At 37.8% G+C, this 70595-nt stretch overlaps 4 protein-coding genes across 10 annotated transcripts in view; 2 read left to right on the top strand and 2 right to left on the bottom strand.

Moving 5' to 3' along the window:
* Positions 1 to 4091: 4091 nt before the first annotated feature.
* MRPL15 (mitochondrial ribosomal protein L15) lies at positions 4092 to 12637 on the bottom strand. Of its 3 annotated transcripts, XM_066181290.1 has the most exons (6): positions 12547 to 12627; positions 12078 to 12180; positions 10892 to 11049; positions 8346 to 8511; positions 7734 to 7857; positions 4092 to 6461 (listed from the first exon to the last, which is right to left on the bottom strand). In XM_066181290.1, exons 1-6 carry the CDS (start codon positions 12594 to 12596, stop codon positions 6124 to 6126), a joined length of 939 nt encoding a protein of 312 aa, XP_066037387.1. In that variant the 5' UTR covers positions 12597 to 12627; the 3' UTR covers positions 4092 to 6123. The 3 variants fall into 3 exon arrangements, with proteins under 3 accessions (XP_066037387.1, XP_066037405.1, XP_066037396.1); XM_066181308.1 differs by lacking the exon at positions 12078 to 12180 and having other exon boundaries at positions 10892 to 11044; positions 12547 to 12637; XM_066181299.1 differs by lacking the exons at positions 12078 to 12180; positions 12547 to 12627 and adding an exon at positions 11904 to 12037.
* Positions 12638 to 14864: 2227 nt separating this feature from the next.
* LYPLA1 (lysophospholipase 1) lies at positions 14865 to 27846 on the top strand. Its single transcript, XM_066181382.1, has 9 exons — positions 14865 to 15007; positions 15434 to 15465; positions 18462 to 18527; positions 20004 to 20051; positions 20888 to 20958; positions 21529 to 21602; positions 22302 to 22403; positions 23021 to 23197; positions 24555 to 27846. The coding sequence occupies exons 1-9, from the start codon at positions 14939 to 14941 to the stop codon at positions 24606 to 24608; spliced, it is 693 nt and encodes a 230-aa protein (XP_066037479.1). The 5' UTR covers positions 14865 to 14938; the 3' UTR covers positions 24609 to 27846.
* A 5541-nt stretch (positions 27847 to 33387) lies between these two features.
* Positions 33388 to 59274, top strand: TCEA1 (transcription elongation factor A1). Of its 2 annotated transcripts, none has more exons than XM_066181321.1 (10): positions 33388 to 33488; positions 39207 to 39269; positions 43350 to 43455; positions 51193 to 51280; positions 52300 to 52448; positions 54308 to 54364; positions 55235 to 55389; positions 56772 to 56918; positions 57839 to 57910; positions 58962 to 59274. In XM_066181321.1, the coding sequence occupies exons 1-10, from the start codon at positions 33420 to 33422 to the stop codon at positions 58968 to 58970; spliced, it is 915 nt and encodes a 304-aa protein (XP_066037418.1). In that variant the 5' UTR covers positions 33388 to 33419; the 3' UTR covers positions 58971 to 59274. The 2 variants fall into 2 exon arrangements, with proteins under 2 accessions (XP_066037418.1, XP_066037427.1); XM_066181330.1 differs by having other exon boundaries at positions 52303 to 52448.
* Positions 59275 to 61752: 2478 nt separating this feature from the next.
* Positions 61753 to 70595, bottom strand: part of RGS20 (regulator of G protein signaling 20) — a 21484-nt gene continuing 12641 nt past the window's right edge. For all 4 annotated transcript variants that reach the window (XM_066181371.1, XM_066181341.1, XM_066181351.1 and 1 more), the window contains exons 3-5: positions 68453 to 68539; positions 67371 to 67605; positions 61753 to 66117 (exon numbers count right to left, since the gene is read on the bottom strand). In XM_066181371.1, the coding sequence (XP_066037468.1) occupies positions 65929 to 66117; positions 67371 to 67605; positions 68453 to 68539 (511 nt within the window). In that variant the 3' untranslated portion in view covers positions 61753 to 65928. The remainder of the gene's footprint in view (positions 66118 to 67370; positions 67606 to 68452; positions 68540 to 70595) is intronic.

Genomic DNA, 70595 nt, shown 5'->3' on the forward strand with positions numbered 1-70595 from the left:
GACTGCCTGCCGCAATAAGCGCAACCGTCTTGCCAAGAAAAAAAAAGGAAAAATGAAAAAAGAGGTGATAAATGATTGCCTGTGCACAAACCCCAAGCACATCAGTACCAAATCTGTGTTTTATATGAACAGCACAAGCCATCACAGTAGCTGTAGGGGGTACCCTGTGAGACATACTGGACGCATCTTCTCAGATAGCAGCAAGACAACATTCCTGTTGAAGCATCTCAGTCACCTTCTCCAGCCATCACAAACAGCACTTGTGAAGCAAACACCTCAAGAGAGGCACCATTCTGCTCTCCTACTTTTTCTTTTGCGAATGGAGGCGAGTTTAATTTCTGTGCTTTGCTTATAGACGTACACTAGAACTAGGACAAACATCAGCATATATTACACAAGGCTCAAAGAAGGCAGGCAGGCAAATTTTGAGTGGAAGTATCAGTGCAGGGCTGGGAACTGGGAGTCATTCACCTTGAAAGTCAGAGGCTGCCAGGTGGGTATGTCACCAGTTTCTGTATCCTGGAGAAGCAGCTGTCTCCGATAGTTTTAAAATAACACTGTCTGACAGCCAGCATCTCACCTCTTGTGGCATCAATATATGCTCTAGATAGCTTTTTTCACTAAATAATTTTAAAAGCATGCTTATTTTCAAAGACAAATACAACCTAGTACATCAGCTTTCACAAGCTCCCAATGGCAAGCAAAGCAGCACACACTGCCGATATGTTGATCCTGTGGAGAAATTCCAGCCATTAACTTCAAACACCTTGGGTCACTGAAAACAGAGAGTGGGATTCAGCTCCAGATACTGAAGTTTTGGATGCACACTAGAGTGCTATGTTACAACTCCTGCCACAGTTAGTGGAGTCTAGAGTGTCACGGAATCGCTTGGATGTCTGCTCCAAGCTGAACATGGTTTTTCTCTAGGCTCTAGATACTAACTGTGTGAATCACATTATTACAAAATCAGCAAGACTCCTATGAGAGGAGTTTGAACTACTGTTTACATGTGAGCAATGTAAATTTAGACCTGCATTAATTTTGAAATTAACACAATAGCTCACTATAATAACTTTATAAGGAATTTGGATTCCAATTTTTGAAGCACTGAACCGCAGCTAAAAATGCATCAACTAAAAATGCATCTCCCTCATCAGATATCAAGTGAATTTATTTTCTTAATTTAAGGTACTCTGCACAGGGAGCAAACTACACCAGCATCACAAAAAACCGCTAGAAGACTAGTTTACTATAAACTTACACATCAACCTATTTTTCATAGGCCTGCTCTATGTCCACAAACTTCTAGCTATCATTACCTCTCCAAAGAATAAAAATGGCAGTTTTTCAGGCTAAATATGGACTAATCTGCTTGTATTTGCAGACTAAAGCCCAGACAGGACAATGCTTTCACGAGACAGGATGAATCTTACAGAGGCTGAAGGAAAGTGCAAGGAGAGACAAATTTGGGCATTGGTCCATTGAATGCAAAATTACCAATCCTTTCATACTGGTATCTAGTGTGTGCAATTCTGATTTAAGTGCACAGGCACCCTTCTAGGAGTGTTCCTTGACTAATAAACACCAAATCCATTGCTCAAAGGGCCCTCCAAGTTGCTTGGCATGTAGCTTGGAATCTACAAGGTTAAACAAGTAAACAACGCTGCTGTTGACATTTTTAACAACAAAAGCAACACCAGTCCAGGAAACTCAAGTCAACCCCCCTAACCCCCCCCATATAAACAGATGCAGGAATGATCAACACTTTTCCTGCTCCAGAGGCACATAAAACAAGCAGATTTTCAAACCCAGAGTGGGCCAGACAGGATGACACTGTGAGAATGATTGAGCCCTGTAGTTCCCACCACCACAGCGGGAAAGGTGAGAAGAGACCTTGGGAAGATGCAGATGCTTCAGAGGGAATATTAAGCACAGGAGACAGAATACATGTGAGGATAGTTTGCTTCCACTGAGAAACCATGCTTCTTCAGACAATGTCATATATTTCTGCTACAAAAGACCAAGATGAGTCACCTGGGTGGGAGATAAAGGAGCTTAAAAAGTTAGTAATTTTCCTCTAATGGGCAAGAACCCTGTCACACTCAGTCCTCTCTTACTTAACCATAGCCTTAAACTGAAGTGCAGATTGAGTTACATAAAACTATTCCTGTCTGATCACATTTTCAGAAAATTTTAAAACATAAAGCTGCATATAGAATATTAAACTGGACATTTTGGATATACAGAGCACCTTTCTTGTTTTAGATATACGTAACAGTTAAATATTTAAAATATGGGACTTGTGCAACAATTTCGAATTGCTTGCAGAACTTGTGTTAAACTGCAAAATCAGTTTTGCACTAGTATTTAAGGTTTTAATATAGAAAAGAATAGAAAATAGAAATAATAGTAGAAAATAAAAAAATAGCAATGAGAAGCTATCTTCATAATTGATCACTTTTATATGACTTCCTGAAGGACTAACATCAATTATGCTTCTATGTCAAAACAATGCTGGCACACTGCCAGCGAAGATTCAGATCAGGGCCACTGATTTAATTTATTCCTTTTAGGAAATCAGGGGATTGTAAAGTCAACTTTTGACTGTTAAATACAAATTCTATATGAAGTATAATGAGGCCAAGTTATCACTGTTGTACATTTGAGAGAAGGGAAAACACGTATTTTAGTCCACTTCATTTTGAGTCCGCAGTCAGCCACCTGCATAGCATTGACTAGCTGCAGTCAGTAGAATCAGTTCCTAAGAAACAGGTGATTTCTAATTATCACAGCAGGAAACTACAAAGTATGTACTTATTTACGGACCTTTATTTAGATTGCAGTCTCACATCTGTAATCAGTTTTATCAAGTATGATATTGCTGATAAAAATTGACACAGCTTTAAGCATTTTGACACAAATAAAAGTTCCTTTTCCTCAGCTACCCTGTAACACTTTTTCACCTACAGCAGATTGGGTACTTCCTGTGTCACCTGTTGCTACACACAAAAAAACCATTACAACAGGATACCCAAGGCAATTCTTTATCTTATGAACATGAAAATATGGTCCATATACCTAAGTAATGAGAATGGCTTTAGATGCCAGCATTGACCTAAGTCTGGCACCAGTAAGCCTGACATGCAAACAACAGTCCTTTGGGACACTGTTTATTATGGATTTATTAGAAACCTTGTCAATAACTTACTTGTGCTTTTGATAATTCTGTATTTGGTTGCTAGGAAACTTGTGTTCCTGATGAGATAAAATGAACAGGAAATCCTCTATAGCCTTGTGACTTTTTGCACTAGTAACTAAAAATTCAAACAACTGATACAAAATACTGGCTTACTGTTAAATGAAGTGAGAAAAAAAGACAAGCATTGCATATTTTATATAAAGGAACATATAGCCTTTTTTTTTTTCCCCCCCTCTCCAATTATAAGATGATAAAAGATCACCTTTATAAAGTAGAATGGCCGGATTTTGTGGAACGTGGCTGTTTTGGCTCCAAGGTATTTGTAGCGTTGTAGTATCAGAGCCAGGATACAGCTGCCTTGTGACTAAGACATCGTTCACTGAATAAGTGCTATCCAATCCCTCGACGTCACCAGACATCTGTTTCCTGTTTTCATTCTTTCTTTCACTGTTATCATTTTATCCAAGTTACCCTTTCACCTGAAAACCATTTCGAAACCCACAGAAACCAGCGCGTGCACTCGCACGCGCGTGTATATCAAAGAAGTTGATTTAGAAAAAAATAATTGCTGAGAGCAATTTGTTCATTTTAATACAAAGAGCAGAAATGGAAACAAACTTGCCTTCCCCCATCTTCTCCTCCCCAAAATACACAATGATACATAAACACTTTTGTCTTCTGGTCTTCACTAATATGACTAACTTCCTTCTTCACTTCCAGTTAAGTAGCTTTCCTGTTGAGTACCACCACCTCCACGAAATACAATTGTGAATTGATTCATAAAAACAGAAACATTATGGCACAAATAAGGGAAGGCAATAAATACTCTTCCCCCTCTCCAACTCCTTCCCCAAATGGAGGTAGTAGTAATATTGTTATTGTAAAGTTATTGTAATAACAAAAAACTTGAAAAAAAAAAAAAAAAAGAAAAAAGTAATGCTTGTCATTTAAGGTTCCAAACCAACAATCATCAGGATGCAGAACAGGATACATCTAAAGTGAGAAAGTTATTTACTTCACATTCAAGTTAACACCAACTGTACTTTTTTTGGCTCACAGTATTATTCTTAATGTGCCAAAAAAGTGTTGGGCACTTTATAAAATATGAATGTTAACACCACTAAAACAAAATTCCTGCTATTCATAGTCCAATTTTATACTGCTGTTGTTTTGCTATGTTTTACCTATACTTAAACCACAAGTCAAGGGAATGACCACTACTGATAGCATTTAACACACATTAACAAAGGAACAATAGAAGCTGAAGAGTAAATTGACAAAATTTAGTGCCCTTCTATTCTGAATCTCTTGATTTCAGATTACTTAATCAGAATGAGAAGACTTGTTTTATTTTGTTCTGTGATTACAGATAGTAATATTAATCGATAAGACAGGTTATTGAGGGAAGAAAAAATCTGGACTGGTTGACAAACACCAACAAAAATTCACCTGCTTCATTTTATTGTCTGAAAGAAAAAGAAGGTATTTCTGAAATCCTCCCCCACTGAGGTATACCAGCAAAATACAGATGTACAGAGACAGAGATTCTAGCCCACAGAGGACTTTCCCTATGAGATGGGATGGTCTGGCAGCTACAGGAAACTCTTAAGTAGCATTTCCAAAGGCACATGAAAATTGGAAAGCAAGATGACTTCTCATGTTCTGGTCTCCTGGACTGTTTCCTGTGTTCTTGCAATCAAACTATGACTATTTTAAAGCCGAATTCAGCTTCCATTAAACCACATAATTATGAAGGAGCTCATTAACTTCTGAGCAGTCAGAGCATATTCTGATACATCATCTTGGCCTCTCCTCTCATCTTTCCTTACTGTCTGGTTTAGTGTCTCAAATGCCGAATCCTATGCTTCCACACAAAACCTGCAATACTCTTGCATAGCAATAATGGAGTATTCTGGAGAGACTGATAAAACAAACCTTTTTTGAAAAACATTTTTCAAGACTTAATCAAGTTGGTGTGATTAAAATGCTGTTTCCCATAAACACAATTTGTTCATAACTTTTCACAACATTTAAATTCATTTGTCCCTGTCACACATGCAATCTGTGATCAAGCTGAAAACTGAATTCCAACTGTGTACTTCGTCCATCACATCCCCATCCTTCATAATCTGCTGCCATTGTCATTCATTGATTCTGCTATGCATTTTTATTAATAAGATTACACTTGTGTTAGGACAAGTTTTAAATCCTGTTTGAATAATAAAAGCCATTGAATTAAGAAATCTATCTTTCCCCCTCAGCCCCAAATTCAGATAGAAAGTTATTTTAAACTGTACACTCTGTCTTCCTCAATTGCATATGAAGAAATAAAAGAAAAATCAAGATCTCTCAAGCTCTAGTGCTATTGATGGCAATGGCAAAATCCAAAACATAGCTACGGAATTGAAGAGATTAATGCAATCTTTAGTACTTTTTTATTTCTGGTTCTTTTTATTTTTCCCCAACCAAAAATACTTCTTAGAGCTATTCAAGATACATTTTCTAGAACTTAAATTTTATGCAATACGACTGTAAAACTAATTTTAGTTTTGTAGTCACGTTTCAGATTTCAAAATGAGGGAGAGAAATATAAACTAATTATTAGGTCAAATGACTCTTTGGGATTATCCTCTGAAACAAACACAGTAATGAAACCTTTTGTCTGAAAAAATAACTGGCAAACCACTGGAAGAGAAAGTGCCCAGACCCATACTTTATGTCAGACTCCACATTGTTTGCAAATGTTAAGACTTCTGATACACTCGATTATGACAATAAAAAAGTTGAGAGCTACACCAGAAGATTACATGAAGAAAAAATGTTTTTTCTAGTATAATAGGGGTCTTAAAAACACACACCACTTCTATCCATTATTTCATACCCAGATGTTTCCTGTACACCTGCAATTGTGTCCAGTCCTGAGTTCATGAGCTGTAGTATTTCAACAGACTCTCATCAGTTGGTTTTAGAATTTTCTTGTCTGCCAGGTTTACGATCCATCCTGGAGCAAGACCAAAAAATATCTGTCTAGGATCCTTGCGTGCACTTAACATCTTAAAGAGTTCATCCTTAGTTATGTCTGGTAATACATAGCCATATTTCTTGGCAAGTTCCAGCCTGGCTTCTGCAACCTTAGCTGGATCTGCCAGGTAGCCCCGATTCCTGGGATCTGTGTAGTAACGGACGAGGTCTTCAGGTGGGAGCATTCGCTTTGGGATAGGTTTGCCACGCAGGAAGAATACCACTGGCTTGCATAAAATTTCTGTGGGCAAACAGCAGAGAAGATTAGTGACTGCACTTCATAACACAGATCTGAAGACGTTAAATGACACCTCCTTGTTTTGTACTAAATTATAATTGCTACATTCACATCAAAAAGTACCAAGCAAAAAATGGAATCTCAAGAACATTCTTGTTCAGAATGAGATAGGTGTTTGCAAGTTTCACTTAACCACACAAACACTGCTATTTATAACTGATATTTATGTTTTAACTGATATTTATAGTGCCAGTCTGGAGGAGTTGCTAATTCTAATACATTTAGAATGCCTATTTGGGAAAGATAACCGTAACAAGGCTTATTTAAATGACTATTTCCTGGTTTGAAGCAATGCATTTGCATGACTATTTGCATAGTGTACCAACTAATGTCAAATTTAGTGCTTCTGTAAGTATTTAAAATAAAATATCAGTGGCACGTGCATCTATTTAGTCCTTTGTGGTACTATCCTATCTTCCTCAAATTTTACTGGTTTTGGCAAATTATATTCCAGAACCTTTTAACCTTATTATTTTTATTTTATTGTGGAATGAAAAAAATCCAAGAACTTATATCACTCCAGGATAACATATTTTGCACACTAAAAATGTCTATTTCTCTTCTTCCCAGCCTCATTCACACATGAAAGCTGCATTATTGTCAATAAAAACTGCATGAATGAATGTTAGGCAGGATGCAGCCGCAAGCAAAGCAAAGCCTCATTCTTCAGTGAAAGTGTTCTGAAAACAATAGCCATTTTAACTGAAATGATTCTGAGCTTCTGTAACTTACTTCCTCACTTTAAGTGGAAAAGCATTTTAAATTAAAAATATAAACATCCACCATGTTTTTTAAATCTATTTTTTCCTGAGTTTTCTTAGTGCTATTAAACATGGGAAACAGAAGACAAAAATTCAGCAAAACAATATTTTTAGTTCCTCTATTTACAAAGCTATTCAGATTTCCTTAACTGGTTGATTGGTATACAACTACTACCACCAGAAGGACTAAACAAGTGAATGATTAAAAAACGCAAAACTGAGGATGCACTATCACTCATCACTGGGGTCTGGAACCAGATGATCTTTAAGGTCTCTCCCAATCCAAAGTAATTCTGTGATTCTATAAACACACATGTAACTTTGAAGCTTTTAGAAGCTGAGGACTTTCCACTAAGAACTGTGTTTGAAACTCTGATTTGGATCATTTAATTTTTGCATGTTCAAAAAAAACAAAACAAAACAAAAAAACGCAGAAATTAAAAGCAGTTCTTACCCAAGCTCCTGGGGTCATAGAATGATGTCGTTACTACACCTCCATTTTTTTCTATGGCTGCAATTGCTAACTCAGATGCCCTCTGCACTTCAATATTTACTTTGGCTGCAAAAATATCAGCACCCTGTAAATTTCAACACATATTACAGTAATGTTAAAATGAGTATTTTAAGATAAGCATTTATTCTTCTCAGAAAACTTGTAAGGAACATTAAATCCCACAAAGTATTAGGAACTGTCTGTTCCCTGCACCAAGATAGGTAACCAAACTGCCCTCAGGCACCTGGGTTGATTAAAAAAAAATACACCTTTCCATTTCCAAAATATTCGGGTGGGTTTTTTTTTTTTCAGTACATTTTAGTTTTCTGTTGTAAAATCCTTCTTCAGCCTTTTGTTATATACTCCTTAATCCTCATTCCTGCAGTCCCCTGGGTATGAAGACATCCTCCCCCCAGCTGTTTCTTTCTTTTTGCTGACACACAGTGCCCTCTAGTGGATTTACGACCCACACAAAAGTCCCACAGCAAACTCATTTGGAGAATCCAGAGATGCTTCCAAACCGTGGGAATGACAAACTGAAAGCCTGGAGTCCCACGTGTGCTGTCTGCATACCTCCTCCACCAGCTGGACACCGTAATCCCTCTTGAGAGGCTGCACTGTCACACCCCTGGCGTTGATGAGCTGAGTTAAGTCAATCGGCTGTGTGGGGTCAACTCTGCCCAAATCAATCAGGTACTGCAGCCTCTGGAGGCTCAGGGGTTGGTACTGACGTCTGAGGCTGGACAGAAAGATAAAAAAAAAATAAAGAAACCCAAACAAAACAATGAGAAATTTACAAAACCGAAGTTTTAATAGCAACTGGTCAACTGAGATAAAAACCAGTCTGGTTTTTATCTACTCCTAAACCAAAAAAAATACTAAGACATCACAGTGCCAACATTTCTTGGCAAACCAACAAGTGTGTAAATAACCAACACTTTCAAAGTGAATCCACCTTGGGTACTTTGCTGATAGACAGTCAAAAAACCAAACATCTCCTAATGTAGGAACTCAGTCAAAGACTATCAGCAAAATTCTGTACATGCATAGCTTACACACAACAAGATTTTCTGATCCATTGGCACTGCACCCAACATCTCAGGAAGTATTGAAAGGAATCTCCCTCAAAACACCATTAAAGAAGAGAAATATTGAGAAAATATGCATTAACCCACATTCCCCAAAGGGAGGTGGAATCTCTTGTCAACAGCCATTGGCTTCAGCAGAACCTACTTTTGTTTTTTCTCATGTGCTAACTTTACTGTACAAACCAATCCCTAGCACAGCTTCCCAATGCCAGAGGCTATTCCTGTCTCTGCACACCACCCAAACCTTCCTCCGACAATCTGTTTGACGGCTGCAATGGGAAGTCTCTGAGTGGCAGCTCAAAAAGTGGGCAGCAGTGATCTCTGTTACTGGCAAGCCACATACAAAAGCCAAGTTACAAGAGTTTGTGCTGTCAGACAGCCCCTCACAGAGAAGGAGTTCAAAAAGTGGAGGCAGAAGAAGTGAGGTGAAGATAAAGAGGCAGACATTGTTCAGTGTGCTCCCCCTGCCCCAACAGTGCCACTCGAGTGCACTCCCAGTGGTCACCGCAGGAGCACTTACACTGAGCCTGACACTGAAATTTTGCAAACAATGTGGAAACTACAGAGTACTTTTTTTGTTTTCACATGCTGTCAGATGTTGTTAAAAACAGCAAGATCCTAATAGTTTCTTGTCACTGCAGAAGGCTGCTTTTTTGCTGCTGGTTATTCATGAACTTGTGACCACTATTAACACAGGAAGCTGAGTGTCTGCATTCTGCAGCATTTCCTTTGCAGAACTGTGAATTTACACTCAGCCTTCAGCTACTGGACGTGCTTCTTGTTTCCCCTTATAATCATTTAACAAACAGGAGCAAACAACAGTACCTGGCAATAGAATCCGAGTCACATGTCAAAACTATTAAGATTCAGAGGAAGCCCTTTAACAACTGGGACAAATTTGTCAGTTCTACTGTATGCATTAAGAATGGAAATATAGAAGTGCTCAGCTGTTTGATGAAGTGGTATCAGGAAATGGAACATGGACTCAAGTCTAACAATTCACAAATACACATTAGTCTTCTCATCCTTGGACTGTCTGCTCGATGTAGCAGCAGGCTTTTGTTACTACTGCCTGCAACAGCACTGTATGGACACACAAGCTTGCAAGACCAGATCAAAAAGCAACAAAATGGTTGCTGACCCAGGTAACACAAATGCTATCTGATGAAACAAACCCAGCTTTAAGAAAACCCCAAACAAATAAAAAAATTTAATCAAAAAATTTTAATTATCAGTATAAGTGAAGGAAATTTAGAAAATGCTGACAACACATCTCTCCAGGTAAGAACACTGTCTGAAGAAAAGACTTGTAGAAGGATAACCTTAAACATTAACAGGGTGGAATAAGGACACAACACCAACCAACAAGTATAATGTGAAAAAAGGACAGAAGCATCAAACAAAGCATAATGCCCAAGGAGAACAATGGTGAAAGGTGATTTAATGCCTCATCCAGCAGATTTGGTATTAAAGAGCTTGTTAGGATCCTAGATGGAACAGGCAAGGCACAGACAGACAAAGACCACAGTGTCAGAGGGCTGAAAAGGTAGAATCATGAAGAGAAGCAGAATTCTTTGGCTGGCAGCAGATCAGAGTTTCTGGTGAATAAAGTGAGGAGAAACAACAAAGGAAGGCTTTGGATTACCCTTCCATGCCCAGAATCCTTACTCCAGTCACTGGAGTTCCTAGTCAGTTCACTGGGTTATAAGACAAAAAGAAAAACAAGCAGGAATGAAGGAATAGTTTCAGAGGACAAATTCACTCAGCTGGAAGAGGAAGGGTAGCCTGCTATACACTACAAGGACAAGAGAGTAAATAAGCAGATATGTAAACCAGGAAATAATTAATTAAAAGAATAATCTCACAAGAAATGGGAGATTCTTCTGGTAAGGCAGCTAACAACCCAAGAGAAATCTGGGAAGCCAAATTTTTCAGTTCTGCTTGTTTCAGCACATTAGATTCTTGCTTCAGGAGAAAGCTCAAAAAAAGCAGACAACGATTAATTTCCAAGCAAATGTTTTAGAAACTTACCTGTGTCCCTCATTAAATCCATATTTTGGTATGGCTAAGTAAAATGGAGTCTGACCTCCCTCAAAGCCCAGCCGGGGCCGATTCCCTCTTTGTCTTTCTCCCTTGTGACCTCGGCCACACTTCCGACCCCCGTATCGCCCACGGCCACGTCTTCTTTCCTTCAAAACAATCAATGAGACACTTAGACAGCTATTCCAGAGACCAGCACCTACCGAACATCAGATTTCAGAGATAAAAACAGCTGAGTAAAATGATGATTCTTCAGGAAAAATTTGTAAGTTACAGATTTTTTCTAAGTGGAAAAATAGAAAAGCAGTTAATGCGATTTTTGCAGAGCACAGCTTTAGGCAGGCACCAAAAATAGTCTGGGGACAAGTCAGCTTCCTTCGGTGGCAGGGATGGGCAAGTCTAGCACAAAGGTGCACTTGAATTCTCTACTATTTAGTAGCTTTAGGGAGTCTTCAGCACTTTAAGGAGAGTGCTGCTTGCTGTTCCTACGTTTCAGCCTTTGAACCCCATCTCCCTGGTCATTAATTTCCCCCAAACCACCAGGGTTTCTCCCTTTTTCGTATTTTCTCTACCACCTTATAAGGAGACAGATCACAGGTTTGTCTTCGAGAAACAGTAATAAGAATGTTAGCTGGCATCACATTCCTTTTCTTTGTACGCCTTCTAACCTTCCATTTCCAAACATATTACTCCACCCCACAAACACATGGAGGCAAAACCTTTTACTGTTCCCCTCCGGCCATGGCGCTGAGGTTCAGCCAGCACCACCCACGAGCTCCCTGTGGGGATGGCCAAAGGGCCCGCAAAGGGCAAGCAGCGGGTCAATACACACACACACACACACACACACAGAGCGGTGCCACCCACTCCTCTGCCTTCCCCCGCCCGTTCTGGCCAGGCCGCTGTCCTGGTCGTGCCAGGATAATGTCCATCGGACAAACCACCACACCGGGACGGGCCGCGCCCGCTGCCGGAGCCCACCCTGCGGGCTGCAGGCACTCACCCGCTTTTTGGAGCCGGGGTTGGGCCTCAGGTTGGCCAGGCTGACCCTGGGCAGCGAGCGCAGCAGCTCCAGGGCCCGGTTCGCGCCGTTCCCGCTCATGGCCGCTCCCTGCCAAGGGCGCCCGCGGGGACGGCGCCCGGCCGCCACGCTTTACGGCAGCGCCGTAAGCCTCACCTGCCGCGCCTTCCCGGCGGTGTCGCGCAGCCGGCGGTGCCGGAGCTCGGAGTTCCAATGGTGGAGCAGGAGGCGCTTGTTGCGTTCCGCTTTCCAGCGCCTGCTGCTTTATTACGGAGACCTCAGCCAAGTGTTTCCAAGCCCAGTCTTTAAAACCATCAGGCTGCATCTAAACCCGCCCGGCCGGTGGTGCAGCGAACCTTGCTGAGCTCCACGCCGTGCTGGTCCATATCCATATCCATATCCATATCCATATCCATATCCATATCCATGGCGGTTGGAGACTCCCGTGGCTTAACCCCAGACATCAACCAAGGCTCACACAGGCTCACCCCCCACCAGTGGGATCGGGGAGAGAATTGGAAGGATAAAAGGCAGAAGATTCATGGGTTGAGATCAAGACAGGTTAGTAGGGAAAGCAAATGCTGCGCATCCAAGCAAAGCAAAATGAGAAATTAATTGACTTTACCGTGGATAGGCAGATGTTCGGCCGTCTCCAGGACAGCAGGGCCCCATCATGTGTTATGGTTATTTGAAAAGACAAACACCATCACCCAAATCATCACCCCCTCCTCCTCCTTCCCCCCACTTTATATACTGAGCATGATGCCATAAGGTCTGGAATATCCCTTTGGTGATTGAGGTCACCTGTCCTGGCTGTGTCTCCTCCCATCCTCCCATGCACCCCCAAGTCTTATCCTGAGCATGGCAACCTGAAAAGCAGAGAAGGCCTTGGCTCTGTGTGAGCCCTGCTGAGCAGTAAGAGAAACATCTCTATATTATCAGCCCTGCGTTCAGCACAAATCCAAAACACAGTCCCATTCCAGCCACTGGGAGAAAATTACTGCAGTCAAGAGTGAGATAGAGACTTTCCTAGTACTGCTGCAGTACTTGATCACATGTATTATTTCAGTCTTGTAAATATAAATGTGTTCCTACTGGAAAACCATACAGCAGCTTCCATGGGTACATTGGTCTGGTGGGAAGGGTGTGCAGGGTGCAGGCTCAGTGCAGCAAAGAACTGAATTATAGAAGCTGCCATTGTGGAGTTGCAGGGAAGAAGGGACAGTTCCCATTGGGAAAGCTGATACTCCTCAGTGTAATATCTTGCTTTCCAACCTGAAACTTCTGTTTGACAGTACCTTCTTCCATGTTGAATGCCTCCTTCAGATTGGAGAAGGGATCAGGCAGCAGCTCTGCCAGCCCAGAGAATAAATGGAGGTAAAAAGGAAATAATGCTCCAGAAATCTGTGAGTTTCAGAATGAAATGTGTGTAGCTTCTTGTCCCCTTAAAAAAAAAAAAAAATTACATTGTAACAATGCACAAGACACTCGTATGAACAATCATTTTACCTAATCCTATCTCAGCCTCTAGGGCAAGGAAAATGACAGGGAAAAGAACATGCTTTCCTTTGTAAAACTCTCACTGCTTTAAACAGAAATTTCAAATCAGGTAGAAAAGTATCATACCTAAGATAGATATCTCACTGTGAAGGGACAGCCAATGTACCAGTTTTTGAAAGGTTCACAGCTCAGATGTTTTCAGCAATTCCTTTGGGATCCCTGAGGGTCAGTCTCTTGAACACTTGTCTGTAAGCAGCAGACTGCCCCATGCCCAATCCATGCAGAGCTCACGTTTCCCCAGTGCCCCCGGGGCCATGCTAGCAGCAACTGGGAATTCAAGTAAGATCATTCCAGCTCTACTGACTAAAATATTAAAATCTGTTTATTAGCAGACTATTACTTCTTAGGCTGGAGGTTCAGCCGCAGCTCACCTTATGGAAGTGACATTTACATGGTAAATAGCAGAGTAGATAAGGAAAGCAAAATTTTGTTCATGTTCCAATAAGATGATCTAGAGCAGGAGTCAGGTTCGGCATACTTAATAAGCACCTGACATAATGTGAAGCTCCTAATCTTAGAAGAATTTTTTATGCATAAACTGTATTTTCTTAACAGACTTGAATGGGGTAGAGTACATAAGGCAGGAGAACACGCTAAATGAGAGACAAATCAAACAAAAAAAAAAAGTTACCTGTGAAAATAAACAAATTTTGGCAATAACAGGGATGCCCTGGCATCAGTGCTAAGTATAAAAGCAGCCCAATAATCATGGCAAGAGAGGATGTGTATTCAATGTTACACAGCTGGCATAAAGGCTCCTCAAATAAATTTTATGCAGCCAGTGCTGGTGATGTTGATGAGCAAAAGCTTTGTGAAAAATTGTCCCTGTTTGGTATAGAACACAGCAGTGGGAAGGATGTGAAAGAAGTACAGTGTGCTTTCAGCTGCTGTTGGAGCTGCCAAACAAGCATCCATGCCAGCCACTTACCATCTGGCAAATACAACGAGCATATTGATTTTCTGGGAGTAAGTATCTGACAAAGATGCATGGAATAGAAGACAAAGAACAAAGTATTCCGTTTTGATAGAAATGTGTTCGCCATACATATTCAGAGTCGGTCCAAGTATTTGGAATGGACTGGAATGATCCAGTAACTTCAACCAGAGTGCCTGAATAGCCCGACACGTTTCAAAATGAGTAAGAATCGGTGACTTGTGAGCTGTAAACGGAGAGATTTAATTCGGTGGTGAAGGCATCTGACCCGATGGGGACAGATGAGCCCCATGCTAACCGTGCTGTTTACTATATTTGTGCTGGTTTTCCTGCCTTCCCGTGACTTAGCCTTTTATATTTTACCGATTTAAGAACACCGTAATTTCCTTTTCCCCCCCCGGGCCTTATAGCAGAGCACAAGGCGCCCGCCCGCCCGCGCCCCTCCCACCCGGCTCCCGCCGCCCTCCCGCGCCGCCTCCCCGCCGCTGGCCCGTGTCCCGCCGGCCGCCCCGCAGCCCGGTGCATGTGCGGCAACAACATGTCGGCTCCTCTCCCCGCCATCGTCCCGGCCGCCAGGAAGGCCACGGCCGCCGTGAGTGCGGGCGGGGGCGCGGGCCGGGAGCGCTGCCGCCCCGCTTTGTTGGCGCGGCGGCCGCGGGCGGGCGGGGGGGCGAGGCGCGGCCGCGGGCTGAGGGGATGGCGGGCGGCACGGCACGGCACGGCACGGCACGGCACGGCCCCGGCGGGTCTGTCCTCTTCCTTCCCCACCAGAGGCGGGCCGGGCTCGGCACCTGGAAGGTCAGCGGTGCCCGCGGGGAGCGGCCGCTGATGGCGGCGGGGCCGGGGAGGGGAAGTGAGCCAAGCGGAGTTTTCTTGGGAGAAAGTGGTGCCGTGCTCCGAACTGTGCCTGACCTTGGCTGGGCGCCTGGGGCTCGTGGGCGAGGTGCGTTTGGCTGTTTAGTGATCCTAAACCTCTACCTTTGTTGTCTTTCTTTTGTTGTTGTTCTGTTTCCCTCAGGTCATTTTTCTTCACGGATTAGGAGATACCGGGTGTGTATTCTGATCTATTGCGTACTCAATAGCTAGTATAGTTTCAAATATAATCTGCATATTTTAAACACGTGAGCAGTTAAAATTTACTTAAGCTTCTTATTTTGCCCTTTACTGAATGTGGCGGCCAACAACAGATAAAACTTCGTGTCTCCTGCAAATGATGGTGACTAATTAAAATTTTCCACTAAGTCCTCGAAAACTTTACTCACCTAATTTGGTCTGAATGTGATCTCTCTGTTGTTCCTGAGACAAACTTTGTAGAAAAAGAAGTCTGTGGTTTTCTGATCATTTGCTTTCCTGAGAGTCGGTTTCTGGTTATTCCTGTGTTTCTCTAAATTTAGAGTTCTTTTTTATTCCATTCATGTGGATTGTTGGTTTGCCAATAGCTGCAGTTAGTTCGTGGTTTCTTCATCAATATGTTGTACTTACACTAAAATCCAGACCTCTTTGATCTGGATAAGCAAACTCCGAAGTGGTCACCTAATGTCTGCAGATTTCTGTCTCTAAAATACCATCTTCAGACTCCAAAAAAAAAACCCCACCCAAATAAAATGTGTAATGCCCTGTTGCCTTGTTCCTGTTATTTCCATGTTTGAATAGAAATGGAAAGAGTAGAGAATTTCTGGGAGGCATTCTAGCTCTGGTGTAATGTTTCTGTTTGAAGCTTGTGTGTGCCCAGAAATATGCATGCATTCATTAAAGCCATTGAACTAACACTTTAAGAGAGTGTTGAAGCCTTTTTAGTGGAAGACTTTAAAGGAATTGACACTTAGATACTGAAAATAAGTAGCGTGAATGCTTTGTCTGTGTGGCCAAAATTACATAATATTTTTTTTAAGAACCTTTTTTTGTTGTCACCTGGAACTTGAATGTTGCCTCTAGGTTGAAACTTGCCATGTTATTTTTTCCAAAGAGCTAACGGAAGTTAGCTGTCAGAATTAAAACTTGCATTAGCCTGGGCATTTAGTAAGTTAAAAGAGAGTCAAGTCCATGCACTTGGCAGTATTCTACAAGTGGAGGCTTTTGCTGTGATCTGTTGTGCTGACACAACACCTTGTTTGCATTACCCCTCTTCCTTTCTGCTGGTAGAACGTGGCTGAGGCAGCACTGCCTGCATCTTGGCACCAAATGTTTAGCAAGTGATTGCAGAATCTTTTGAGCTTTTGGAATTTGAATCCTTGCTTGATGTTGGTTTTGGCAAGGGGTAAAAAATAGAGGCATTTTCTTTAACCTAGGTTGTATTCCCAGGTGTCAGAGCTAATGCACAGCCTCAATCTTGCAAATGCCCTGAGCATACTGGAATGTCTGCATTTGACAAGACATGACATGTCTGTGGAAATGCAGTGGTTTAGGTGGATTTATTCTTCTAGTCTGCTGCAGATTAGATTAGACAGACTGCCTTTGACATACTGCTGTTTGCGGTTTTTTTTTAAGTAAAAGCTGTAGTAGTTACCCAAAAAATTGTCTGAAGCAAACCTATTAACAGTTTTATAACTTTTCCCAGTTTAAACTGACCTGTTCCACTTCACATGAATCTCTAAATTGATCATTTCCATTTACCAGCTGTATTTTTCCTACTCTGGAAAGTGTCTAACAGAGGTTACATGCTTTTTTTTTTTTTTTTTTTTTTTTTTTTTTTTTTTTCTTCTTAGCTCCTATATAAATGGCACTTAAAGATTGGTACATTCTTGTCAAAATCTGAACAAAAGGTGCAACATAGAGAATTGTTCTAAGGAGTCTGCATTAATAGGTACATGATGTTGTTTTCAAAATTTGTCAAATTAGTTCTTGTAATTGGCTAGAAAACATCCCCAAATTCTTATCTAACTATTTTTTTCTCAGTCATATTTCTCCTTTAGATTCTTATTCAGCCGCCTTCTGTGGTACTGCAAATATTGTGCAAGTCGTATTTCCTGCAATTCGTTAATAATATATCTAAAAGTCCTGATAGGAAGTAGGCTGAGATACAGTCAGTGCTTCAAATATCTGTGATGTCAGTGTGTTGGAAATGCCTTCAGCTTCAGGTGGCATACATTAATTGACTTTTCAGGATGATATTAAAACTAAACCAAACATGCTTTCATGGCTGGTCTGCTGTTGCTCTGATTAGTTTAACTGTATCACCGATGGATTTGTTAATGGTGTTTTCTGCTTAGAACCGGATTTCCAATATGTAATTTAGTGTGTGAGTTAGGAATACTGAATGATGAGAAAAATCAGGAAATATGAGTGCTATTGAGTGCTCTGGAAAGCCAAGTATAGGCACATGCAGTGGTTGTGCATGGGCTCAGATTTGGGTCAAGGTCGGCCTGGAGTGAGCCTTGACCTTACGGTCCCCAGTGTTCTGGTTTGGAGGAAGTTCATTAACTCACCTGCTGTGTGCAGATCTTGTTTTGTTATGGACATTCATGTACAGTATCTGCTTGAGATTAAAAAGCTGCTGCAGTCTGGGGTGTTGCTCAGGACTGCCTGAATCCAAGACCATTCAAGCTGTGCTGAAGTTAATAGGGCTGATTGATTGGGTTGGCTCCATGTGGAGTTAGCTTAGGTGTCAGTTTGCTACTGTTCCACGTCAGGAATTGTGGTTCACAGAATGCCAAGTTGGCTGTCAGAGGAGCTGTCTCTGAGCTGCCTGGAAGCAGGATACCTGTGTGCATCTGTTGTGGCACACAAATTAATAAAGCCAGACAGATATAGAGTGGGCTTTGCCTGGAGCCAAAGTGATATTTCTGTAGCTGCACCGCAACTGTGGCAGCCAAATTAGATCAAGTCTTCCTGACTGCATATATGCCACAAGCATTCAAGGGCTGAACAAACCTTCTAAGTTTAGTACTACATTCATAGTATACTGTGGTTTATGTAAACATTTTCTAGAAGTGTGTTTATATTGATCTAATTCAGCATGTTTCATACTTGGTCTGTGCTGATGCACTAACTTGGAAATAAGAACTAAACCAAAACATGAATGCAACTGAATATGTTTTTGTTGACAGGCACGGATGGTCAGAGGCCCTTGCTGGTATCAAAAGCCCCCACGTGAAATACATTTGCCCACATGCGTAAGTTTGTAACTTTCTCATTTTACCTTTTCCTGTAGAGACATCAACTGTCAAGACACTTGCACAGATGTCAGAGAGACATCTCAGAAGTGAGATGGTATCTGGCCATCTCTACATTTCATTTTTTTTATATAAAAGCCCATTTAAAAATAGTGTTGATGCTATTAAATTTTTTGTTTTGTTTGTTTTTTTGTTTTGTTTTGTTTTCAGGAAATTCTATGTGGTTTACTTAGAGGCAAAACTGTATTTTTATTTGTAAAGTTTTAGATACAAAGTTATATTATTTTGACTTTTTTTTTCAGTGGATTGAGCTGTTTGTTGGTTTCTTTTTTCCCCTCTACAGTCCTTTGTCAAAAACAGTTTTATCAAGGACTTAATTTTTTAAATATTATTTTACTTACTGTTACACGTAATTTGCATTAGCTACATGTACTTAAACTTGCCAGTGTGTATAGTAGATTGAAACTTTCTGTAGGCTACAAAGAAATTTAAAGTTTGACAGGATATTGATATTTTCAGCAAATAATGCAATTTGAGCTGTTCTTGTGTGCAATTTGAGAACTGAAATACTTCTAAGCATGGTCAGGCATCAGTAAATAAGGCAGTAAGATCTATCTGCTATTGACTTGGTGGTAGAAAAACTAATAAAGTATAATCTTAATTTATTTTAACACAAAATTCAGATTGTCTCTTGCTCCAGTGGTCTTGGCAGATGGGGAGCAGAGATGATAGGGAGAGAAGGAAGCAATGTTTTGGTGTATTACTGAGCTGTGGTTTATTCATTTGTTTTACCACACAGCCAAGCTTTGCTGAACCATTCAACAGGAGCTTAGCAATATCTGCTGTTTTCTTTACTTGCCCTTTGTCTTCTTTCAGTCCTTCCCTGCAGAACTTATGCTGCTCAGTTCCTATAGATTAAAACCAAAGCCAGCTTTGATCCATAGCATGATCCATTGAAGCTGTCTTGCTGTGGCTGAGAAGACACAGCAGCACAGGGGTGGAGTCCAGAAGTGAGGGCAAGCACTGCTAAGCAGATTCAGCTGTTGACAGAAGCACGTGTGGCCAGGCTCCATCCACCACGTGCTGCTTTTGGCTGGTTTCTGCTGTATAAGGTGCCTTAAACCACTGAACACGTCAATGGAACTGTGAGAAACAACTCTTAATTTCAAATAAGTAAATAATAGATGTATATTAAAAATGCGTATATGAGATATATGCACTCAGACACATTTAAAGCAAACCATTAACATTTTGCTTGTTCTCCATAGAGAGTGGTAATTCAACCCTGAATATTAAATGTGTTTGGGCTGGCAGGTTTCAAGAGTTTATTCAACAGATGCTGCAAAGCAGCTGATGTTAATTACTGCTTAAAAGTAAGACAGAGTTAGAGGATATGTAATTTCATGATGTTACTGCATCTGCATTATTACATTTCAGTATATATCTTACATCAGGAGTGTTCATTCTCATTTCTAGGCCAGTTATGCCTGTTTCTTTGAACATGAACATGTCTATGCCATCATGGTAAGTATTTGTTCAAATGCAGACGGTTCTAATCAAATTATGTCTGGGGCTATGAACTCATTGTTCTTAATTTAAAATCATGAACAACCTGAGTATCTGGTTTTAATCACATGCAAGTGTGTAAAAAGCTTTTTGCTTTAGTTCTGTTCTTATAAAAGGGCTGTCATGAGTACATTCTAATTATCCTTTTGTATCTGCGGTAGTGACTATTCCTCAGGACTAATCTGTATATTTTAGAACAAAATCCCATTTTATTTTGTGGGTATGTTCTGTAGTATGCATTGTGTCTGAATTCAAAGTCACTAGAAGTAGAGATTGGAGTGGAAATATTATTGCTACTAGTAATATCTGGTGGGTTGGTGGGATATGTAGAAACTGTTCTTTAGAATATCCATTTTGAATAGAGAAAAAGAAAAATATGGTAGATTTCAATGATCTTAAACCAGTCTTCAGTTTTATTGGATTTTGGGCTTTTTTTTCCTCCCCTTAAAGTAACTTGTGTTTGGTTTTCTTGTATTTCTTCAAACCATATTTTAATTTGTACGTGCAGCAAAATTCCTGCTACTATTTTTTGAGCAAATATCAAAACTGTGCTGCTTAATCTGCAGTAAATAACAGAAGATGTCAAAACTCAGAAAAGCTTTGTTGACTGGATCTAGTCTTTTAAGCCACATTCACAGATTGTGCACTGTTTCTTGTGATCTATGGGTAGTTGGTACTCAACAATATGACAGCTAACGTTTTTGTCTGGAAAACATCCAAATGTCATTATTTGTGTATTAAGGAAGTGGAATGGATGCTCTAATGAGTAATGCTCTTGTTGATGTTTTTGTAAGGTTTGATATCATTGGACTTTCTCCAGATTCACAGGAAGATGAAGCTGGGATCAAGCAGGCGGCAGAGAATGGTATATTTAGGAGTATTTTTTTATGTCTTAAAAGTACTTCCAGGTATTCTTGAAAATGAACTATCAACTATCAAACAGGTTTTCCAAAGACAATATTTTTTTAGGGAAAAGAATATGTGTATATGGTATTATCACTGACCAAAGTTTAGCTAGATTGTTTATTTTTTGTTTTTTTACCTTTATTGGTAACTAGAGTAATTCACCAATATAAACACTTCTTACTCTGAAATATGGGAACAAGTGTAGGGGTTTTTTAAGAGCTTTTGGGAAGTGCAGCACGTCAGAGCAGTATTAGCATCCAGTTTTGTTGTTTTTACGTGGAAGAGGATACCATCTTCCCAGCACTGGTGCTTTTGCAACACCTACTTGCAAGTTTTTCTCTTTGGAAATGATACAGTGGCACTGAAATTTCTGACTGTGCTGTAGATCTTCTGGTACTTTTAATGTATGGCAGCCTAGATTTTCCTTCCAGTACCTTTCTCTTGATGCCAGGAAGAAAGTATCTTTCCTCTTCTGGACTTTCTAGAGAAGGGAGTGGATTTTAACAACTGGCCTTTATTTATGTTGCAGTTAAAGCACTGATAGATCAAGAAGTAAAAAATGGAATTCCTTCTAATAGAATTATTCTGGGAGGCTTTTCTCAGGTAAGGTATGGTTGGAAAGAACCATTGTCTTTTTTCTAGGAAAGTTACCTAGCCTTATTAACTTGGGAAACACAGACATTTAATTGAAATCAGCTGATGTTAGATGCCTCTAAAATTTTAAGGTGTCAATTTTCCTTTGCTTTAACAAATGAAGTTTTTGGGTTTTATGCAAATAATTACTGTTCACTGGAACATGAATGTGTAAAAAAGCTACTAAAATAAATAGTCTGTTTAAAATCTTCATGCACATAACCTACATGGTTTTGCTTGAAATTTTTGGTAGTATTTTTAATTGAATTTGGTAGATATTTGGTGTTCTGGATTTATTTGGGAAATCTTTTCCTTCATACTTTTCAGGCATCTGTGGTAGGTAGGTTAGTAGATTAATTGGTCCATACATCAACTTCCCCAGTCTACATGCAAATAAATTAAATATTAAACTAGTGATAATACTTTTGGGGTTTTTTTGACTGCTGTTAATAACAGTAAATTTGCTGGCTTACTTCTGAATTGACCACAGGGACTTGGAGGGGAGGAGAAAAGGCAAAACAAATGTTATACGTAAATACTGGTTTTAGTTGTTGGCTCTAAAGAAGAATAAATAGGAAAAGACTTTTAAGGAGAAATCAGAGATTTTGAAGCCAACATTAAAAAGAACTTGACTGTCATTTTTCTAATACTTTTATCTCTTTATTTTAGGGAGGTGCTTTATCACTGTATACAGCTCTTACAACACATCAAAAATTAGCAGGTGTCATAGCCCTCAGCTGTTGGCTTCCTCTACGGGCCTCTTTTCCTCAGGTATTTGTCTCTTTTCTATGATGATTTGCACTTGGTGAATGAGTATATCTGAAGATGGAATCTTGTGCAAGAATTAGTGCTCATTGTTTTTACTGGATGATGACTGTTGTTTAATAATTTGGAAGTTTTTAAAACAGGGCCCTAAAATTTTAGATTTTGTTAAGTAAGGAAAAAGAAGAAACACTCAAGTGTTACACTTAAGTAGCTATTTTTGCGTAAAATGACACTACTAGGAAATTTAAAGGATGTAACAAATTTTCTTTGAAGGTTAATTTTCTGTCTGCCATTTGTTCCATCTGCAAGGCACTATCTCATTAGAGACTGGGTGTTTGTGCAAAGTCTCAGGTATTTTACTTGGCCAGAAATTATGTCTTTCTGTATGCAAAACTTTTTGCCAAAATTTTATTTGCAGGTCTTTGGGCTTAATGTGTTGTCAGGTGCAGAGCTTACTTCATAAGGAGCTGCTTGCAGACTATACTTTGTACTATTTCCCCTCAGAATTCAATTTGCCTGTCATGCCACAGGGTGCATGGGGTTATTTTATTTCCAAAGTGTTAGCCTCATCTCCACTTTGTGTCTCTTTCTTCTCTTCTCCTGTCTAATCCCACCCCTCCCAGGGCCCTATCAGTGGTGTCAACAAGGATATTGCTGTTCTTCAGTGCCATGGGGACTGTGACCCTCTAGTTCCTGTCATGTTTGGTTCCCTCACTGTGGAGAAGCTGAAGACCATGATAAATCCAGCCAATGTAACCTTCAAGACTTACTCTGGCATGATGCATAGTTCATCTCTTGAGGTAGTTTTCTTAATACACCCTGTTTTAGTTGGATATAGTAAATTCTTTTCCCTCAAAACTGATATTTATGGGCTTCTTTTTTCGGAGGGGGTTAGTTTTTGTCAGTTCAGTTGGTTTTGGTTTAGTTTATTATTTTTTAATTAATAAGTGCTTCGTGCTACTTGTTTTGGTGAGTAACTGAATTCTGGGCTAAAAAAAAAGCATTCAAAGCAAAAGTTGATATAACTAGTGAGAACTTCCTCATAAGATTGTATTTTAGGGACTAGGCAACTTGGTCTATAAAATGCTCTTTTCCCCAAAATTTGCTTAGTTAAAAAAACTAATTAAAATTAAAAGACAAATTCTTATAGCATAAATCCAAGATGGTATTTTGGAGAGAAGAATCCTGGTAGTTCTGTGGAGGGAGGGCTGACACTGTGGAAGAGGCAGCCTCAGAACCTGTGTTTATGGTTCTGGCTCAGCAACCAGCTGAGCTGATGTAATAACTTCCTGCTGCCAGAAAGGGGTGGACTCTCTCTACTCATGACCTCCTGGCCCTCACTTCCTCCTTGTGCCAGCTCTGGGGCAAATCAGAAACTTCCTTGAATCATCTCAATTTGCTAAAATGGCAAAAGCTGCAGCCTGTAAGGAGGGTAGGAGTGATAGGAGCAAGAAATCAAAGAGAAGGCAAAGGACAGATTTGCCATTTGTCAGCAGCCGTAACATTGTTAATTGAGATTGTTGCATCTTGTGAGAACTGTAGCTTCGAACAACCTCTTTGTAACATTTGTAGAGTAGTCTTGCAATTAGACTGTAATATTGTGAGTTGTTACACAAATATGTTAGTAATATGTTCTTTCTTACAACAGTGACTTAATTTAAAAAAAAAAAAAAAAAGATTACCAGGGATTACTTTCTTAGTCTAGTTTGCTGTATTGCTCTTCCTTAAGGAAGGAAGCATGCTGAAAATGAAACTGAGTGGTTAGGAGGAGGAGTTGCTGGCTTTTCATGCTGCTGCTGACTTTTAAAAGTTTAAAGTATACAGGAAGCTATGGTCTTAGCTACATTGAAACCTATAGTCAGCCTGGTACTATCAAGATCACTTGATGGTTAATACCTAGTTTGCCTGTTCAACTTCAGAGGGAGAGAAAAGGTAGTCTTTGCTTTTTTTTCCCCTTATATTTTAGGCTCTTCTGAGTGCATAGTGCCATGGAGTTATCAGCCTTGACTTGTGTGCAGAGTGGTAATCAAGTAACTAATTGCTCAATATTTCTAGCCCAGCTGCTAATTATAACTCAGATTTTAAAGCATGGTTTAGTGTAACTGATTATATAGTAGTAGAGGACTTCAACTAATGCATACTTTTATCTTTAAACAGGAAATGATGGATGTAAAACAGTTCATAGACAAACATCTACCTCCCATAGACTGAACTGATTTGTGAGAAGCCTTCTATATAAATACACCAGCATCAACTGTGGTAGAGTGTTAAATCTTTTCATATGCCTGATAGGAAACATTATTTCTATACCTGCAGTGTTACTACTGTGTTGCAAATTTATACTTACAAGGAAGATTAAATAATACACACGTACAAGAAACGATAATCTTTTTAGTATTTATCACCCAGTGATGGGAAGGATGTGAATGAGGGAACTAGGTAACAATGACAGAATGTAACTGTTTTAAGATGTCTGATTATTTTTTTTCTTGATTGCAGAATTTCAAACTATTTGTACAAGTAATAAAAAACCTAAATTTAAGTGAGCAACATAGATGTGACCAGTTTAGTTTTACTTGAGATGTGATTTGTTCTTAATACTCATTGAAAACATATGATAAGATTTCTTTTATGTAATGAATGCATAAAGAACACAACATAAAACAAGTGGGCATAAAGTACAGAACATGTAACATAGTGGACATATGATGGTAGAATAAATGCTATCAAGGATAAAGCTTTAAGGATTATATGTTAATTATTTAACACATAAAGAGGGTTGTTCTATAATGGCTAGAAGTCAGCAAAGATATTTCCTATATTAAAACCACCTCAAATTTAAAATGTTCATATAGATAAATACTGTGGAAATTCTAAAGGGACTCATTCCTTATGAGAGTGTTGTTTGTTGCTTACTGTCCTTTTTTCTGTTAAGTTCATTGCAAGTGTTGACTTAGAACAGAATTCTGAAGACGTGCATAGGATTAATTTGAGTTTAATTTTAAAAATTCTTGTTTTCATACTGAATGTTCATCTGATGCTTCAGTTGTTGTAGTTTTCATTTGTTTATATATTTCACATGAGCAACTACAAAATATTGTTTTGATTTTTTTCTCTGTGCTTTGAGTAAATAACTGAAAATAGTGCAGCTGCATAGTTCTGTGTATTGTTGAGCTCTCATCTGTAACACACACTTACTTGAGTTATTTTTTATTAGAAATATAAGTGCAATTGGGATATAACTTATCTAAACTTTAAAGTGAGACTTTTAGATGATACTATGTAATGCTTTCTCTTATTACATGTTAAGACTTGATTTTTTTTCTGAGTAGGAACAAAGCATTTTATTTTCAAATCTATCCTCCTACATTTCCCCAGATCAGTATAGCCTAGCAATATGAAGATCTATCCTGGAAAAAAAGAGTAAATTAACAAGATACAGAATGTTTCTTCTTTCAGAATCTTAAAATTGTAGAATGCACTGGTTTATAGGAGTTGATGCACACTCAATAGCTTTTTTTTCAGTTAAGAGCCATAATTTACTGCTGGAAACAGCTGTTCTGTAGCATTCAGAGGCTGTCAGCACACTAGGAATGTTTAAACAATGCACTACACTTTTTACTGCATAATTTGCTGCATAACAATGTTCTATCCTGTAATATGCTTTCAGTCAAAGAATATTTCTATTTTGGATGTATCTGTCACGTCAGTACTGTGCATTTAAGGTACTTTTCCTCTCCCAGGGGTCCTCTTGCAGTGTATGTGGATTTATATCAGATATCTGCCAGTACAAATACATTTGTGAGGAATTGCACCTTTATATCTCTCCTTTAACATTGCTGCTGCCAGAGATCTGAACTGTTTACCTAGTCTGTGTTACCAGTTTTCAGTGCTTTTTTCTTTTTAATGTTGCACTTCATTTTTAGGAAGCTGCTTCTTTTCTAATTCAGTTTCTCTGGATTATTAAGCATCTCTTAAAATGTAAAATTTTTCCTAAATGGTAATGAAACAGTCTTAAATATTCCATCTGTGCAGTTAAGAGGGCATTTTTATTAACTTTGAAGTTTAATTAGTGATTTCTCTCAGTCACTCTCTTCTGTAGATCTGCCAATTTGTCTTTCAGTTAATTTAATTCACAGAAAAGAACCATAATATTCTTACTCTAGTTGTGCCAAAATTCTCTTGAGAAAACATTATGTTCTAGCTTGGAGTCATTCCCAAATTGCATTAGCTGGTTTTGCAATTCTACTGAATTGCAGTCTTGGTAAGCAAACTATATGTTATTCTTCCTAGTTTTTAGGTTTATTTTCATTCCCCTGTTGTCTAAATAATTCCCTGAGTATTGATGTGTTTCCAAAGTTCTTGCACACGCTTCTAATTTTTCCTTCGTTATTTTCACGTTCTGTTTGTAGATTTGTTGATATCTTAACTTCTAATTGAATGTGTGCTCATTTCACGTATTTTTCCTTCTGCAAGAAATGGTTTAAAAAAGTATTTATAAGATGTTAAAATGAGATCTGCCCTAGCTTCCTTCTGTGTTAGCTTCATAACACTTTCTTCAATTTGGTGAACTGTGTTTACAGTTTGTGGTCACATTCTAGTACTTAAAAACTCCAAGTCAGCTTCAACTGTCACTGTCATGATGCTTTCAGATGTTTTTCTAGAAATGCTTTTTATGTCTTAACTTTGTTCAAACATTCAGCTGCCATAACAAGATTCTTTTTCATATTGTTTTGCTGCTTGCTTTATCTACAAAGAGCTGTGCTACCAAAGTCAACATAAGTAAATGTTTTGACTTACTTTGAATTTCTGTATTCTAGGAAGAATCCTCCTCATTTTTTTTTTCCTTCAGGAGTCTATGTTTATATTGTAGTTGCCAGTTCTTAAAGAGCCCAGAAGCTAGAGGAAACTTCAAGTCCATGCGTCCTCCCGTCCTCCCGTATTACACTGTGTATGTTGAGCTCCTGTCTTTTGTAACTTCTCAGCTGGTTTGAAAGCTGATGTGATCTTGTAGTTTAGCTTCTTCACTACCTGAAGTGATTTGATGCTGGGATTGTTGTTACAATGCATGTACTCGAGGCTGAATAATAATAGCTCAGTCTGATGGGGGAGTTTTCATAGTATTCTATTAAAATGGAGAAGATGGAGTGTCAGTGTTCTAAATGTGAATGTCCTTTCCTCATAAACTGCAATTTGAAACTGTCCAATAATGCTCATTTTTTGTAACGGTAGACTTTCTACTAGAGGAGACGATGTCCATCAAACCTGTGAAAGCATTGATAAGAAAATACTTTGCTTGCAGATCAGTTTATTTCAATGGGTATCTAAATCCTTCATGTGTTCTTAATCTCAAAATGGTACTTAAATTGGACTGCAGTTTTGTGCTGTCAGAAATCTGACTTCGTGCTGAAATATGTTGCCCACTTTTGAATAAACATGCTGAATTGCATATTATAAGCCAAATTTTCCAGCTATTCTTCAGGTAAAACTTTACTGGTGTCTGTACTGTGGTGGGGCTGTATGATTTGGTCTCTTTGTCCTATCTTGTATAATTACAACACAGGAAATTGGTAAAAGTACTGTACACTGTAACTGGTATTAGAACTGTTAATTAAAACATGTTCTCTCTAATAGAGTATACTGCACTTCATTGAAATAATTTGAATTCCTCTTTTATGTAGAGGTGCTATTTGGGTTGATGGATATGACTGAGGGCAAACTGTAAGATGTTAATGAAGCCAAATGTACAAGGCCTGTGTCTCTTAAGTTTTATAAACAAATACTGAACACTTACTCCTTGTGTTAAGAAATATAAGCCATTCATATTTATTATAAACATCTAAAATGTGATTTTTTTTACTAATTTTATTTATAAGAAATCTTAACTTCAGAAATTATTTCTGTACTAGGGAAAATGTAAAAGCTTTCCATTTTTAATCACTGTGAAATAAATTTCCATCGGTATTTGGGCAAGTACTAAAGATTTTTTCAATACTTACCTGAAGGAAGTTGAGCTTTTTTATGTGCTGTCAAACAGGCACTCTAGAGGCTCCCTGAAAAAGTCTTATGTGGTAATGTATGCATATTATAAGACAGAAGAACAATCATTTCTAGTTACTGAAAAGAAAAGAAAATCGCTTGCCAAATTAGGTTTTGCTACTTTGTTGAAAGAATCCTAAGTATGATTGGAGTCTGGTTTTCGTATTCTGGGTTAATTTTATTTTGACTTGTTTTCTTGGAATTTGCAATAATTTTGAAAGATAAAAAAAATTAAGGTATTTTCTAGTAGAGTTATTCTAGGACATTGAGGAGCCAAAGTCTTCTCACTCTGTATTGCTGCGCCTTTTCTCTGGGTGTTTTGTGTTGTTGGAAAGGCTTTGAAGTTGATTAAGGTTTGGCATACACACCACTTAAGAGATTTGTTAAAGAAACCATTTTCAGGTCAGGGGTTACACACACTATTTAGTTTAAGATTTGAGGGCAGTCAGTGCTATACATAGTGCAGGGCACTCTAGAGAAAATGTGGGATTATCTGGGAAGAGAGGGAATGGAGTCTGTGTGTGGTAAAGGCAAATTTCCCCTTTCAAGCAGCTTAAAGCAACTAAAAGGCTGCTTGTCTCCACAGACTGCAATGTCCAAAAGTCAATGTGGAGTACAGTGAGGAGTTTCGTGAATGGATGGGAATGTGTGGTAGATGCAGTGCTCTATGTGAATATGTTGTGGCAAATCAAGAGTCTAAGAATAGCTAGGAACAATAAAGATGCAAAATTACACAAGTAATCTGCCAGTTTATAGTTTTTGAAAAACATTTTGAGTAATCTTCAGTTTCTATTTACTTTCAGGCCTGGCATCCCTGATAAGGTAATAGTGAGAAGAAAAATTGCCTAAAACTAACATAGTAAAAAGCCCCAAGACAATGTAGTGTATTAAACTTTATCAAATACAGTACGAGAGCAGTGGTGTAAGTGAAGAACGTGACTCAAGAAGTTTTCAGAATGTCTGTTGGTTAAATTGAAAATGTGATTCTTTGAAGATTAATAGCCGTAGAACAGTTTCCCTCCCTTCCTTGCCCATCCTCCCCTTCCTTTTTTTTTTTTTTTTCTCCCTTTTCATTGTTTGCCACTCTCATCTTACCACATTTGCCTTTGGGATAACAGATTTTATTAATTCTCTTTGAGTTGAACAGGTACCTTTGATGTAGCTGATTGAAGTTGATTTAAATGAAGTATTTGTATAATTTAATGGACATCTACCAAGTGGACCAGTAGTTAATGTTTTTCTTTTAGGACTAATTACTAGAAAAGAGCAACCCCTTGCCTCCTTTTTTTATCTGCAAAACTAGTAAAACTTAAAGCGTCTAGCCAGTTTGCTGAGGTGTAGTGAACTTGCTTCAGGCATCTAAGTGGGAGGTTTAGCCTGTGAGGAGAAGATAGACTTCCCTTGTCTAAGGTTTGTTTTAAAGAGCTACTTCTCTGTATTAACAGATGGAGCAGATGGAGTCTGAATGTTCCTCAGTTGTGAATACAAGCAAACTCTTAAAGTAGTTTGTGCTTGAAATAATTTGCTAGCTGTGCTGTAGTATTTGAAATTATCACACTAGATCTTTAAAAGGCTTAAGTGTTTTAAGTATATATTGAAAAAATACATAAAGTTGCCACAGAGTAGAGAAGTCTAATGAACTTAAAAGCTTTAGAAACTAAAAAATAAGTAAAAACCCTCAAAACATTAGCTTTTTTTAAAAAAATATATATTTAAATACTTGCAGTTACTGCTTTTAAGTTGAAAAAAGTGAAGACATTTTGAAAATGTAAACAACATTTTGAAAAAGTAAATTTAAAAAGCCCAACCCACCTCAAAATGTTTAATCAAGATTAATCAAGATGTTTATTGCTGTCTCAGAAGGTTTCGAAGAAAATCTTGTTCTGAGAAGTTAGAACTTCTGTTTGCTATAGCTCCCCTTATGTGTCTGTGATTGGACTCATCTCCCCTTCCTCTGCAAAGGTTGGGGGCCACTTGGCTGATTCAGACCAGCTGAGATTCTGTTTTGGAAGATCTAAGGCATTGCATTCAGGGCTCAAATAAAGAGGAGAGGGTGAATAGCCCTAACATGGTTACACAAAACCTTTTCCAATGCTGTGAATGTTATATTTTGCAAAGTTGTGTTACTACTCAATTAGAGAAGCCTTCTTATACAGAAAATCAGTCCTGAAAATGTAGGATTTTAAGTGCCTTGATAGCAGTTCATAGATTCTTTACTTCAAATTCTGTAGTAAGTGAACATGCTACTGTGTTGCCCCTCCTGCCCCAAAATTTCTGAAGGTGCTGTCTCATATCAAATGAGACTAGTCAGTAAAAATCTACATTATTTTGTAGATTGTATTTCTGCATTTTTTTAGAAAGAGTCATCTCTGCCTGCTAAGTCTTAGTATTGTAGAAGGCCACATAGTCCAGAAAATGAGTTGGACACAGGCTTTCTGCATGAGCAGCTGTGCAATACCTTTTAGAAAATGTTGCAAAAGAATGGTGAAGATGTGCCATAACAGGTAAGTGCAGTGCAACAAATAGTGCGTTATTTCTTCTTCCTAATCTGTTAATTTAGGAGAAAGATGCTAAACAGAAAGGAAAAAGTTAGGTTGCTTTTCCCTCTCCTACTCTTCTTTGGACTTGGAGTGACATGTTATAGAAGAGATTGGTGCTGTGCAAAGCTACTTGGTTTAGAACCAGCTAAAAGAGAACAAGCATGAGGAGTGCTGTGTGTTCCTTTTGGATAAAGACTTGCTGTCCCAAGGTTGGTGGAGCAGCTGATATAAAGAATTTGGTTAGTACTGGTTCAGATAATTGATACCATTCAGGTATTCTAGCATACAGTATAGATAATGTGAGCTGTAGTATGTTTTCTTTTAATGCATCAACTTGCAAAAAATAAAAAGAACGTGCATTCCCATCTGATTATTCTTTGATTTCCCTACTGAAATATTTCTCTGATGTTACTTTTTTAAGGTTAGATTAGATGTTAAATAAGTGTGATGTGCTTTGCCTTTTATATAAGTGCTCTCATGGGATTTAATTTATAATTGTCAGTTTTCTCACCTGATACATTTTGGATGTTAATAGATTTCATCTGCATTTTGAACTCTTTCCCTGCATTTCCAGTGAAGTAAGTGTTGAATTATATTTTTAAAAGAAATTTTAGAAAAGTCTGGATGACTTTATTCCAGACTTTTAATACATATAAACTAACCAAACTGACTGATTTGAGATTTCTAGTTTTGTTATTGTGTTGTCCCTGACCTAACTTGCACCTAGTATAGAACATGTACAAGCTTGTTGATCCTGTAGTGTAGCAATAGCTCTGAGCTGCCAACACCCTGTGTGTTGTTTTGTCGTTGCTGTGACTGTGGGGAACAGTAATGCTAAAGTTCATTTGAGGTTAGTTAGCATCAGGTTAAATACCGGTGTTTGATTATTACAGGTACTAGCTAACTAAATGTAGACACAATGGAATTAAACCTGAACTGGCACTATCCCTTATAAGTTGTGAAAAACAGCATGATTTTATTTTTGTCTCCCCAAAATCTGTTCCTGAATGAAAAGGTATTATTTTCCTTAATTTTTTTTCCTTGTGAGGGTTTTTTACCTCCTGTTGGGCAGAATAAACAAAAAAAGTGGCAGACAAAGTTTCTGTATGCTTGTCCAGTTCATGGGCCAGATCTAACCTGGGGGAGGATCGTGTGTAGGTCCCAAATAATTTTTATTGCTCCTAATATGTGCAGGCCTTAGTGTTGACCATTGTGTCCATTCAGCAGGATGTAGAAGTGCTCAAAACCCACCTCTCTCTATTTGCCTTCAAAACATGGGACAGTCTTGCTGCCCAGTGCACGACAGACAAGTGTGTTGACGGTTCTTGCTGTTATGGCTTCCTTAAGAGTTGGAGGAAAAGGTCTGCCTTGCCTGTTCTCCAAAATGTTCATATTTTACAGTCCTTGGTTCACAACTGGGGCATCCACAGCACTCCACTGCTTACTGATAATGGATTTGAGTGGCTGTGTAAGCACCCTCCTGGATCTTAGGGAGGGATAATCTTCCTGTAACCTTCAGATGTGCCTACCGTTATTGTGAAGTAAACCCTCCTGTTTTGCAGCAAAAATGGTTTCACGATGCTGTCCTCAATCAAAAAGCACAGTAACAAGGCATCTAACTGATGAACTAGAATTCCATTAGTAGTGATGTGTAATACTTGTATGTCAAACTTTATAAATGTGATATGTCCCACTGGAACACACATAAGCTTTAAACTAGATCTAAGACTTAGAAGCGCGGTAGCACCTCACAGTGTGATGCTTGGCCAATGCCAAAGTTTATCTCCAGCTCTGTTGTATTGCCTCAGAACTTCACTCTGAAGCTGCAATTTGAAACCCTCGCTCCATTTTACATAAACGTAATTCTTGAGCCTGTTAAAAAGATGTACGTATAAAAACCTTTTCTGTTAGAGGGGACAGGGCCTTTTCCCCATCCCTTTGACTCTAATAAAAGTCAAGTGTCTGCTGTAATTCTGAGCCTCCTGCCAGCCGGCGAAAAGCTCGGTTGTAGGAAGGGGATCCGGTCGGCGTGGTTCGCCCTGTATTAGGGGTACCATCAGGGCAGCGTTAGCAGCATTGCTGGGAGATGGAGAGGGTAAGAGGGTCACAGAATCACACACTCGTGATTTGGAAAGGAGCCACTAGGATCATGGAGTCCGACTCCTGACCCTGCACAGGACACCCCAAGAATGGCACCACGGGCCTGAAGAGCGTTGTCCAAACGCTTCTTGAGTTCGGTCAGCCTCGGTGCAGTGCCCAGCGGAGGTTGTCGGAGGGCAGACATCCCACTGCACTTCTGCTGGGTTTGGGGCTTTTTCGGGGTAGTGCGCGGCACGCCGACGGCCGCGGCCCCGCCCCTGCTCTCGGCGAGCGGCAGCGCTGCCTGGCTCCCGCGGCCGGCGCTCGACGCGCGCTGCCTGGCGCCGCCCGGGCCGCCGCCGCCATGGCCACGGAGGACGAGATCATCCGCATCGCCAAGAAGATGGACAAGATGGTGCAGAAGAAGAACGCGGTGAGCGCCGGGACGGGACGAGGCGGGAGGCGGATCGGCGGCGGCGCCGCGGGTCTCGGCGCGGCCCCGGGGCGGCCCCGCGCTCCGTCCTTCCCGCGGGCGCCGGGCCTGTCCCTTCCCGCCGCCGCGTTTCCCCGCGCTGCCCGGCGGCCTCGGCGCTTCCCTCGGCGCCCCGCGGGGCAGCGGCGCCTCCCGCCGGCCCCGACGGAGGAGGGGGCCGGCAGCCGGGTCTGCTCCCCGGCGGGGCGGCCGCGGCGCCCTCGCTGCAGCGCCTTGGGCCCGGAGGAGGTTCCCGCCCGGGCACCGGCCCTGGCTGGGAGCGGCTGCGCCCTGCGAGTCCTGCGGGCCGGGAGCGCGGTGCTGGCCCTGCGCGGGGGAAACCTGCCACCCCCAGGAGAACACCTGCGGAGATGACCCCTGTACATGGGGTGCTGTCGCTTTTAGGTGTGAAAGCTGGATTTTTAGGTGGGATGCAAAAAATAAGATATGAGTGAAGAGCCCAAACCTTGCTGCGGGAGGGCCAGGGTTAAGTGGGTAAATTTCACAAACAAATGGGGAATGTGAGCCTTTTTTTTTTTCTTTAACCTGCAGCACTTCTAATTGTGTTTATTAACCTGCAGAGTAATTAGCATAATTTGTGCCTCAGAACAGAGGAAGAATATAGTTAGGCAGGATTCAGTTGGCTTAACTCAAGTGTTCTTATCATGTATGTCCTTCATGCAGAACTCAGGTAACATATGGTGTTTATACGGTGCCTACAAACACATAAGTAAAGTAAGTAAAATCGGAGCGTAGAGCAACAGCCAGATAACTGACCATGGTTATACATAAAATAGCCTGCAAGTAGGTTGTAAACTCTGTTTACTACTTCTTTATCAGGTGGGCACATTGATATTCTCTGTAAATTTGTGCTTGTATATGTGATTGTTGTTCTTCCTGCAAGATATTATTATATACATGAATGGGTTTTTTATACATTATGATAGTGCATTAAAAGCTCAGTAACAGTAATAGTTCAGAACTCAACCCCGTGGAATTCCAGTTTATGGAAGTAATTATGTTATTGTTATGGAAGTAGTTTTGTTATTGCTTAATAGTGGACAGTATGAGTAGCATTATTAATATTTGCATATTTATAGAAATATTGTATGAAACCAATGAGATTAGTTTAGTTCAGAATACAAGCGAAATCACTGTAAGTACACACAAGCTATGCTTCTGTCTGTGAGGTTCCATAGTATGGCATGGCTTAGCTGTGATATATTTGAACTCTCAAATGATACATTGTGGCAGCAAGATCCTTGTCTAGAGGAAAGAATATTTTATGACTGGCATTTATTAATTCCATTATTTTCCCCTCTTTGTTTTTATTTCTATTCTCCATGCATTTAAGCACAAAAACATTTGCTGTTTCACTTTCTCTAGAACTGAAGTAGTGGCTCTTTCCTACAAGGTGTTGAAAGGGCGAAAACTGACTGACTGAAATGCTTAAATATCACAGTCATGAGAATGATAAAGGGCAGCCAGCTCAGTTTTATTTGTAAAGCTTCTGATAACAGAACGAAAACGACAGCTCCCAGGTAGTATGAGAACGACTGTTGATCCTGGGGATTAGCCATACCCGGGATGCTGCTGGTAACCACAGGGTATTTCTCTGTCATCTGAAGCTTAGGAGTTTGGATAAAATTCCCAACAGCAGCTGGGAACATGTATTCACACTCCAGCACGTGTAACATAATTACCCTTCAGAGCTCTGGGGAGCGCTGTGGTGACTTCCTTGGGGTCAGCGTGGGTCTGACGTGGCTGAACACAGCGGGCACGGCTGGGCCAGGGTTTGCCTGGCTGGGGGAGAGCTGGACCTTCATTTTCTCCTCTGGCCCAAGAGTGAGAGTGTGGCAGCACTAGAGGCATTGGGCTTTTTTGCTGTGTTGTAAGAGAGCTCCTTCACTCCTTACTACACACAAGTGGCTCCTTTGTTAGGCTGATGTTTTCTCAATGAGTTGCCACTGTGGCTAAGAGTGGAGATCTGACAGTTTGTCCAAAGCTCATGCTTGTAGTGTGATAAAAACCCTTGGCTGTATCATAGAAGAAGATGTACATTAGTATTCAAACCAGATCTCTCCGTGTTTTTCTTACTAGACTTTGTCATTTACAAGGTATTTATTTAATTGCACAAAGTGTTTTCCTACCTAATTCTGCCCTGCAGTTAAAATGCTAACTTTAGCAAAATTATTAAGGTAGTCTCTGTGAAGAGGTACTTTATTGTCTCACAAAGATGAAGTAGAATTGGGAAATGCTTTCTTACACAAGTACCCACTGAATAATGATGCTCTTGACAACCTCTTGTGTTCCTTTCTCCATTTTCACTCATCAAGAACAGGTATTTGGTCTGTGTCTTTGAAGGAGAATGATTTGATGAGATGCATTAATAATGAAAGAAAGAGATAAAAGCTTTGATACCTGCTCACTCTGGAGCTGTCATGAGTCAGATGACAAGAAATGTTTGATCTCATACAAAAGGTGACTTTGGCTTGTGGCAAAGCACTCTGTGGCATTTCTTTTGATGAGTTAAAAGGGCAGGCCATGCAGACACTCTTTCTGAGTCAGACTCTTGGTGATTTGCCTTGACTAAGATTTAATTGTAGCTGTCCATATTTCATGATTATTTTAGTGAAATTATATATGCAGTTCTTTTGTTTTCAAGGAGGAAATGATATGATTTAGTATTTAATGCACTATGCCATACATATTTCTGCTGCTGCTTCAAATTGAAACAGATACTACTCCTCCTTCAGAACTGTGATTGGATTAAAACCTGTAGTGTCTTCCTTTGAGCTTCTGTTGTGTGTAAGTACACCTTTCGTCCATTAAGCTGCTGTAATGAATAGGTATGAAAACTAAGGCTGCACCCATGGAGTAAAAAAAAATCAAGAATGCTTGAGTAAGTTTAAAGAAGAAAATAAAATTGTCTGTGTTATTAAATGCATACTCCTTTAAGTAGAACAGAATTATATCTGGATAGGTCTCCCGTCTTCAAAAACATACCCCATTTTCTATTGCCTCAAGCTCAGCTTTAAAATATGACTATAAAATACTATTCTGTGCTTTTGTGATCTGACCAACTGAAGGAAGCTGAGAGGAGTAATCTGCTGGATCTGTATGAAGCTGACTTCTCTTAATTTAATTAACAAGGTAAATTGAAAGCCAGCCAGCCTAGGAGAATGGGACATTGCCTTTTATTTTCTATAAAATGATGGAAGTGCCTTTAAAGGAGGGTTTATAACAATGGTCTTAATGGTTGAGGGGTTTGCTGCACACAGAAGTCTTACATTAGAAGAAAAGTAATTACAAGTTATACTGTGCAACTTCCATACTAGTTTTGAAATACAGAGAGCATTTGACTTTATGCTAAGAAAAGTGATTTTAAAAAACTGTTTAGTTGGTACGAGTTTCAAAGCAATTTAAATTTAATTTTAAAGCATCTAATTCTTGGTGCACAGTATAATTGATTAGAGAAGTGAAGGCTTAGAAAGGATTAGTACATGATCAATTTTGGTAATTTGGTACAGAAACCAGCATAAAATGTAGATAACATCTGTTAACCTGTTGTTTTTTGTTTGGGTTTGGTGTTTTTGTTTTTGATTTTTGTTTGTGGGGTTTTTGGAAGGGGTTTTTTTGTTCTTGTTTGTGGGATTTTTTTTGTGGGTTTTTTGTTTGTTTTCTGTTATGTTTTTTTTTTTTTTTTTAAATTGTTGCATGGTTTGTTAACCTGCTCTGTATCAAGTTGCTAGTATTAGAAAATATTTACTCTGGGAATAATAAATTTGTTTTCACATGTGCAGTTGGGAAGGGATGTAACAGGCAAAGGAATTTTGACTAGACTCTGTTTCTAAGATGAGATGGAGTGCTACTTTGTATTAAAGTGTTACTTTCATATTGAATTTGCAGACTGCAATAGGGTGTGTTTATTTTGAAATTACATGCTGTGTAAATGTGCTAATAACTTAATTGGTTTGGAGATAAGTCTTACCGGATTATATTTTTTAAAATGGCACCTTGATTAGTGTCTATCATTAGTTTTGGTTTGGCTAAGAAAATTTTCTTGTATTTGATTTTGTTTTGTAGCAGTGAAGATAATTAACTTGCTTTATTTGGATCTGTGTTTGCACAGAAGAAACCACACTTATGGCTGTTGAGAGAGAGACGTGGTTTAGTATGCCAACTCAGTTTAGCACCTGAAAACATCCTGGCATTTCTCAGTCTTGCATCATTGCTGCTAAAATTCTGTGGTTAAGACTAGAGAGAAGCTTTGTATATCATGAATAAAAGTTAAATGAGGCTTTTGCTATCGTGACAAAGTAGTAAAACTTTAGCTTTATATGTTAATTGCATTTGTGTAAGGTGGGATTTGGTGAAATGTTTGGGTTTGGAGGCTTCTTTGGGTCAGGAGTGTTTGAAGAACAAACGTTGCAATAGACATTTGAAGGTGTCCAAGGCTGAGGGTTTTTGAATGTGACACCAAAGTTCCACTTCCATATTTCTCAACCTCCTGGTGGTCATTTTATCTTTGGTGGTTAAAGTGTAAGACTGCAGATGTAGCAGAATATTTTAAGTTTCCTTGCAACAGGTGTTATATTAGAAGTTGATTGGGGAGAATTTGAAAAGCAAGCAAAATGCAAAATAAAATAGGATGAGTTGAGAGGTTAGGAAAGAAAAGTGAATCAAATTCCACGGATATGCAAATGCAAATTTTGTGGTATTTATTTCCAAACCTCATGAATAAAAAAAAAAAAAAAAAGAAAAAGAAGAAAAGGTAATGAACTGAGCCTGAGTGAACTGAATGGCCTCTTGGATGCACAGGCAGTTGTTGCCTCCCTTCTGTTGATAGCTTCCAGGTTCAGCACCACGGGCACTTGAGTAACAGCCAAGTTATCTCAGCCTTTGGGAGGTTTGTGTAGGCTGCCAGCCCATGTGCACAGTCAGAAGTTGATGGTGCAGAGCTTTGCTGAAGTAGAGTTGGTAAATCATCAAGGTTGGAGAGGTTAAAGAGAATTACAGAGCTCACATTTATGTAAACTTTTTTAAAGTAAGGCCTATATTACTAAAGAATGAACTGTTAGAGTAGCTGGGTATAGACTTTGTTAACATCTAACAATACAATCTCTGAACTTGAATCATCTATCTAGAAAGCTGCTTATACAGAATTAGTTAGTACCTTTCCTAACAGTCTTAGCAGGAGAAAAAAACCTCATCACCACAAACACAGTTAAGAATGATGTCTATGTGTATTTTATATATGTGTGTGCATTACTGATGGACTGTGCAGGGCTTCTCAACAAGTTCTTGTGCTAAAACTGATGTGGTTGTTCTGAACTGAAAATTGCTGCTGTAGTCTGCGTTGTTTCTGATGCTGTTAAGTGAAGGACCCTTGAAGATGTGGGCTGGTTAAGTAGTAATTCAGAATGCTTTGACTGTCAGTTGAGTTACATGGGGTAAAACTCCCCTAGTCTTTGTGTGAATACTTTGATTTCCAAGTTAAGGCCTGTTAATGCTTTAGAGTTTGTGAAATGGAACATTCCTTATTTTAGTTCTGTGGATAAATTGAGAACCGGTGGCTTGAACCCAGTGTGTGACCCTGAAGGCAGATAAGATTATATTGTTGATATTTGAAGTTCCTGTTTGCTACTAAGTTGACTTTTTATTTTCTTTCTTTTTTAGGCTGGAGCTCTTGATTTGTTGAAGGAGCTTAAGAATATTCCCATGACCCTTGAGTTACTACAGGTATGATTTTCTTGTTGTTGTTATGTTGCAAATGCTAACTCCCTAATGAAGAAGGTGGAGCCAGCAGATTTGAAAGTCACACTGTTGAAGGAGATTCCTAGGTCCAAAGTCCTTGGAAGCTTCGGTTTTGTTACATGGTAGTCTAGTCTCACTTCACCTGATTTAAGACACTTACCTTAAGTATTTTCTTCCAGTAGCAAACTCATAAAGCTTATCTTTCTGATTAAGTTGAGAGTAGTGAATTTTGTCATGGACAAAGGAGAAGAGCTGCTTACAAATCTACCAGACAAAGAATCTTATACTTTTACTCTAACACATATATGGTAAGTTTCCTTCCTCCGGAAGGAGAATGCACCTTGTATTAGTTGTATTAGTAAGTTATTACTAATAGTATTTCTGACAGAAAATAGGAATTTTAAAGTGTCACTTTTATGCATGAATGCTGGTACAACTCTGATAGTTTGTCCCCTATATTCTACCTTCTTCTTTAAAAAGAAAACAAACTCAAAACCCCACAGAAAAAATAGCCCACATAAAACAAGACCCAGAAAACCCCTCTGGTTAACCTGATTCTTTGGAGTTTCTTTGTGCCGGTCTTAATGCAAATTATATTTTGCATTAAGTATAATAATGTTCTTTTACCTTTGGAATTAAAAATCTCTTTGCAAGTGCTCTGGAAATTCAAGTGCTTTGGGATACTCTTGCATAGTGCATTGACTGTACCTTAGGAAACTTTTCATAAATATCCATTGCTGTATTCAAAACAGTTCCACTGAATACGATTGCATTTAGCAACATATTTGTACTCAAATGTACTTTTTTTTTTTTTCCCTTGAGAGTTTGATAAATATATAAAGTCTGACATAAACTTTCTTTGTTGGCCTCCCAAATTTGCTTAAGACTTAGTGTGAGAGTTGAAATGTGAAGTAATCATGGTCCTTGCCCTGGTGGTGGATCATTAGTGTGCCAGTGTCAAGGAGGGTGATGATCATGAGATAGTGGAGGCACTGTTTTCCTCTGTGTAGATCAAGACTTCTGACAAATGTGTTTGAATTGATGAAATGCAGACCATAAGTGAAAAGCATCCTTCCATACCCATTTTTAAGAAGTTTGAAAGCTGTCTACATTGAGAAAAGCTCTGCTAGCTCTGTAATTCCTGTGTAATAAGAGAAGTGATGATTTTTTTGTGTAATATCATTGCTACTTCAGAAGCATCATTCAGAAGTGATGAGGTCCTCTGACTAGTTTTACGGGTATGTGCAATAGGAAGGTGCATATTAGTCATCTGGACTTGTGCTGGTGTCTTGTGTCTTTCTTGCCACATTTATTTTCACAGAAAGCTGAAGTGATTATAGGCAATAATACCACTGTGTTTCATCTGATGAGTTTTATGTAAGCAAGCTGATCCTTGCTCAGCTAGGCAGGGAGCCAGTAGGGCTTCCTCACACAATTTATCCGGTGGTCTGACTTGCAAATCTGTTTAGCAGCTTCACAGCATTAGAGGCATTGTGTCCCTGGTGCTAATTGTGGTTAGTGCACAGCTAAACAGTGAGTGAGACAGTCAGGCTTTATTTTAACAAACAGGTTTTACAGGAAATGACAGACACGTGCAGAACTAGGCTGTGATGTGCAGCCCTTGTTAATGGCTTCAGACCAGTTAACTGGCAAGCAAGCTGTGGAGAGCTGGGAACCCAGAGGTGGTTATTCTTCAGTGGTTGGTTTGGCTTTGCTTTGGTCCAAGTGCTCACCTATTGTCTACCCTCATACACTTTCAGGTTTAAAGTTGGCAGCACCTCTGCTTGCTTTGGTGTGTTCCTTACACAACTCTTGCTGTGTTCCTTACATTTTTGCATTTGTTCTGGTTTAGAGAACACCTGCTCTTATCACTGTGTGCTCTGTTTTGGATTCAGTCATAGGTTACTTATGCCCACTGCTGCTCTCACCTACTGAGGGCTACTGGCCAAAACTTCAATGCTTCAGGGTGAAAACAGCTGTCTTATGCTGTCTTTGACTGTCTTTATTCTGAAAGCAGATGAAAAGTGCTCTAGAATTTGTAGCAGGGAAGAATGAAATTACTGGAGTTTTTCACTTAAAAATGGCAATCACAAGAACAGCTCTACAGATAGGAAGACTACAGAAATTTCAAATAATGTCAGCTGGTTTGTCACTAAAGCAGAGTCATTTTGAGAACGTAACACTGATCTTTTGTGACTATCTGTGCCAGTTAAATTAGTAGATCATTACTTCCTCTCTTCAGGTAGACCTGATCCAGTGCTCTATAAAAGCAAACAAATGAGTTGTTTTTATGTACTGCTTTAAGAAAACTGGCAGTTCAGACAGTTCCTATAAACTGTCTCTCTTAGGTGATCAGAAGAAATTTTTCTAGTTAGTTTTGAGTTTTACTTGAGTTTTTGGATTTTACCTAGCTAATTAAGTCTGTAAGTTTGTGTGTTTTCCCTTTGCTGATGAGCACAGGCTGTAATTGTGCCCAGGTATTAATGGAGGGCTGGGTTTTTTGGTAGTTACATTTTTGTCATCCAGATGTGGTATTTTATGGATTTTTAAGGGCATGCTATTCTTTATTGTCTGAACATAATGTTGAGATTTATGTGTTCAAAATATCAAGAGAAATGGCCAGTACCATTAATGTGAGTGAGCAGAGTCCATCTTGGAACACTTTAGTTACAGGTGAGTAACCATTTGTTTTCTTTAATCCAAAATATGTGTTTAGAGCTGATTCTCAGGTTATTTGATGTGTTTCCTTGGCTGAAATAGCTACAGATTATTTCAGAATGTTTCCAGTCATTTAGCACATCCATGGTGCCTCAGAAAGTGTTGTTTGGGTTGTAAGAAGTAATTTACAGGAACAAATCATTTCCATTTTTACCAAGCCACAAAGATTTAAATTTTCCTTTCAAGAAGAAGAAAGTTTGTGATAATCCATTGCAAAAGCAAGTAGAGTAGTCATCAGTCAAAATACAAAAACATAATAAAATCTTTATGTATTGTTAAGTGCTTTTCTCCTCTTGTGAAGCTAAAAGGTTGGAAATTTTCTCCTTATTGCATGAGCACATTAGCCATAAATCTTCTAAAATGTTACTGTTGAACTAAATTTCTGTCGTCATCTTCTGAGTCTTGAAGGGTGAGAATTGTAACTTACTCTCATATTCACTCTGTAGGTGGCAGTAGTGGCAAAGGCTTAAAGCTTGTCACTGTCTTGGTCTTTTCAGAAAGATAGACGAGCTCATTCTTTAAAATCTTAAACACAGAGAGTTCTGCTTCTGTCTGAAGTCACAACTCTCTGTGCTAAGGATTCTAAAGAATCTCAGCATCACCAAAATTTTTAGGTACCTAAAACATGCTTGCTTCCAGCTGGTATAACAGCTTTTTCCACAGCCACTAAATGGGAATTCTAAGAGTGTGATGTCAGTGAAGAAGTTAGCAAGCTTCTTATAGTGCTGAAATATAAATACAGTCTTTATACCTTGTGCCCACCATCACTGCCCACCCGTCCCCAAACTTCTGTGATGGAAACAAGTGGTAGTACTGTTGTATTTTTTTTTTTAAATGCCCATGTGTAGCTCTAGTTTCGTGCCTGAGATGTTTTAGTTTTCTGAAATTCTTTTCCCTGGAAATTTTCTGTAATCAAGAGAAATGTTTTGTAAACTCTGCCTATGTTTTCATTCCTTTTCCTAGGAGACACTTCTTCTTGGTGTCCCTCTGGTCTGACCAGTGTGATTGAAGAACTTTGTTTCAATAATCAAATTGGTCTGTGTAGAATAGTATAAAAAAGAGACACATCCCAAAAATAAAAAAAAAAAAAAAAAATTCAGCCTTCTGAAGTTCAAAGTCTGTGTTGTTGTAGTGTAAAATAGTGTCACTCATGTTGTTAAAATAATTTTTATAAAGGCTTGTAGTATTTTGTCCTGATAATCACAAGAATAAAGGAAACAAACCCACCACAAAATGAAAAGAAAAAGGATACTGTAAAAATTAATGACGAAGTATGAATTTATATGTTTGTTTGTTAAATTGTCCTCATGTCACTTGTGATAATGTATATTTCTATTTCTTTTACAGTCTACTAGAATTGGTATGTCAGTGAATGCAATACGCAAGCAAAGCACAGATGAAGAGGTGACATCTTTAGCAAAATCTCTTATCAAGTCTTGGAAGAAGCTGTTAGGTATGGTAACAGAAACATCCCTGCTCTTGCATGTTTTAACTCTGTGGAGCCTTGGTGCTCATCATCGACAGTGCCTTGCTTTAGAAATACTTGTGCTTCTGTGTGAATGTGGAAACTTCCTGAGCTGGTGTAATTGGTTTTTTACTCCTTGACTGTCACCAGGCCATTACTGTGAGAGAAACAGTGAATGTATTTTGTTGGGGCTGGCAGGCAGTAGGAAATCAGCTTCTCTGACGTGAGTCATTTCTGAAGTCTCACTGCCTGCAGTTGAGCTGGAGTGACTGTACTGCAGCACTAAGCCCTAACAAACCTCTTCTTCACTATTTCTTTGTCAAATATAACAAGTACTCTGAAGAACTGGTACTAAATCTCATGTGAGAGTGTGGAGGCTTTGAAGTTTGGTTATAAAGTGATTTGTGAAGAGAAAAAATGGAGCAAAAATTATGTTAAAATCTGTTAGAACTTACAGGTAGTGAGAAACAGAGCTGCACTTCCTAAACCTTCATCATTTTAAACAGCTTACTAATTAGTGACTTAATACTTTTTGTTCAATTTCCCTTAAAGCAATTAATACACTTAAAACCTTTCTGTTGGTAATACTTAATATATCTGAAAACACTTAAATCTCAAAATGTATCCAGGTATTTTTATTCATACATTGTGGTGCACTCTGTTTTGTTTCTTTGTTTGTAAGTTTAGGTAAATCAAGATTTTTGAAGCTTAAAATTTTAACATAGAAAACAGTTTACACTGTGATTTAAATATTTACCATTCTGTCTGGAAAAATAGGCCACATACCAGGAGAGGGTGAGTCCCCTACCATTTGAACTCAGCCTCATTTTTATCAATTGTGAAGTGTTTTATCAGATATTTTATTACTGTCTTGTAAATGATATAGAAAATACTCTAACTTTCTGTAGAAATGGACATTTTGTCAGAGCCTTAAGCTTTGATGCTCTAGTAAGAAACAACAGCCTCTACAGCAAACTTTTTAAAGCTAGCTTAAAGACTTTTAACTTACCTACTAATAATGTTAGTTTTAGTAGTTAAAATTATATATTACTAGACATGCTGATAAAATACCTTTAAATTCGTAATGACCTTCGTAATAAAAGTAAATGCATATACAGGGTCTTAGTGTAGGATCTGATCAGAGTTAACTGGTAAATAGTGAAAATAATATACTTTTTCTTTTTAAACTTAAATGTAGAAGTCCAACTTTATTATATCAGTATATAAAAGTGTTCAGGTATTTAAGTGGAGAAATTGACTTGCATATTAGTGTCAGTTATTCCAAAGGCTTCTAAAAGTAGCTGCTGGATTGAGTGATTTAGCTCTCAAGTTATTAAAAGTTATTAGTCTAAGTTTTAAAAAGAAAGCCCTATCAATATTTGGTGAGAGTTAATTTTTTTCTTGGAAGTTCAAATTTTTAATACTGCAACTTATCTTAGACAACATAGTAGGGGAGATACTCTCATTTCCAACAGAATTCTAATTGGGAGTGTGCTCAGATGCTGCTGTCTTTGGGAGGGGGAGATCTGCCTGATTATCATTGTCCTTTGACTAAAACATTTGTTCGTTGAGACATTAAAAATAATTGTCTCACTTTTTAACACTTGAGTACCTTAAGTCAGTAAAAATTGTCTTAATTCGTTTTTACTTAAAGTTTACTGGTGTTTAAATGTTCAAACATAGTGAAACATGGGGATTGTCACTCCTTCCTGGAGGGTGTTCATGCTATAGGAGTGTGGGTAAGAATGTGGTGCCTGCAGGTCATGGCCGGTCATTCTGGGTGTAGGCTGCTGTGCAAAGGAGCAGTCCTGACTTCCCTTCTGCACAAGTGCCTCTTTGCTCCCTCCTGTGCTCCCACAACTAGTGCTGGAGGGGCTGGCCAGAAGACCAGAGCTGACCAGAACTGACCAGTTGGAAACTAATTGTATTGTTCATTTCTTCTGGCTTAAATTTGAGCTATCACTTTTTGGTCCAGCCTGTTCACAGTTACTGGTTCCTGGGCAGGGATTGTAGCAGTAACAAACAGCTAGGGCAAGGTGGAACTTCCGCTTTCCCAGCTTTCTAGATTCAGATTGTTTTAACACAGGTGGGAGACTCTACCTCTAAGGCTTTTTGCATGAGGTGAAGTCGAACAGGTAAGGGGCTGGAAAGCAAATAAGAAATATTTGGCTTTTATCAGGACTGAATACTTCTTGAGGCAGTGGGTGTGTGACCTTGGTTCATGTGCTAATTTTTGTTACAGAAGAGATATTATTGTGTGTATATTATTACTATTACTATTAGAGCTGTGCCAGCTCTGGTATAGTTGTGGTAATGCAGTTGCTACATAAAATCAAATGAATTGTGAAAATACAGCACTGCTTACATTCAAAACTTAGGTAGTTAAATTTTCCTTGGTTGTAATGTGGATCTGATAACAAAGCACAGTAAGGCAAATGTTTTGCCTCTTTTATCACTGCTCAGTAACTCATTAGAACGTAAAGCTTCATAACTGTGAAAGATAGGGTATAAGTATGGGTGGGAATCTTACAAAGTACTCTTATTCTGTTTTATCATTAGTTTTGACTTTCTTGGAAGAATACGAAATACCATATGTTGAGCTGCTTGAGAAATCAGTTTCCATTATGCTGTTTATAGTGCATGTAAAATGGTATGGAGCAAAGATGGCAGCAGAAGCGGACAGCTGTTAATCGTACCAGGCATTGTACTCAGAGCTCTGAAGTCTTTGTGAGTTATTTTTATAAATGACATTTTGAATTTAGGCAAGAATTGTTGACTGTTCAGGCTGCATGTAATGTTTCAGTTCAATGCTATCAAAATTTAGTTTTTAGCAATGCATGGGAGACATGAGAACAAATCAAAGTGAGTTGTGAATCACCAGATCATTGTGGCTTGACTTGAGCCTTCCCAGGGTACCAATGGTTTTTTGGAGGGGTCGGAAGCTGTGCAGCAGAGGGCTTGTGACCATTGTCTCAAGTGACTCACTGGGTGAGCCACAGTGCAAGGTCCCTTTCAGATACTTTCTGGAAGTTAAACCACACAGCAGAGATGGTCACAATTTGCATAAGAAGCTAAAATCATCTCTCATAATAAAATGCTGCTCAGTTGTAACATGGGATTTACAAATAATGATTGTTTTTCTAAGTACTGAGTATACAGAGTATGCTGTGCAGATAATGAATCTATGCACACTCATTTAGGTTGTCAGGGGTGTTTCTTATGTTAGAAAAGCAATAAAAATTCCTTAAGGAATATAACCCTCATAATAAATAATGACTTGCTGAACTGAAGAGTGTAAAGTGAAAAAGAATGTCCAGACCTCTAAGTAGACTTTCCTCCAGTAACTTTATATACTGAACTAAAAATGCAGAATCACGGCACAATGTTCTTAACATTAAGTGATCATCTGTTTCCAGTATTGAAAACTAAAAGTGAGACCACAAACATTTTGAAATGCCTGTTTCAAAGCAGGGCATGCTTGAGTAATTTTATTTCAAAAGAGTGTTTAGGTGTTAATAACACCAATCAGGCGTCATAGAAGTATTTTATTAAGATTACTTTGCTCACAAAATCCTGGATTTGATTCTCCTGGAGCCAGCAGGTGCAGTCTAGGACTGTCTTACAGGTATGTTAATGCTGTCATAAGTGAAGTTGTTCAAGGACATCTCAAAACCTATTGGCTTTGCTCAAAAAAAAAAATCCTGGTGAAAAAAATTCTTAAAATAGAGTCTAATAGCATTTACGAATATTGTTTACTATTGTAAGAAGAGTACATGTCTTTATAAGACATCAAGCAGAATCAAGTGCACAAGCAATTTCAGTAGTTTCATTTTCATATGGAGTAGGAGCTGTAGAAATCACCTCCTGTCAAGTGTATATTTGGAACTGTTCAAGTCCTGTTAGTAGGTCTTTAATTTGTTAAGCTAATCAGTGGAGAGATAACAAGACACAGTGGATTATACTATATAAGAGAGAAACACACTGTGAATAAGTCCACATGTCTTTTGTCACAGTCTTTTGTCACTGATGATAAAAAAACTTTAAAGATAGCAAACAGTTCATAATTTCATTGTTTATTTATGGATTTTTAGATATTCCTCCTCCCAGTACTGCTACTGAAAAGAAACTTTACTGTTCTTACCTTCATGCCTTACTGCATATTGTGGAGGAATAGCTGACAAGTGCAGCTGCTTGTGCATCTCAAGAATATTTGGTCAGAGTCTGGAAAATGGAGCCTAAATAATTATTGAATATGAAGGTCATTGTTAAATTAGTAACTATGTAATTTGATACCTGTTCTCTTATCTCTTTCCTTTAATTTATATTTAAACTGAATATTCAGAAAACTTTCCAAGTTCTGGTGGTGATTCCTGAGTAGGCAACGCACGATATCCCGCTAAATTAAATTTTCATGTGCTTCCAGGTAATAACTAGCCATCTTTTTTTAATGTTTCTGGAAAAAAAATTTACTTTACTGTTTTTCTTAATTTGAAGTTAGATTTATAAATTAATAACATTACATCTTTATATTTGCTAATTTTTTTCTTGTTACTAGCAAACATAGCGTTGGCTTGTAATATAGTTAGAAAAATGTTGGAGAAAGCTATTAATGGCTTCTAACATTCAGATTAATCATGTTTTCTGACTGTATGTTATTACATTAAAATTTTTGGTTTGATAACAGAAACTACTGATATGTCTTATTTGACCCTGGAGAGATTTTCACTGGAAAAACTTCAAGTATCTTTCAAATTAATTGCAAGTCCCAGGTAGAAACTGCAGTGCAGTTGTTAAACTTTGTATGTCTTATTTCATTGGCTAACAGTCTATTCTTGTTACTACCATGTTCTTTGTCTTTTAAAGAAGAAATATTAATATAAATTAGCTTCTATTATAAAAAAACAAAGCTTTGAGATTTTTATGGCTGCCTGAAGATGCAGTAGCTAAAACTGCAAAGTTACAGTTCTCAGTCCTAAAATTGGTGACAGTTTCCATTTGTTTCTGAAAAAAAAAAAAAAGTAAGTTTGAATAGCTGTATGGAGTTGCAAAAAGGAACTGCACAACTTGTAGTTTATATTATATAAATATTTATAATGTTCTGTAGACTTCCTGAGGTGAATCACATTGATATTTTTAAAGACATTTCACAGAGGGGCCATTTTTTCCACCTTACTTTGTTAGAATTTCTGTGGTTGTTCATAGTTCCCATTAGATGTCATTCTTCCTTTCTATTAGAGTCTGGTCATTGAATGTAAAATAAGCTTATTAGTAGGGACTTTTAATTTGTCAAGGATAATTTTTCTTTCCCTAGAGGATAGATGAAATGCTGCCTAGCAGGCTGTTAATTGCACTCTGTTCTTTTGTCAATACAGTATTTCAATAAAACAAGATACCCTTATTACTGTGTGAGTTTAAAGATGGAAAGCATCTCTTCTAGTGCTTTTCAGTTTATGATCCATAAGAGCGACTTAAACACTTAGGATAATATTAACTTTATTTTCAGCTGTCTGAAACTAGATTGAGCAAAAATATCTATGAACTCTTAAGTGATTAAAGAAGCTCTAGTTTTGAAGACATACTTGCTGAAGATGTCCAGACTCAGCTGCTCAAGTCTGGCCTTGGTTTGCGACATCCTTGCATAGACTGGTCTGCAGCTATAGGAGGAGCTGTGCTTTTATCTGTGTGCTTTGTGTATGCCCTGCCCTCCATAAAGGCACATGTTGGCAGGTGCTTGCCCTTGGTGAGATGATGCTGGGCTAAATGGAAGTGTTTGATTAGAGAGTTCTGGGTGCCTGCTGTACCACTGTGGTGGGTATGGTGCATAATAAGCACGAGATACACAGGTCAGACCTGAATTTGACAACTTGGCGTGCCATAAAAAAATGTGTAGGTAAATGGTCTGAAGCAGAGCTGTACCCCAAGATCCTTGTTTGATCTGCTGGTTTGTCTTACAGCCTCTGACAAAAATGAGCATGTACTTAAAACATGAAGTTAAATGAGATTGCATGCCGATTTGGAACATCTTTAAAGATTATATCGTGTAATCAGTTGTTGCCATAGAGAGAGTGAGTATGCATGTTAAAAATGGGAGTTGTTTTCTTTCTCTTAGTGCACTTCAGTTGTCATAGCAGAGAACTCATGTGATCCATTCAGTTTATAGTCTTGTTTGCTTTCTTAGTTATTTTGTTAAATTGGTAACTTTAGTAGGAATTTTTTTGAATAACATCTTCAGCTTATTAAAGACAATCAGCCTGAGTGCATCATCTGTGTTTATTTATCTTTTTTTTTTTCTTAAACGAAATTCATCAAGGATTGAATACAACATTGCAAACAATGGGTGAGCTCTTGAGGGTTGGGGGAATACTCTGGAGAAGTATCCTCTTGTGCTTTTCTGATTCCTGTACTATTTTGTGTGCATCTCCTTATAGGTGCAGCTGGAGACAGGAGAGTAGATAGGTGCCTGGTCTGATCCAGTACTGCTGTCTCTGCTCTCCTTTTATGATGATTTTTTTTAATAAAGTGGTATTTGATTGGATAAATTCCTTAACTCACAGGTTAAGGAAAGGATCAAAATCATGTTCAGTTTATTGTTCTGTAAAAAGAAAGCCAGTACAGTTATTTTCTACTCCATAAAAATAAAATAACTTGATGTTTGAAGAGACCTAAATTTGTGTGTTACATACAACCAAGTTCCTCTGAGAAACACAGGGATGGGGTTCCTCTGGAAATAAGGATACTTTCAGATGCTTAAACAAGGGTTTACATGCTTATTTAGTTCAGGACATCTTTGTTGGCAAGACTGAGCCTTAACAGATTTCCCTCCTTTTCTTCTTCTGTTTTTAATTAATTTTAAAGTTTGTAATATATGCTCATTCCAATAATACAGTCTACGAATTTAGAAGTGTAATAGCAGCTTTATAAGGGCTTGGAAAGAAGAATTCACAAAATCTGTCAATCAGTGATGCCAGTCTCACTAGGCTTTCTCTGTAGGCAGTAGAGAGCCAGCCTTTCAAGAGAACAAATCAAAGCAGGCGCTCAATTTAGCCACCCTGAAATTCTCTTTACAATAGAAGGGTGTATGCATTCTTGCTGTGCTAGAGTTAAGTATGATTGCTCTTTTCCATAAAGACTTTTGTCTTTATTCTTTATAAAATCATAGTGAAACGTAAGTTGTATGGGAATGGCAGATTCAAATATATTTTAATACTGAGGCAAATAATTTAAGAGCGATCACAGAAAATATTGTCTGTGTGTCTGGGAAACTCCTTTGAAGATATGAAAATTACTTTATATTTTGCTAGCCGTGGTGTCTTCCACAATACAATTAAAAAGAGTGGCATTTATGTAGTAGGAACTTAAGTATATAAAGCCTGGAAGACAAATTCCAGAGACTTGATGCAATACCTAGGAAGTTACTTTCTACCTGATGCTGGAGTGTTGGAAAAAATAAACCATAAAAGTCTATGTTTCCATCATGTTTTCACTACCAGTTTAAGCAGATGCTGGACTTGACTTGAAGGATCTGAAGTGTTGTCATGTTTTCCATTTCCTGCATTGGGAGGGTGTTGAGAAGTGGAAGGCTGTACTGCAAGAGAAGGTCAAATTAGAGAGTGGGAGCTGATAGCATTTCCAGCTGGCTGAGGAGAAATCATGATATTTTACCATTGCTTTAAATCAGTTACTATTTCTGGGTAGAAGAGAGTTTCTCATGTTTTGTATTTCCAGATGGACCTTCAACTGATAAAGATTCTGAAGAAAAGAAAAAGGAGCCTGCATCTTCCTCACAAAACAGCCCTGAAGCCAGAGAAGAAAGGTGCGAAATTCTTAATGGCTGTGAGCATAACCTCACTCAGTATAAATTACCATTAAACTATTTGATCTGAATTTGTCATATTAGAGACAGCTGCCATGTTCTTTTCTGAAAGACAGAGTTGTACAAGAAACAGTGTGTTGTTGGGGAAGTAAACTTGTGCTACGGTTGACATGAAAAAAGAAAAAAAGAAAAAAAAGACATAGGTCAAAATATGACCAGACAAGTTTATTGTTTATTCCATCTGTTGGGTCTGTCAAATACTCTGTCCTCTCTCAGTACTAGCACCCGGCTTTGAGAACTGTAAAACAACTTTCAGTCTCTGCTTTGTAGTAATTGCATATGCTTCCTCTGTGTGTTAGCTTTTATGTTTAATAAACATTCTACACTTTTTTTGGTAAACACAATATATGTTACCAGAAAAAGAAACGTACATTAATGTCACTGTGGGAGCTGAAGAACGTTTACAAAAGAGTATTTGCAAGCCCATTTCTTCTATACATTTCTGAGTTTTAAAATTGAAGTTTAACCTCTAACTGTATGTCCAGATGGAAGCTTAAAACTTGGTTAACAGTTTGCAAAACTACATAAATTTTCGGGGGGATTTTGTGACCATGGCAGCCTTTCAGTACAGTAAGCAGATTGAATACAAGGCATTCACTGCAGAGCAAATGTTGGTGAGATGTATCATCACTGTTTTTTAAAGTAAAGTTCTGTGGGAGGAAAAAAAAGATTTCATGTTAATGTAAAGAACTGAGAATTAAAGCTTGTGTGCCACATAATGGAATGAAATACCTGCTGTGTCTCTATTGTGTGGAATACCCTAGTGAATATCTAAAGACACTTTAAAAATTGTATTGACTCTGGAGCTATAAATAACTTTAAAAAGGTGGCCCTGCGTTCTTATTTTGGAATACCATCAAATGGATGTAGCAAAAGACCCATATTTTGCCCAGAAACAATGTTATTTGTAGAAGGGGGAAAAGACATTAATCTTGGTTTTCATTTTTGCCTTTTTTTAGCAGTTCAAGTAGCAATTCCAGCAGCAGGAAGGAGGAGGGTAGTGCTCCCTCAAATTCTTTCATCCCTTCTTTTCCCCGGGCTCCAAGCACTTCAGACTCTGTACGAGTGAAATGTAGAGAAATGCTCTCTGCAGCTCTCAGAACTGGAGGTGAGCTTTTAGACTATATTTTCAGGTTTAACTATTTCATTCTTCTCTATTTCTGTCTTTCCCGCTCTGCTTTTTTTTTCCTGCCCTGTAGGGTAGAATAAACCCTGTTTGTGTCCATTTATGTGTGTAGACCCATAAACCAGTTCACCCAAGGTGCAAGTAATGAGTAACCTTGATGGCATGGGAATGTTTCGAGATGCATTTTTGTAGCTGCTAATTCAGGACATTTTGTGGCTCAGTTCATCTGATACCTTGCCAACAGGGGATCTTTTCAGGAATCTTATTGCCTCCTTAATGCTTCATTTAAATCTTCTTGTAGAGGCTGCTATACTTTTTTTTTGTCTCAGTCTTTTTGACTGAGAGGGTGTGACTATATACAAGACTTCTTTTCTTAGAACAGGTCTTGAAAACCTTCAGATTTTAGTTTTTGAAGGCTGCCTTTTTATTCTGACTTATTCTTGACATTTCATCAAGATAACTTGCAATAAGAGAGTCTTGCATTGCTCTTAACCTTGTGCCTTCTGGGTATCTGTAAATTCCTTGACTGTTCTGTTTTTTTTTCTTTTTATCTCTTATGTCCACTTGGGTGTCCTTTAACTGAGAAATTGAATGATTTGCTGGACAAGGAGCAAACTGGAAGCTGGACTTTTCAGAATTACCTGAGTTTTTGGGTTTTTTTGTTTTTTTTTTTCCAATGCATCCTTCTCTTTATCAAAATTATGACCCAGCTCCTGGTTCTCTGTTCTTAGCTTAGTGTAACTTGTAGCCCAGTGTAAGTAGACTTCTGAATCATCCATTCATTCTTTTATTCTTTCTTTTAATTCATACAAATTCAGGTATAGACAATAAGTAAAGCTGACTAAAGACTAGGAATTTGTGGTCATCTGGATATATAGTTGATAGACTTCTTTTGGGACCAGACAGTCAGATACTATGTATGAATACATAGTATTCATAATTCTATGTAGTCTTCGTTTTAGATAGTTTTCCAAAAACCTTTTTTGCTATGTTGCTTTCTATAGTACATGGAAATTGATGATCCATGAGTTAAAAAAATAAGGTTATTTTCTTGTTTTATGGACTTTGGTATGAGATCAAAGAACAAATGATGTTTGGATCACTCACTGAAATACACCAATGTTGAAATGAGGAAGCGAACACTGTATGTAATTTGTTCTTAAGCTGTCATAGAAAGATAGATGTCTTCGTGAAGAAGCACTTTGGTCAGAAACAGTAAACAGTTATCTTGAGAAATTCTAGTGTTGTATTGTCTTCAAGACTGCTGTGGTCTATTTCTTCTAATTTATGTGTTTTATGACACGTCTCCGCTTTGCATTTTAAAAAAATCTAATAAGATTGTTTGTTATTTAATTACTGTGTTTCTAATGAAATCTTTCTCTTCCATGCATGCAAAACATTTATTTGCTTATTCTTGTATTGTATGGACTAAAATAATTGATTAAACACAATATAAAATGTTTCCCTTTTATAATAGTCTGTTCTGTGCACAGGGTGTGGAGATGGGAGAGATGCCAAGGCTATTGGAATATTTTAAAATTTTCTGTATGGCAGTGTTTTTTGTTTCTATTTGTGTTTACAACTAGATGTCAGAAGTTTTTTGGTTTTTGAATGTTTTTCACTCTTAAAAACTTCTGCTTCTTTCACTTATTTGTGTTCTTCCAAGTAATCAATTTTGAAAGGTTAACTACACAGTAAATTAAAATTACTTATACAAAAAGAAGACTAACTGCAGATGTTTTATAATTTGCTGAGTTTCAGAGTTCTGGAACTATAGGGATCTCAGGGATATAGAACACAGAGTGTCATGTTGCTAATATCTTATCATTTGTTTTCCTCAGATGATTACATTGCTATTGGTGCTGATGAAGAAGAGCTGGGTTCTCAGATTGAAGAAGATATCCTTTGTTGTATATCTGTGTGCTGTAGAGCAAGAGTATTTTTTAAAAACACAGTAATTTTCAAATGAATTAACTTGATCTATATATTGAGTGTTCCTATATTTCATATAAAACAAAAATGGCAACTATGTTCAACACATCAGTACATAAATTCAGTGTTTAAAAAACCAGCCCAACCTAAATGATTTGCCTTAAAATATGTAGGAATGAATGTAGGTGAGTGTGTGGGTTCTTTTCAGCTCAATATGTTTTCATTGTAGCAGCAATATTATATCTTACTGAAGCATTCTTACATAAAATGCTGGACTGTTCTATGCTGTTTAAAAATCTTTTCTTGTTAACAGTCTTAATAATTTTCTAGTGCTTTTATTTAATTTTCTACAAGTTTATTTCTAAGTGAATTTACAGTTTTAAAAAGGGTGGTTCTGGCAGCAGTGTTTGAGTAGTTCCAGAACAGACGTCTGCGTTTCTTTTTTTATCAAAAAAAAGAAAAAAAAGTATTAGTGAGATGTAATTGTTTGAATATTTGGTTCAGGAATGAATTAATTCTCAGGATGAGGTCACAAAACGGGACATAAACTTATGAGTGACTTTTCACAATTTCAGTTGAGGTCCTACTACCCAAAAATTCGTATTTCACTGACCCTGTGCTAAATTATGATTAGGCTTCAGAAGGCTGTGAATTCTGCTGCGTTGAACAAGAAAGTAGCTGTTGGTTGGCGTGGGGGAAGGACTTGATGGTCAGTGGAGAAGTACATTGGTTTAGAACTTGCCCCCCAGAATGAATCCTTTCTAATGCTCTGGTTTACTTGTTAATGTGTTACTCTGTTTTACTTATCCATGTTTTGTTCCTTAAATCCAAAGCACCTATTTTTCAAGAATTAAAAAACACTGATATGAAATACAAAAATAGGGTACGAAGCAGGATAGCGAATCTCAAGGATGCAAAGAACCCTAACCTAAGGAAAAATGTATTATGTGGAAACATTCCTCCTGACAAGTTTGCCAAAATGACAGCAGAGGTAAGTAAAGCACAGCTCTTGAACTATTTCCCTTTCGGAAAATTCCCTATTTCCCTCTGGCCTGTATTTATTAGCCATAAAAGTAATTTATGTAAGCTGCCCATACTTCTGAAAGACTCTGGCTTTTTTGTGCCTTGCAGAATCTGAATTATAGGGCTGTGTTCGGGTAGAGGGCATGAAAGTGTTTTTCTTTACAAGTCAAAATAGATCTAGAAAGTCAAAGGAAAAATTAGATTTTATGGGAGAGAAAAATGAAAGCGCATCTTGTTAACATCTTGTTTCAGTTCTGTAGTTCTGCTTCTATGTGTTAGATTCTGCCCCCTCAAATGAGGTGTAAAGGAGACTGAGAGAAATTAGTTATGGTCAACTAATAAAAATTGTGACTGACTTTATTCCAAGAGAAATTTGTGTTGGGTTTTTTTGTTGGTTGGTTTTTCTTTTTTACTGTAGCTTTACATAAAGGTTAGGGTAAACAGAGGCTGATGAAAGAATGTGTGAAAAAAGCAAATTGTACCTTCAGTATGTATTTTGATTTTTTTTGTTCTACATACTTATATACATATACATATGCACAAACATATATTTTTGTCCTGTCTAGTGCACATTCTTTGATTGATGAGTGTTTTGGATTAAAATGTCAGTGGCTAAAACCCCCTTAGTGTTAAGATTACTTTTGAAGTGAAACAGCATTGATACAAGATTTTCATTCCACATCTACATGGGATGGCAAATAAGACTGAATGGAAGAAAAATGTAATTGGTTTCTTGCTGGGCACACTTGATTACTAGACCTTGTGAGATCTTGCGCACTAAAACTATTTTAAAGGAACAAGAAAATAGGTGATTCTGGACTCCTTAGTTAGTGTTTAGAAACTAAGTTTATATGGTTTGTGGTGACATATGGTAAATTACGAATGTACTGTATTTATCAGTACAAAGATGGAAGTAGTCAAAATAATGTAAATTTTTTCTATAATAAATGTTATGTAGGTCAATGAGATAGTTATCCAAGGATCTAACCTAGGGAGGGCATCTTTTTTGCCTCTTTGGAGGACTTTTCAGTCTTCTACCTTGCCTTGCTTACATTTCTGAACTTCAGAAGTGTATTTGCATAGAAATGTTTCTAGATGTTTGACATTGTAACTAGTACTTTTTTTTTCCTATCTGTGTTAAAAAGAGAACATTTTTAACTTCTTGTAGCTTCTGTGGTGTGAAATATCCCAGCTTAAGTCTTGTAAAATTAAAAATGTGTAGAATTACATTGCCCTTCAACAGAGTTGTTCATGGATTCTAAATAAAAAATTGTATTGACTTGCACAGTGGTAACTTGTTTTAAAGCTAAAACTCTCTAGTAAACTCTGTCTGCTCTTTGTCCTTTATAGGAAATGGCAAGTGATGAGCTGAAAGAAATGCGCAAAAATCTGACCAAAGAAGCTATCAGAGAGCACCAGATGGCTAAAACAGGAGGTACCCAAACTGATCTGTTTACATGTGGCAAGTGCAAAAAGAAGAACTGTACATACACCCAGGTGCGTGGTTATTCAGACTCTTCGTTTTCTTTTTTCAAAACTCGAGACCTATATAAAGATTGTCAGAGAAAAAAAAAATGGAATTGCAAAATGAACTTTTAACAAAATGCTGACAAGTTACAAAATGTGAAAATAGCTGTATCTACTTAGTTGTGCTTAGATAAAGCAAGTATGTTGTATTTATTTGCCAAAAATTTTATGTAGATCCAAGCTGAGTATCTGTATAGACTGAAACTTCAGCTTTGCAATGCTGAATTTTTGCTAATTCTTCTTAATAGGTCATATTCATGAGGGTTTTATGTGAAGGAAAGATACTGTTTTTAATGTGTGTAAGCTTATTTTTACAGAGGGACTTAATAGCAGAAAATTATATATACACATATACACATGTATATTTTTATATATATTTAATGTACCATTTGACTAACACTAGACCCTGATTTACATTCATTCCTACAACCACGGAAAGGGTGCTTTAATTTGTTTAACAGTGCTTCTGGGAATGTAATTTTCATCATAGGATCAGCTGCATCTATATTTTATATCGTTTACCAGATGCTTTAAATAGCAAATTGTTTTTCAGTCATGAGACTTTTAAGCCTTTGCATCAGTAAATGTATGTGAAGCTGTACTGGACATTGCACTTTCAGTGCAGAATCTGCTCCTAGAAATACATGCACTGTTTCAGTGCAGAAATTGGTATTTTAGTGCTTGTAAATCTCTCAAAATCTAAGTTTATAATGGCTTTATCGCCAGGCAAAAGGCCAGTTTCAGTTGATACATAAGGTTAACTTGTATTTTTATGCAAATTTGTTTCCTTAATGTAAAACTTTGATTTAAACAGTTACATTGAACACACACTAACAAAAATTGAAGATACTAATTTTCCCTTTCCCCTCTGGCTCTTGCCTATGCCAAAGGTTCAAACCCGCAGTGCTGATGAACCCATGACAACGTTTGTTGTCTGCAATGAATGTGGAAACAGATGGAAGGTAAGACTGTTAGACTGCTCTGCATATTTGATAGCAGGCAGCCAGCCTCTGTAGTTAATTTGGGTTTACAGTAAATGTGACAAACCACTTCCTGATGACTTTTAGTTACTTCTTAACCCATTAATGATATTACATGTTGAGATTGCAAAACAGCTTTAAATTAGAAGGTATTTTTGACTGAAGGTGTGAGATCTCTCAAGTAGGTTGGCAGAGGGGTAGAGAAGTCAGGACTTAGTCCTTGTGACATTTAGTTACAATAAAGCTTTGCCATAGGAAGTGGTGGCAAGCTGGTCACTGTGTATTCTCTTTCTTCACCCAAAGTTCTTTTAACTGGTTTTAATCTCTGCTTTGGTGAGTGAAACAGACCTTTTTTAGACCTTTTGTTGTTATTGTTTTTTCTGGTTTTTTGCTATTCCAAAATGAGGAAGCAATAAAAAAGAGAGATGACTGCTGCTGTATTCCTGTGCCAGGATAAGTGTAGGACAGTGATAACTTGATTGGATCTCTTTTTTAAGAGAAACAGGAATTTATAAAGCTTCTGAGAAACACTGGTAGTTCAAATGAAGAAACACTGAAACAAAGGCTTGTAAAAATTACAGCTTAAGGTGTGATGGCATGCCACGGGAAGCATGATAAACTCATTCTGTTATTTTCCTGTGTTGAGAATGCCGTAGCTCTGCAGGACCATGCCACGGTATACATTAAGACTGCCACACAGAAAAATATTTTATGCTTCTTGGTTTACATAGCTTATTGCTGAATATTGTTCAAATATGTGGTCTGACATATCTAAATAATATATAAAGCTTAGAAATTGATGGAATTGTTTGCAGTACCTGAAAAAGTACATTTGTCCTTAAAACCTTTTGTAAGGTGGCAGTTACAGAAGTGTCTGTATACAGATGCCTCAGGGAATGGTTAAAATATAAGCAAGTGCTTTAATTAGTAATTTCCATATCCTAAGTATGGTGTTGTATTTCCGTTTCTTCTTGCAAAGATTTAGAACTAAGCTGTATGAAGATCTCATTTAAAAATTCTTTTCTTTTGACAGTTCTGTTAGAAGAAAGAATTGTCAAGACATCTGGACCAGTATGAACGAGGATTTTGTAATTAGCTTTAAAAACTAGGCTAAGCATCTAGCTTCCTGCAAGTGAGAGGGTTTTTTGGTTTTTCTTTTCTTTTTATTTCAAAGCAGCATACATGTCTCAAATTAGCTTTCGTTTTGACACAACCATCATTTCCTTAAATGCCTTCCTATAGCTGGTAGTCAGTAGGGCCAGGTTGCTCAATTGTATGGTGAATTTTAAAATATTTTTTCATTTTTTATAAGTAAGTTGACATTAAACTTTTACCAGTTAAACATTTTGGTAATTGTCTTGTTTTTTTCTAACTATGTGAAAAATGTGCTGTATTCTTTGTGGTCTGAGATATACACGCTCCTCCTGTGTGTATTTTGCCTCTCCACATTTGCTCAGTTGTAAGAATGAAATTTGTTTCTCTCTGCTCTGTTCACTTTGCTTCGCAAGCAGAAAAGATATATAAGTTCCTCATAACATTAAACTCAGTTGTTAACTAAACCATAATTTAATTAACTCTCTAGTTTGTATGTGCTCTTTCTGGACTAGGACTAAATTTGCAGTCACGGGGTTTGAATATTTATTAGTGGATATGATGACCTCTTTTGCAATGGTTGGTTAAGCTTGTTTATGTAACCAGCTTTGATCAATGCAATATATTTTATTGCCCAAAGCATGTATTTTACATTCTATCAGTAGGCATTATTTCTAAGAATGTCTTAAAATAGTGGTTAAATCTGATTTGAGTGTTCAGTCTTGCTTAATGTGCTTGACAACCAACTTGGGTTTAGACTTTGTAAATAAGCAAAGGCATTGTATTGTAGACTATCCTAATAACACCAGCTAACCGATTCATCACATTAAACTGGCTGGAGAGGTAATACTATACTCCTTTCCTTTAAATGCCATTGATTTTGTTCATGAAATGATTTTTGAGATGTAGGGTATCCAGTGTCAATCATAGACCTGCAAGTGGGAATAAATTATTAAAGTTACGATCTTTTCCATATGAGAAATGATATAAATGCTGCTTTTTTAGAGTTTGCTTTTCAACATTGCATGTTTAGAAATATTTGCAAATGTGTTTTCAAGGAAAAACATGTCAACATCTTTAGAAGAGGGTAAATTCTTTCATTATATCTAATTTTATATAATTTAATTTGCTGGAGTTTGGGGCTGAGGAGGTCTATTTTGGCACTGTATAAATTATTCATGAGGGGATGGGAAGAATATGCACAACTCCTGGAGAATAATTTCCTTGAATGTAAAGGGAAAAACAAGTTTTTCCATGTTGAATGTGTTTTGTGTGATGGTGGCAACCTTAACAAATGAGCTGGAAATAGTATGATGACATTTGAACTTTGAGAGACAGAAAGTGTTTGGTTAATACTTTATACAGTAAGCTTTTCCAGTCAGCTTATGCAAGGAAGCGTGGCTTTTCTGCTGAAGGGAAAGAATTATTAAAATAGAAGAAATTTTGTTACAGACTATTTTTTTAGGCAGAAAATTGCGTAGCATTTAAAGTTTCTTGCATAGCTTTCTACATATAAACATTTTAGCTCAACTTATACTAATACCTTTAGAAAACATTTTTTTCTACAAGCAGCATGGGTTAATTTTTAGTCTGTGTGTAGGTCCACTGGCAGGATTGCTTCCTAAGAGTTAACTAAAAGATGTAAAATTAATTTTTTTTCAAGTTGTTGAGGACAACAAACCAATTACAGATGTTTACTGTCAGTTAGAGTGTTTTGTTTGGGGACCTTTCTAAAAGAACACGTCCAAAAAATTGTGTTAAAAATGACAGAAAATTGGATGCCAAGTAGACCTAAATTTCCACAGCTGTTCACAGCATATATATACAGGCCAGGCACTGGTGGGTTTGCATAACCTCCCTCACAGTGCGTGTCCTTTAATCTTTGTGTCTCACTGTGACACTTAGAAGAAATATCTTTTGAGAAAATGTAGTAATTGTCTTTCTGTTGTCACCAAATTATATCTGGACTTCATTCAAAGAATCAGAACTGTGGTAGCACTTTCTGTGATGCAGGTGAATCCAAGTAGGAGTTGAAATAAAATGTAATTTCACCTGATGATACCTGATGGCTGAGTAGCAGCCTTCATCCTTCTCTCTTCTGCCCCCATGGTAAAAAGAACCATATCTTTTGCCCAGTGAAGGATGGACTGCAACAACTTGATCCAAAAATGCATCTGTTCTATTCATGCTTTATTTTGGTTACCCAAATCCAAAAATAAAACTTTCCAGTACTGATCTTTGAATGGACCTCTGTTTAACAGTTGCTGTAGTTTTCACAGCTGTCTGAAACTGCCCTCCTGTATCAGGGAGGATGCAAAGGTGGGGCTGGGACTGTCTCATTTCTCCAGCTGGCTGGCTTGTCTGCTGGGCTTCAGTTGTGCTATGACTGACCCAGCACACTTGGATATTTCATGCACTGAAACATGCCAGCAGAACTGGTGATGAATCTCTCCCATATAAGAATAGCAAGTTTGGTTATTACCTTTATGGACACTTCAATTCTCTCAGATGGAACAGAGTTGTCCTACAAGTTAAGGTAGTTTGTACACAATTCTAATAGAAAGAGGAGGCCACATTCCTTCTGAAGTGCGTGTGTGTGGGTGTGTGTGTGTGTGTATAGTTCTTTAAGGATCCAGTCTTCTGTAAGCAAGGCTAGAGGATCCTGCTGCTCAGAAAACAACTTCTGGATCCTTCATTAGAAGACATTTTCTCATATATAATACATTCTCTCATATATTCTGTTATCTCATTCTGATATCTCAAATGTACAATGAGTACATTTCTCATACTTTCAGGAGAAAGTATGAGTTTTAAACTATCTTGTTCTTGTTGAACAAGAGACAAAAATTGTTCTTTTTGCCTATCACTAAGCAGAAGGGAAATATCTGTCCAGTGATCTTGGCTTTTGTGTATCCAAGGAAGGGCCTAGTTCTTTTCCAGAGTTCAGGATTCCACTTGGGATCACATACATGAATTTTAAATTGAAACTCACAACCCTTACCAGCCTAGACAGGACTTAATTAATCAACACGAAGTCTTCATTCTGTAAAATGTGGTTGCATTACCTTTCAAACACATGCCTCTGGAAATGAATTTGAAATAGTCATTCATAAAAACAAACCTGAGGAGTTTCACTTCTTTTAAGCACAGTTTTATACAACTGTATATTAGCTTCCGTTTCACTAGGTCATCACTACTCTTAAATTCTTTAATACTATTGAAGAATACCATACTTAATACCATACTTACCAGAAAACCATACTTACTTTAATACCATACTTAAGCTCTTAAATACCATTTCAAAGAGTTTGGGAATAATTTAGTTACAACACTAGTGTAAAAAACCTTTCATAATGTCATTGAAACGATACTCATACCTTTTATGGCAGAAGACACATGTTCTTAAGAACTGCTTACAGCAAAGTTGTTTAAAAATTACTTAACATCATGATATGATAGCCTTTCTCATCACTTTATCTTTTTTCTGATATCCTTTGTAATCAGAAACTGCCTAAGTACATGATGCTTCCGTGATGAATTCTAATCTAACTTTATATGGTAGAGCCCTTCAGAATATATATATATATATATATATTTTTTTTTTCCTCCATTTGTACTGTGCTAATGACTTTGGAATTTAAAGGTCACTGTAAAGCACAATATGTTGGCTGAAGGAGCCCATGCAATTTTAATGGTGCTTAGCAGGCTGGTGAAAAGAGCAGTCTTTAACAGTGTGCATGTTCTGTGGGAGTTACTGCTTTATGATATGCAGACATAGAAGGAAGAATGCCAGTGGACTGGAAAGTTGTTACAGCTTAATGATATCCTGCAGTTCAAATAAATGCCAAGGCAAACCAACCGTGCTCATTTTCAACCTAGGATAAATTGATTTTGTGATAATTTCTTACATGATTAAATAACGTCTTATGTCAATATAATTATTTTCTCCTGCTATTCATGTAACAGCTTGTCCATGGAAACTTTTCCTTTTGAGTGCACTTTTCTTTTGCCCTGAGAAGTTTATGCACCATGAGCAGGTACATAGCAATGAAATGTAATTTAAAATTTGTTGTCTATGTGGGTGGGTTTTTGTTTTCATCTTCCCTCTCCCCCCTTCTCACCTCCATGCCATCAATTAAATCCAGCATTAAACTGCCTCAAAATAACAAGATATTTAAGGGAGTGGGTTGTTTGGGTTTTTAGGAGATATTCTCAGGATATCTAGGGATCAGCATTCTGCCACTAGTGGTGGGTATAAACTTAAGCCTAAAGCACAGCATTAAGATTTGTTAAGATATTTCAGGAAAGAATGCACATTGAAAATGTCAGCATATTTTAATGCAGAAGTAAAATGAAAATTGCCTAGAGAATGTTAATTGCTTAGAAGTTGTGGCATGTGGAAAATAAACTTAGAAATTATTACTTTCTTCTTTTAATAATTTAATGTTAATCATAAAACTGCCCAAACCAATATAGTTTTCTCTCCCTCTAACTTCATTGCATCTTTTTTATTTCTTTTTCTTGCAGAATAATAGAATTTATTGTTTGATATGGACTAAGGGGGTTCAGTCTGTCTTCCAGCTTTTAATGAAGTATCTTTGCAGGGAAGAGACATAACTTAAAATAACTTAAATCCTCCATTTTGTGACATGCTTTGAAGTTTTTTTTGATGTGTGTGTATGATCTTTCCAACAAGCTGAATTTGACCTAGTTAAACTTAATTTGTCAACTTAAAGGTTTAGAGCACTTCTACCCACCCTGATTAAAACAAGTACAGCATTATCTGTTTGACTGCGAGCTCCCTGCGAGTGCTGCCTTTTGAAGATACCAAGTTTGTTTTGTTGAAGTGGCTACTTCCATTGTAATGTTTCACATAAACTGAAATTGTATTTGTAGTGCTTTGGGTGTGTTAAATAGAAATTCAGCTGAGGAAACCAGCATTGATAGGTTAAGCAGGGGCAAACACTATCTGTCTTTAGTGGTATATGGAAGGGTTTCCTCTTAACTTGGTCATCCAGCACTGTGCTGTATGGGGCAAAAGCACTTTGTTTTGCTCTCTCTAGGGTTTTTTTTGTTTACTTTTTCATGCTGACATGTTGAATAGTGTTTTGTTGTTGGAAGGAGATGATGAAAACTGGTCATAGAATCATAAATGATTTGGGTTGGAAGGTACCTTAATCTAGTACCAACCCCACTGGCAGGAACACTTTCCACTAGACCAGGTTGCTCAGTGCTCCATCTAACCTGGTTGAACCAGCCCATAGCACTGATAAGTCACCATGTACCAGCTCTTCTCCTGTGGTGCTAGGTACTGAAAAAATGGAATCATTATGTGCTTCAAAATGCAAATGCAGTAAGGGCACAACTTGTCTCTTGCCAAGTGCATTGAGGAAACAATTAAATTGATCTCTTGAATTCTGTTTTGGTTCTTCCCATTTCCTTTTATTAGAAAAAAGTTCCCGTTTTGTATTTTCCATAGTGCTGGAATTAGGCAAAGAGTAGGTTTTGGAAAAGCTACAGTACACATCAGTGAACTATGTCTGTCTGGGTCTCCCTTCTAGGTGTTTTGGGGGTTTTTTTTGTTTGTTTGTTTGGTGGTTTTTTTTGTTGTTTTTGTTTTGTTTTTTGGTTTTTGGTTTTTTTCTTTCTGTTTCCCATATGTCTTTTTCCAACCTATATGTGTCATTTGGGTCATTTAAATAAATACACAGGAAAAAAGTACAATTCAGTGGAAATCCACTATAAACTCCAGAGTTTAATATAGTGGAGTTTTAGTGAATCTTGTAATTTAAAAGAAAGAAGACACTAGAGTAACAGATCTACAGATAGTTTATGTAGATTCAACTTACTTTCTTCCTAGTATTTCCTGTGATTACTGTTTCTGAGATATGACCAGGAATTAAGTGTAATGCTTTGGGTATACTGGAAATCAACATGGTTTATAACTGGATAGAGCTGGTGCTGTTGGACAGTCTGAAATAGTGCTGTATCAGAACACAAGTTCCATCTTCCTGCTTTTGTTAAGTAAATTGTGTGTATATCTGTAATATCTTACAAGATCTGTCAGGGAATGGGAGAATTTTGTATTTACAAACCCAGGCTGGCTGAAACTGCCATCCTCTTGGGAGCAAATAGTGAAGGATTTTACAAACACCTACTGAGGGAAGAGAGAAATATGTGAGAATTCTTGTGCTTTATTTTGGAATTTGAATGCCCAGACTTGTCTTCCTCTGAAATAAATAATTTAACTTTATGAACTTCAACAAAGGGAACTTAATGCTTTCAGCAGATTCTAGTACTAAATAACAATTCTTCAGCAAAAGATATTTTTTTTTAATATAAGCAGCATTATTTCAACCAGTAACTTTTATAAACTTGAGATTGCCATGACAATTTTGTATAGTGCACCATGTATGCATTAGATATACCAAAACAAGTGGAGTGTACCTATGCCAGGTGTGATGGCGTAGAGTAACACAGTATTGACAGTAATATTTTGACTTTGGTCACAGTGTGGATAGCACAACTGGTTTGGTTTTCAGGAAAATTCTAACACTCCACTTAAATACCAGTTTTAGTTTCGTGCTCAGTTTGTATTTGTACCTCATACATAAGTTTTAATAGGCTTGTGTCTGAATTGTCTGCTGTGTTTGAAAAAATACTGCATTTTTTTAACAAGGTTTCTTCTTCATTCTCTTGATTTCCTTTTGCAAAGTAATACTGAATTTAATCAGAAACTGTACTTAGCTGATTGTGTCAGAGCTTTGTGCGGATTTAAATTATTCAGTCTGTAGTAAAACTTGCCTGAGTTATTTTCAGGTAAATATCTGATTAATTCTAAATTCCCTGTGGATTTCTGTAGCCCAGAGTCCCGTCTGTTTTAAAATAAATACATTTAAGAAAAAATTCTATGCTTCAATGGATTTTTCAGACAAGGACTGAAGCAAGTCCTTATAAATAGCAGAGTTCATAAACCGTGGGTAAGAGTCTCTGTGCATTAAGGTATAAATTTGAAGCTGTGCATCATCAAAGGTGTGTTGTGAGGGTTCCAGCATATTTCGGTTAATAACTTCTCTTACTCTGGAGTCCAGACTGACCTGTGTATTAAAATAGAAAGTCATGTAAATAATAGTGGTGAATAGTACAGGTGGGGGGGTCTTAGTTTTGTTTTATTGGTTGAAAAAGCCATATTTTTTAAGCATTTCAGCTGATATCTTCCAAGACTCTAAAAATTGCTAAATATACTTAAAAATGCAAAAAATTATTCTGTTAAAATTTGAATCAAGTAATATCTTGAGTTTGGGTACAGAAATGTCCTCACTGAAGTACCTTATTTGAACAAGACTGTCTGCAATCCCATTATTACTGAGAGTGATGGGTTATTTCCAGACCAACTTCCTGCTCTGTGCTAGAGAGCATTTATAATTTTTTGTGACAGTTCATTTCCTGGAGAGTTAGTGCTGTTGTAAAGAGACTGAATTTGGGGTAAGAGTATGACGCAGGCGGACAGTGTAACCTGGGAAGCTGTTGCTTAATCAAATTGCTGTTAAAAAGCAGAGTGAATTGATATGAACCACAGGTAGGGCTATATAATGACTCCATACAACATACAGTAATATCATTTCTTTTTTTCTGCAAGTCTCTAGTGTCTGTAGAGAGATAATAGTATTGCAGGAATGGACTGACTAGATTTAAACAGCATTTTCATAAGTACATAAGTATAGCTGGCACCCAAAAAAATTAAATTGCGATTTTGCAAGGATGTTGGAAGGTTTAAAATTCCAGCTGGCTTGGCAGGATTATATTCAAACTGTGCTGAGGTGTCTTTGAAACTTGACATATTTGGTAACAGCAAAGTGATAAGTAGTTTTGAAAATTTTGGGGAAGTCATTGTGTTTGTTCTATGCCATATTTTGTCAGCTGCTCTTTGGTAAGTTTGTGCTTTGAAAATAACACTTAATTTGTGGTTACTGTGCTTTTGGAGAGATGCATACACCCCCTTCCAAGTGTAACGAAAAAAGGAACTGATTTGTCCAACAAAGAAATTTGAGTTGAACAAGGATAATGTGATCAGCTATGTATTTGTGCCTCAAACTAAGAACTCCACATCAGCATGTCAGGGTAGCCTGGGAAGAGCTTCCTTACAACCAGTGAAACTAGTTTTGACCATCTCACCTCAACGATGGGTGCCTTCTTCCCCTAAATATCTACTTGATGGCTGTGGAAAGTGGGGGGGGGGGGGGGGAGGGGGGCAGGGGGAAGTTTTCCCTCAGAATTGCTGTTGCTTTAAACACGTTATGACTAACTGTGCAAAGAAACATCAAAGAATGTATTAGGCAAAGCAATATACCTCTTTTGGAGAAAGGATAGAAATATAATCTTCATAAATTAGTCTTGCTTTTTCTTCAATGACGCTTTTGTTGGATTCTTGTTTTAGTTCCTCGCAGGCCATCCAGAAAAGCATGTTTTCCTCGCTGAATTCTGTTCGTAGAAATTCACGAAAAGCATTTCTGCCAGCTGGAGTAAGCATCAACTTGTCAAATGATTGAGCCCAGGCATTTACTTCTTCGAGAGTGGGAGCAGGGCTTAAGGAGGAAGAAGAGCATAAGAAGAGAGAAATGAATGATTGTTACTCAAGCTGTTTGCAGCTGGCAGGAGGCATCTGCCATCACAATGGAACAAAATTGTAAGGTTCATGGGGTTCTGATTCCTCACTGGAACTACCCAAGTGCAAACTCTTGTAAACACATTTATGTTTTTTGAAAGTGTGCTTATCAAAAGCTCTGATGCAGGTGATTGCCTCTGCTTTGATGCAGAAATTGCAGTTTACTGCTCAGAGTAATTGCAACAAAGAAGTACCTATGCAACAGCTAGACATTTATTCTATCCCTAATATACCTTTTTAAATTATGGTTAAAATTTGAATGAAAATACATATAAAGAAGCAATGATTCAAAACACTCTGAAAGGCAGACACCTGTATGTTACCATTTTGCAGGAGGTTTTACCCATTGGAGCATTTCTGAAGAAATTGTTGCCTGACTTTTGGGAGGATCTAAGTTCCACTTTATTATTTTTGTAAGGCTGAGCACTGCCGGTTAAGCTTATTGCATACTTGCTGGGTGGGAACAGGATGTATTTTTAAACTATTTCAGGAAAAAGGGAGACAGTTTACAATGCTGGTTTTAACTTGTCATGAGAGTGGGGATGTGTTTACATGCTGCATATAAATAAAGTAAAATATTATAGATCAGACCTTTGGTTCATTAGAAGGTAAAAAAACAGGTGACTTGCAAATTGAGTGTAAATGACAAGTAGATAATAGTTATTTTCAAGTTTCAGGTAAATTATTGCAAATCATTGCAATTATTTAGTATGGTTTGTTGGGTTTGTTTCATTTTAGCTTGACAGAACACTTAATAAAGACCATACCTTTCCTCACAGTTTGGAATACCCTCTGCTTGGAGTTCATGAGATGTTCTCCTTGCTCTCTCTTCTTCTTGATTTCTAACAGTAAGACTGCAAAGTAGCAGACAAAGTTTTAGTCAACTTTATAGAGAAAAAAGGCTGAACATACATCAGATACTTTTCCTTCTATACTTAAAAAAAAATCCTGAAAGGACAGAAGCCAATGATAGGCACGTTACCCACCCTTATGTTCTGACCTTAATTTTACAATTGTATAAACTTTGAGTGTAGCTGAATGTTTAATATTCTATAATAAAGATTTTCTACAGAGGGAGCATAGTTCCATAACATATCTCAAGCTGAAGGGACCCATTAGGATTGTCAAATCCAATTCTATATGTATATTCACACAAGTGTATATATATATATATATATATATATATATATATATATATGTATGTATATGGAATATATATATGTGCATACCCTTGGTCACATACCGTATCTATTCTCCATTGATCTTTGTACTGTGTATGCTCAGTGCAATGCTTTTACTTAAGCTGGACCTGATACACTGGTTTAATATGAGTTAGATTTCAAGGTAGGTGGGTTTGGATTTGTTAGTTTGCATTTTCTTTCTCCTCAGCTGTGATGAGGGCCAAGATTCTGGTTTGGAGTGGTGATACCATGTTACAGGAAAGCCAGAGTTCAGAAGCAGGACACAAGATTTAAGTGAGCTAAAGACTTCAGTATGTGATATTGGAAGGGTAAGCATCTTTCAGAGTTCAGATGTAGATACAGCCAGTGTGTGGTGATTGATTGCATCTTAGAAAATTGCTAGTACGTATGTCAAAATGTAAGGTCTGAGGCACAAAGAGCAGATCTGTCATTGCTGAATATCATTTTGAGTATGTCTGAATGGAAACACTTGTTTGTAGCGTTGCAAAAACAAAGTTTGCTGTAATCACTAGTGATCACTGACAGTTTTTGATGTCCCATGGAAGGGTAGCTGTCCACTCCTGCTTCTTTCATCAAATGTTAGTAGAGATAGCTCTAGTTTTAAAAAATTTCTTTTGTAGTTGTAGATGATTCATTTTCATTTGAAGCTGGGTTTGAAAATATAAGTATTTTTTTAGGGGGTGGGAACTCCATTCCAGTTCATATAGGCTATGGTAGCTTAGTGAAAAATGCAAGTGCATACACACATGCAGTTATATAATCTGTAAAGCTGCTTAAAATATGTCAAGAGGAAAAGGTCCCAGTGAATAACCTCTTATTTATATGAAACAGGCCCTACACCTGAAACAAAGCAACAGTCACTATAACTTCTGGGGAAATATCAAACCTAATTTCTTAATTTGTATCTTACCTTTCTTTCATGCTAATGTTCTAAGTTTTGCTGCCTTAATCCCTAAGAGTGTCATTTATCTCTAGGAAGGTGATTTTTTTTCCTTGTTAAACCAGTGGATTTTTCTGCCTGATTTGCATTCTAAGCTCTTGGCCAAGTCTTATTTGCAGCCTCATTATTTACTGGGCATCTCCTCTGTCTTTGTCTACTGTTAGTCCATAACCTGCAGAGACCTGCTTTTCTCTTTGCCACGTCAGTCCATGTGTTGAAGACATAGGAAAGCTTTTGTATTGCTAAGATGGAGAGCAGATACTGGAAACACTTTTTTTCAGCAAGATCTGAACCATGTTTTCAAACCAATGAACTATCTCAACTTACCTTTTCAGAAAAAAAAAAAAAAAAAGAGAGAGAGAGAGAGAGACAAAAGTAGTAGTGCTAGTTCTTTATTCTGTTAGGTTATATGGGCCTTTACTACCCTTTTTACCAGTGGTTCTGACCTTTTTTGAATATGTAAAGTGGTATGTATTCCTCACACACAGAAGGAAGTGATACTGTTACCAGAACTGTTTTTGGATTGAGGGGAACCAACAGATCCAATAGAAAGGAATATGGTTTTCATAGGATAATGCTCAGAAAAGGAAAAAGACCAAAGAAATAACAAGTTTCCCTATGAGAACATGCCATACATCAGAAAATTACTTACAGGCAGGCTCTTTCCCTAGAAATGTACACATAAATAATAAAGAGACTAGTGCAATACTGGATCCTCTGTGGATCTGGAAGAGTAACAGGCTGGAGGCTTGTGTTTGACTGTAGGAA

Source organism: Chamaea fasciata, unplaced genomic scaffold (genome assembly GCF_029207755.1).
Source record: "Chamaea fasciata isolate MVZ Bird 193981 ecotype frontalis unplaced genomic scaffold, bChaFas1.0.hap1 SCAF_1, whole genome shotgun sequence".
NCBI classification, from domain to species: Eukaryota; Metazoa; Chordata; class Aves; order Passeriformes; family Sylviidae; genus Chamaea; species Chamaea fasciata.

What these genes read in the sequence shown, in the direction of transcription:
- MRPL15 (XM_066181290.1), bottom strand. Translation starts at nt 12,596, where the DNA reads ATGATGGGGCCCTGCTGTCCTGGAGACGGCCGAACATCTGCCTATCCA. An exon ending in CGAACATCTGCCTATCCACG is followed by an intron (nt 12,181 to 12,546) that starts GTAAAGTCAATT and finishes GTAATAAAGCAG; the next exon opens with CAGGCGCTGGAAAGCGGAAC. An exon ending in CCGCCGGGAAGGCGCGGCAG is followed by an intron (nt 11,050 to 12,077) that starts GTGAGGCTTACG and finishes ATTGTTTTGAAG; the next exon opens with GAAAGAAGACGTGGCCGTGG.
- LYPLA1 (XM_066181382.1), top strand. Translation starts at nt 14,939, where the DNA reads ATGTGCGGCAACAACATGTCGGCTCCTCTCCCCGCCATCGTCCCGGCC. An exon ending in CCAGGAAGGCCACGGCCGCC is followed by an intron (nt 15,008 to 15,433) that starts GTGAGTGCGGGC and finishes TGTTTCCCTCAG; the next exon opens with GTCATTTTTCTTCACGGATT. An exon ending in AAATACATTTGCCCACATGC is followed by an intron (nt 18,528 to 20,003) that starts GTAAGTTTGTAA and finishes TCTCATTTCTAG; the next exon opens with GCCAGTTATGCCTGTTTCTT.
- TCEA1 (XM_066181321.1), top strand. Translation starts at nt 33,420, where the DNA reads ATGGCCACGGAGGACGAGATCATCCGCATCGCCAAGAAGATGGACAAG. An exon ending in TGGTGCAGAAGAAGAACGCG is followed by an intron (nt 33,489 to 39,206) that starts GTGAGCGCCGGG and finishes TTTCTTTTTTAG; the next exon opens with GCTGGAGCTCTTGATTTGTT. An exon ending in TGCAGCTCTCAGAACTGGAG is followed by an intron (nt 52,449 to 54,307) that starts GTGAGCTTTTAG and finishes TGTTTTCCTCAG; the next exon opens with ATGATTACATTGCTATTGGT.